The sequence below is a fragment of the Spermophilus citellus genome (genome assembly GCF_964194105.1).
Source record: "Spermophilus citellus genome assembly, chromosome: 9".
Lineage (NCBI taxonomy): Eukaryota > Metazoa > Chordata > Mammalia > Rodentia > Sciuridae > Spermophilus > Spermophilus citellus.
The window spans coordinates 117,092,857-117,163,370 of NC_138191.1; the positions used below are offsets into that span (position 1 = coordinate 117,092,857).

Genomic DNA, 70,514 nt, shown 5'->3' on the forward strand with positions numbered 1-70,514 from the left:
CATTTTACGTATATGTGGTGCTGAGGATCAAACTCAGTGCCTCAAGCATGCTAGAGCTTCTACCTTGGAGGCCAGGATGAGAGAACAGCAGGAGGCGAGGAGTGGAGAAGAGTTCTGATAGGCCTGGCACAGTGGTGCACCCCTGTAATCCCGGCCTCCAAGCCTAAAATGTGCACCTCTTATTCTCTCTTTTACTTTGTTATCCTTAAGGCACTCATTAGAATTTTTTTTTTAAGAGAGAGTGAGGGGGGGAGAGAGAGAGAGAGAGAGAGAGAGAGAGAGAGAGAGAGAGAGAATTTTTAATATTTATTTTTTAGTTTTTGGCAGACACAACATCTTTGTTGGTATGTGGTGCTGAGGATCGAACCTGGGCCGCACGCATGCCAGGCGAGCGCGCTACCGCTTGAGCCACATCCCCAGCCCACTCATTAGAATTTTAATTATGCACTTAGGTATTTGCTTGTTTTAATGATGGTCCCTCACTAGACTGTGTCTGGTTCCTTCTCTCATCCCCAGTGCAGAGTACCTAGTATTACAGAAATACTGCTTAGAAAGTACAGTCCACAGAACTCAGTGACAGGCCAGATGGAATAGGGAAGCCTGGAGGGAGGGGGCCCTAGGGAATCCCTAGGTGATGGCAATCACCAAATAGGCAAGAGTGATGAGGTGGACTTGGGTTGGTTCACTTTGGTGCTTTCGGGAGTGGTTGAAGAAGGCAGTCTTTTTGCTGGCAAACCTGTTGACTCCCTCCTGGATCCAACCTGGGTTAGGAAGCTGTGGGAGCCTCCTGGGCAGACCTGTGCCGCCACCCACTTCATCCCACTTCATCGCTATCTTCTTGGAAGCCTGTCTGTCTGGTCCCTGGGCTGTGAAGCTCCTTGGGTCCTAGGACAGTGCTGTAGGCATTATTCTGGCTTCCAGCAGCAGGAGTGTGTATGCAGTAAGGACTCAATAAATGCCAGTAAAAGGAAAGAGGGAAGGAAGAATACATGGCCAGGCACTTAGGAGGGAGGCTTGGATGAAGAGCAGAAATGAAAGTTAAATTAGAACCCAGGACCAAGGAGGCAGGGTGAAGGAGGAACGCTCCAGCACCCTCAGGAGGCCCGACTCAGGGCTAAGCGCGTTATTTACATGATGCGGGTTATGCTCACATGAGCACTGAGACACTATTCGTACTTTGTTCACGAGAACCCCGAGGTCCAGAGAGGTGTTGTGATTTGTTCAAGGTCACACAGCGAGTGAGTGCCGGAGTCCGGCTTTGACCCCGGGCTGTCAGCCGCACTCTCCCCCCCTCCGGCCTCTCCGCACCCTCCCCCACCTCCGCGGCTCCCTCTCCTCCCTCCCGCGGCCGCCCCGCCCCGCCCCTCCCTCCCCTCCCTGCTCGGTGGCGGCGGCGGCGGCAGAGCCACGTGGTGGGCCGGGAAGCGGCGGCCGCCGAGCGCCCGGGCGGCTGCCCCAGCTGGGCAGTGCTGCGCCGCGCCGCGCCCGGTGCCCGCGCCGCCCGCCCTGCGCCTGCCGCCCGCGCCCGGGGCCGGGGTGAGCCTGACGGCCGGCCTCAGACAAAGGAGGCGCGGCGGCAGACCTGCGCCGGCGGACCATGGACTCTCAGCGCGGCCGGCCGGCCCCAGCCCCGGGGACCCGGCGCTCCCGGGCCCGGCCCTAGGCGCCCGGCCCCGCCGCCCGGGGCGCCTGCGGGAGGCCGCGGAGCCCGCGCGGCGCGAGGAGCGGCGGCCGCGGAGCGAGAGGGGCGCCGGGGACGGTCCGCGCGGCCCGGAGCCATGGGCAAGTGCAGCGGGCGCTGCACGCTCGTCGCCTTCTGCTGCCTGCAGCTGGTGAGCCGCGCCGGGCGGCCGCGTGGGGTGGGGCGCGGCGGGGCGGGTCCGGGCGCGCCGAGGGCTGGGTGGCCGCGTGTGGCGGTGGAGCGCCCGCGCGGGGGCTCCGAGTCGCGGAGCGGACGGGCGGAGCCTGCTCCTGCTGGCCGGGCTGTCTCTTTGTGTGCGCTTGTCGCCGCTGTGCCCCGCGCTCCCCCGGCACCGCGCGCACGGTCCAGCGCGTCCTGTGCGGGGCCCCGGTCCGCCCCGCGCCCTGGGCTCCAGGCGTCCGGCCGGCACTGGACTAGTGGACGCCTGTTGGGGCTGCGCGGGGGACAGTGGCTCTCTTGGGGCGGGGGGTGTGTCTGTGGACCCGCTGAGGTCCCTGCCGCGTGTTTCCCTCCAGATCGCTGGGTCGCGTGCGCTCCCTTCCTCCGGGTCTCTGCCCCCTGCGCGAGTGTTTCGCACAAAGTCCCGGCTGCTGTGTGGGCTCTCTGGCTTTCTCTTTGGTGCGTCAGTGTTTCTGGTCAGGGTTCATCTGTGTGCTGGGATCGTGGACTCCGAGAACGCTCAACACTCCTTTGTGCTGTTTCTGCCTCCTACACCCTCCCCACTGGGCGGCCTGGAATGGAGCGGCACCTCTCAGGAGAGGGTCCCCAGGAACGGCCGGGTTCTGGGCCAGCCTGACTTAACCAGGCGCCTGACCACCTTCCCTGCTTTGGCCTGGTCACTGTGGCTACCCACGTTCCAGCAGTCATAAGATCCATTAGAGCAGCAGGGGTGGGGCCAGACACGCTAGCTCTCTGCTAGGGCTGGCACCTATGGAGTGGGGAGAATTGGGTGCCCTGGGAAGGATCAAAACACTGGGGGACACTGCCTGTCCCAGCTTTGAGAACTCAGGTCCTCTTCCCAGGGAGGACAGAGAAGTGAATTTGGAGGCTGAAGGGAACCAGCTGTACCCTTCAAGAGAGGCTCTGGCAGGTGAATTTGGGAGAGTGGATAAGGAGAGACCAGTGTCCAACTAGGGGCTATGAGACTATGCTGCTTCTCTAGGGAGAGACACATACTGGCCACCCACCTTGTGGGGCAGCACTCAGGTTTGAGTGCGGATTGAGGGACACTGAGCCTCCCTCATGCTAGACTCCATCATCTGGGTCTGCACTCTGGCCTGCATCCTCTCCACAGGTGCAAAGGATGATGTAGAGGGAAGCTTTGGGGTCTGGGCACCCCCCAACTTGCTCCTCCCTTTTATGTTACTCCCTCCTCTTAGGGACACTAGTCCCAAACATGCCATCCACAGACATGTTCTGAAGATTGTAGCCTTCCCTGCTCCCTGCTCAGGGAGACAGGCCACCTGGGGCTGCCCAACCTTCAAGTGTTCATCCTTGAGGATTGAGGGGGAGATTAATTATGATCAGGTAGAATGGAAGCTCCAGAAGGGCAGAGATTGTCTGTTTTGTTCCCTGCTAAGTCCCCAGCAGCTGGAACAGTGCCTGGCACTCCATTAATATTTGCAAAATAAATGAACAGATCGGTTATTTGGCAATTCCTAGCTCATAGTAGAAACCCCTTTCTTTATCTAGTCTACGGAACATGAAATGTTGAAATGAACAAGAAATGTTGAAACCCAAAAGATTCTTTTGCTGGGTTTGTTAATTTCTAAATTTCAAGCTAGAAACTTGGTTGTTTTTTGTTTGTTTGTTTTTGTGGTACTGAGGCTTGAACCCAGGGCCTCACACATGATAGGTAAGCGCTCTGCCACTAAATGACATCCCTAGCCCTTATTTTATTTTTTCATGGTATTGGGGATTGAACCAATGGACATTCTACCATTGAGCTACATTTTCTGCCCTTTTTATTTTTTTATTTTGAGACAGAGCCTTGCTAAATTGCCCAGGCTGGCCTTGAACTTGCAATCCTCCTCCCTCAGCCCCACAGGTTGCTGGGATTATAGGTATGTACCACCACACCTGGTCCTCTGTTGCCTTCTTAATTATATAATAAGTAATTCTGGCCCTGGTGTGTCTGGGGCACCTACAGAGGTGCTTACCGCCCTGTGGAGGTGCAAAGTGGCAGAGGAGGTCTGTCTCCCTGCCTCCTGCCTCCAGAGCTCTCTCCTGCTAAGCTGAGCCCATTCTTCCACCAGCAGCTGCTTCTAGATCAGGGTGGGATCTGGGTGGGGTTCTACTTCTTCTGCGTCCGGCTGCGTGGCTTGGGCAGCTTGTGTAGCTTACAGGAGATCATTTCGGAGGTGCTCTGAGGAGGAACTTGGAAATTGTTCTCTTGGCTCGGTAGCTCTGTCTGAGCTGATTACAGAGAGGGTCCCTCCAGCTGTCACTAAGCCCCTGGAGTCCCCACTGCCTGGCAGTTTCCAGAATATGCTCCCAGGATGCTGAACTCATGGGCCTGAGGGGAAACGGGAGACTCGGTTTTCTTATCCAACAGACTGAGGGATAAAAGAGGCCATTAAATATTTTTCGGCTGAAAACTTGAGAAATGGTGTCATTTTTCTTTTTTGAGTGGAATTTAAGCATTACAACGAAGCAGGCCAATTCTAAATCTCTTCTATATAGGGCTAGCCTTGCTTTGGGTGAGGGACCAGGGCATGGGGTGGGTGGGGGAGTCAGAGGGAGTAGTAGGGACTGCAATATGAAGCAGTAGGTGTCACTCAGGTGTAGGGGATTATTAAAGGTCCAGAATATGACAGGATAGATTGGGTCCAACTCTGTTAATTCCTGGCTGTGTGATCTTGGGAAAGTTGCTTACCCTCTCTAAACTACAATTTTGTCATCTGTTAAATAATATCAAGAGTCACTAATTCTTAGGGTTCCTGTGGGAATTAAGCCCATGTGATGAATCTAGTGCTGTGCCTGGAGCAGCAGGCAGTCAATCAACTATTGTTCTTTGGGGCTGGGGATGTGGCTCAAGCGGTAGAGCTCGCCTGGCATGCGTGCGGCCCGGGTTCGATCCTCAGCACCACATACCAACAAAGATGTTGTGTCCGCCAAGAACTAAAAAATAAATATTAAAAATTCTCTCTCTCTCTCCTCTCTCTCTTACTCTCTCTTTAAAATAAAATAAAATAAAATAAAATGTCCCTCTTTAAAAAAAAAAAAAAAACTATTGTTCTTCGTTATGATCCTGATGATTCATAACACGAGTGGCTTCCCTGGAATTGGGGCCCAAACACTCTAGGTGCCCCCTGCACTGTCTGTTGTGGGAAGCAGGAGGTCATTGGGCACAGAACTGGGAGGCAGGAGGCCTGGGTCGAAGCCCTGCTCTGCCGCTGGCATCCTGCAGATTTGGACAGGTGTCTGTTCCACCCTGAGTCTCTGCTTTTCCATCTATAAATGGGAAGGACCAGTGGCCTGGCCCCCTGGGTTGCTGTCAGCTCTGCCTGTCTGGGGCTTGGGCTGGCATCTGGGCTGGAGCCGGGGTCTGGTTGCCCCTTGCTCTGGTTCTGTTCTGTAGAACTTCTCGGGTCCCTGCTCTCCCAGGCCTGTTGGCTCTGTCATTTTGACATTATTAACTGCTTCTTAAGGTTTACTTGTTGGCCTTTATCTCTCATCCAGCCCCGAGTCCACCTCCTTCCTGAAACTTTATAGGCCACTCCATCCTTCCTGTAAGGGGATGGACCAGGGACACTGGCCCTAGGGAATCGTCATCAATTTCTTTATCATCATCATTATCGCTCCCCTTCCAGGAGTCCTGTGCAAAGCACTTTATATGCATTACCTCATTTAACCAAATGAGCTCACATATGTAAAGTGCTTGGCCGAGTGCCTGACACATGTTAACGATCAATAAACGTTTAGCGGTTGTACTGTTTTTATCCCTCTTCTTATTGTAATTCCACACAAGGGGATTGACACTTTTATGATCCCCTTTTTCAGATGAAGACACTGAGGTTCAGAGTGGTGATGAGGTTTTCCTGAGGTCACTCAGATAGTGATGGACCCAGGAGGCAGCCCGGAGCTGGCCTCTCAGCCCTGTGCCCCTCGCCTGCTCCCTGTGACCAATGTGTGACCAAGACCCAGTTTCCTCAACTGAAAGTGGGAAGGATAATGTTTCAACAGTCACCACCCATAGTGCCTTGGCCCTGTGACAGCAAGCGCTCAGTAATACATCACTTGTTTTTGTCCCCGTTCTGTGTGACCTTGGACACATGCGTTCCCTCCTGGGGCCCCAGCTCCCTCCTCCCTGGAAAGGAGAGTCACCTTCATTCACAGAGGCAAGAAGGGGCTTTCCTTAGCCAGGTGCCAGGCACATAGTAGGTACTCAGAAAAAACCGGTGTCGTTCTGTTTCCCTTCTAGAAAGCCCTTTTGCTTTCTGGAAGGTGGTGGGTGGGTGAGGGGGAAATATGTCACTTCCAGCTGAGCGACGAGTAATGGTGTGAAACGTGGTCACCCTGATTGATGTCGTTATTAGCAATGGTGATGTGGAGACGGGAGGAGGTGGCTGTGTCAGGTGCTTGGGCTCTGAAGCAGCTGGGCTGTGAGCTCATGGATCCACGCGAGGATCTGGCTTTGGGCTGGGCTTCAGAGTCCGGAGCCTGAGATTGTCCAGGCCACTGACCCCTTCTGATCCTCAGTCCCCTTTGGGTGGCATGTAGCTGGGGGCATCACCTCCTGGATAGACTGAGGCCAGAGGGCCCTTGTGACTAGGCTGAGAGGGCTGCAGGGGCCCTGGGACGGCCCTGGTCCTGCCCATTTGCAGGTAGATGACTTCTAAGCCGGGACCCTGTAAATGACAGCTGCTCTGAATGCTGGCGCAGGAGTCAGGAGGAGCCTTCTGTGGTTAGGCAGATATTGCTGCCTTGCATGTGACTTCTGGGAAATTCCTCACCCCTTCTGAACTGCCACCTCCTTACCTATAAAGTAGTCCGAACAGCCACTTCCATCCCATGGCAGTTTGGGGGATTCAGTGAGATGATGCCTGACTTTGCCCAGCCCAGGGAGGTGCCTCCTGTGGCCAGCTGTTATTTCCTCTGAGTCTTGGACAAGTTACCTCAGCCCATCTCTGCCTAGAGTAGAGGTCTTAGTGATCAAGGTCATTGCCATAAACACTCCAAATCACATCATCATTTCTTTTTGGTATTATTATCACTTTTATTTTTGTGGTGCTGGGGATCAGACCCAGGGCCTTGCACAAGTACTCTACCCCTGAGCCACCGTCCAGCCCAAGTCTTTATTTCTTTATGTGGAAAATGTGGGGCTCAGGAAACATGAACGTCCTTCTGTTTGATGTCTGCTGTGAGCCTGGCACTGTCCCTTGATGCCATCTGGCCTGACCATAAATGGTAGGTACAGAAGGAGGATTCACACCCAGATCTGAGCCTCTGCCTCTTTTGCCCTGTGTGGCTCCCACTGTGGGGTGGGGGACATGCTGGGGTGGAGCAGGTGGAGAAATCCAGGTCTTTCCCTAGGCATAGCAGGTCTTATCAGATGCCAGGTCATCTACAGCTGTTCACGTGTCTCTTCCCCCCATGTCTACCCACCCAGCTCCGTGGGGCTAACTGCAGCTGTGATGCAAATAGAGAGGAAGTTCCCCAGGGAAGCAGCTACCCTGTGTGGACAGCTCACCAACCGGCACAGCTCTGAGAGAGGTGTGGGTTTATACCCATTTACTGGTGGGCACACTGAGGCTCAGAGGAATGAAATGACTTGTTACCAAGGAAATAGGAGATACAGTCTGGGCCTCAGATAAGTCATTAAAGGGAAAGGATTTGTAAAATCTGGACCAAGCAGAGATAGTCAGAACTGATCACTGGAACATATTCTTTCCACTAATTTTTTTTAATATCTTCATTTTATTTTTATGTGATGCTAAGGATCGAACCCAGTGCCTCATGCATGCTAGGCAAGTGCTCTGCCACTGAGCCACAACCCCAGCCCTCCACTAATTTTAAGGAGGGTGAGTGACAAGAGGACAGACTGAGACCAGAGATAACTTTTTTAAATGAATTCCAGGCCACACGTGTGGAGCTGGCTTGTCCCAGCACCTTGGCCTTGGCCTTGGCCTTCCCCTGCCCTGGCCTGCAGAGGTTCACCAATTGCTTTGGAGAGTGAGGGGGAGCCTCAGGCAGCAAAGCAAGCCTCCCAGGGACCCCTCTGCCAGCAGGGAGGAGAGTGGGCATCCAGGTTTAGGAGAGCTGTGAGCTGTGTTTGCAGGTGTTAATGGCTTACCTTGGCCTCCTGGCCCTGCCTCTCATAGCAACTGACCAGTGGAGGAGCAAGGAGGTGGACTGATGAGGGCTTAGGCTTTGGGTTCAGACTAGGGTTTGAGTTCCAGCTCCATGGCTTTGTAGCTGAATGACTTTGGGCAAGACACTTAACCTCTCTGAGCTCCCACCTGTACTTCTCTCCATCAGGATAATAATCTGCCTGGTGGGTTCCTACCTGAGCTCAGAGGGTTGCATCAACTAGTGCAAGGTCCAGGATGGAGCTGCGGTTCTGTTGAATCCTTGTGGCCCTGACCTTGCTGACCCTTGATCTATAAAATGGGAATGATGATAGCACCCACCTCACGGCACTAAGCTGAGTGTGACCTGAGGTGCTACAGGGAGAGGTCTGGGCACAGGGCTCACTAAGAGGGAATGCGGCATGGGGCGTGGTCCTCTCCTGGCTTTCTGCCTCTGTAGGTAGATGAGGTTGAACTCAGCATCCCAGGGACCCTTACAGCTATGTGTCAGCAGCCAGCACCCTCACTTCTACGGTCAGCGTGGCCACCTGATTGTCCCTTGGCTGCAGGCAGCGGTGACTGATGGGTCTCAGAGCCTGGGGAGAGGAGACTTCTGAGGACCTGCCCAAGGCTCCACACCTGGTTTTCCAGTTTTCAAGGACTTAAATGACTCTTCTTTCCTCCGTCTCTTTGAGTGTCTGTGCATCCCTATCCCGAATGCCCATGTGGCATATTTGGTGTGAAATCAAGTCTCAGACCACAGAGATTCAGCACTGGGAGGTTCTGGTCCACCACTAACCCCTGGTCCACACAGATGAGCTTCCCAAGGACTAACATTCTTGGGTCAGAGGCTAAGAATCGCCACAGCTAATCTTACCCAGCAAATACTAATGAAGTCCCACAAAGCACCAGGCACAATTCTAGGTGCTGACTCACCTTAGGGTATAGACTACACCCTCATTTGCAACTTAGAATACCAGGGTTCTGGTACTCAGTCGCTGTGCAACTTTGAGCTGCCCCTAACCCTCTCTGGGCCTCATTTTCCCAGTCTGTGAAATGGAAAATTGGAGGAGGGTGTTGAGCTTCATCAGTGTTTTTCTTACTCTCCAAAAACTCTGCAGGGGTAGGGGCTGAGACCAGGTGGTGAGTTTCCTGTCTGTGGCGGTGACTGAGAATTTGTGTGTGGCTGGGTGACTACTTGGACATGTAGAGCATCTAATGATGACCCAGGTCCCTGGAACCACCAGATGCTGGTTCTAGGTCTTGCAAAGACAGGCCAATAGTTTGAGATGTTATCTATAAATAATGGGAAATATGGACATTGTGTGCTCTTGTCCAGTCCCTTTGCCTCAAGCCTGCTCCTCCCCACCCCCCTCCCCAAATCCCGGGACTTGGCTAAGCTGCTGACCCAGGAAGCAGGGAAGTGGAGTGTCCTGGCTCTCCCCTCCTGCCTGCCCTGAGTTCTCCAGAGTAATGGGGGGCTCCTGAGCCCCTTTTCTTTGGGGAGGGGGGTAGGTTCTGCGGCCCCAGCCTGAACCAGAGATGTGGGTTTTCAATTACACAATTAAATGCACAATTAGGCATAATTACCAGTGCTCAGAGCCTGAGACTGCTCATAATAGGCGTGTAATCTACTGCAGCCTCTGTTTATACTACTCCCTAATGATGCCAGGATGCCTTCACACTGCACCGTTGCCATGGAGACGAGCCTGCCGCCACCATGCAAAGCTGACAAATAGTGCTCTGGTCCTGGGCCCCTGGATCCTTTCCAAGGCCTCTGCAGCCAGCTCTGGTGTGGAGGGCCGGTCAGGTGGGCCGGGAAGGCAGGTCAGCCCTCGCTGTCCTCTACACTCCTCGCTGGTACTAGACAGCCTTGGAGCCACCAAGAAGCACCAGAGGAAGGGCACCTTAGTCCCCCAGAGTCCTTGAGCCATGATCAGGATGGACCGGGTGCTGTGGGGGGTCCTGAGCATCTCATACCCCCCAGGAGCCCAAGTCTTGAAGGGGCCTTGCCCCACCTGGTTCCCAAGTAGGCCTAGCTCTGCCCAGAGCTGGCTCTGTGACCTTGGGCAAGTTCTTGCCCCTCTTGGGGACTCTTTTCCCCATATGTGATGGACCTCAGGGTCTCTCACATGGTGGTGTCCAGTAGAGATTTGCTGAGCTCTTGGGACCGGCTTCATCCTGTGGGGTTGGCAGTACTGGGCTGGTCAGCTCGCCACGCCCTCCATGGTGGGCACAGGAGTGGAATCCGAGGCCCAGAGCCCTTCCTCCAGGTAGCAGTAGGCCCGGGAGACAAACCTGAGCCCTGCGCTTAGCCCCTGTGCCCTGTGGCTTCCCAGCGGCTTCCCACGGCAGCCTCACAGCAGCCCCAGAGCTGGGGCCTCGCCATCCCCATTTCATTTCCTAATCAAGGACTTCGAGGTTCTGAGGACTGAAGTCACCTGCCCAGAGTCTCACAGCAAGGCAGAGGTAGAACGGAGTCTAGAGGCCAAAGGCCAGCTTTGCTCACTCCTTGTTGGAATCACGAAGGGCTAGAAGTATTTCCTTCAGTAAGTGCACACCAGGGACCCCTCCCCTCCATCCGGCTGGTCCTAGCCACTCAGGAGGCAAGGAGTACTGGGCTCCTGCAGACCCAGCACTTCACTGTGACCTTGAAGGGAATTTCAATGTAGTCCTTTCATTGGTCCCCCTTGGTCAATAGAAGCAGGGCCTGTTTTTATTCTTCATTATTATAAAGAATGTTTGTTTTCTTGGTTCTTCAGATTGAACCTATGCCTTGCAACTGCCGGGCAAGCACTCTACTACTGAGCTTTTTATTTATTTATTTATTTTTCATTTGGAAACAGGGTCTCACCAAGTTTCCCATATTAGCCTCAAATTTATGATCCTTCTTCCTCAGCCTCCCAAGTAACTGGGATTACAGGCAAGTAGGGGGATTGCAGGGATGCACCACCAGGCCAGGCTGCTTCTTGTTTCCCCTCTGGGTTTCTGTAACTCTGGGCATTATTTATGGATACCCATCATGTACCAACTTCTGGGGACAAAAGTGGACCAGACCAAGTAGACCACTTCATGCGTGGTGTTGGGCAAGTGGCTTAACCTCTCTGTACCTTAGATTCTCTTTTTTTCCCTTCTTCATTTCCTCCTCCTCCTCCTCCTGTGCTTCCTTTCTTTGCTCTTTGCAGTGCCAGGGGTGGATCCAGGGCCTCACTGGTGCTAGGCAAATGCTCTGCCCCCAAGCTACACCCCCGCCCTCTATCACCTGTCACGCCGGCAACGGCCTGTACTCTGTACTCGCAGGGCTGCTGGCAGCGTTGGCACTCCAGCTCCCCTTCCCACACACTTACTGTGTGCAAGGCGCCAGGCGAAGGACGTCAGGTGCCCGGGGCGAACCTTCCCGGCCCAGCATCTGCGGCTCCCCTTCAGCAGATGGAGCAGCTTGAGGCTCGGGAGGCTTCAGTGCCTTGCTGGGGCCTCCCACCCAGCCTGCCAGGGAGCAGCAGAGCCGGCATCTGACCACCAAGTGTCCCACTGCACAGAGGTGTCACCAAACATGGTGTCCTCCCACCACCTCCCTGCAGTCTACAGCCCCCTAGAGAAAGAGGTATTTGGGTGGAGGTCGGGATCGAAGGCTGGGGCGCTGGACCTCTGAGCACATCCCAGCCCCTTTTTATTTATTTTGGTGCTGGGGATTGAAGCCAGGAGCTTAACCACTGGGCCACATCCCCAGCCCTTTTTTGGGTTTTATTTAGAAACAGGGTTTCTCTGAGTTGCTTAGGGCCTCTCCAAGCTGCTGGCTTTGAACTCCCAATCCTCCTGCCTCGGCCTCCCTAGTCGCTGGGATTACAGGCATGGGCTACCGCGCCCGGCTCTTATTTTTTTTAATTTTGAAACGAGGTCTCCTAAGTTGCAGAGGCTGGCTTTGAACTTGTGATGCTCCCTACAGGACTCTTTGTGGCTCTGTGGTTCCCCCATTCACATGCTGAAGCAGGGCTTTCTAGAGGGGCTGTGACACTATCAGGCAGGGAAAGCTAAAGCCCAAAAAATGGTCAGTGGGGGCTGGGGATGTGACTCAAGCGGTAGCGCGCTCGCCTGGCATGCGTGCGGCCGGGGTTCGATCCTCAGCACCACATACCAACAAAGATGTTGTGTCCGCCGAGAACTAAAAAATAAATATTAAAAATTCTCTCTCTCTCTCTCTCTCTCTCTCTCTCTCTCCTCTCTCACTCTAAAGAAATGGTCAGTGACTTGCCCAAGATTACAGTGTAAGTCCAGGGTAGTGTGGAGACTGAGACCAAAGCCAGTCGAGGACACTCTGGTGACTTCCTTTTGCCCCCATCCTTATCTGTTTGTTACAGGAAGAGAGGGGCTGGGCTGCCGGGCTAGGCGGTTCCAAGGTATTCAAAGTGTCACAGCTGCGTGGCCGTGCATCTGTGGGGCGGGGGCTGGTACATCAAGATTTGTGGATCAATAAACATCCCTTCCCGCTTCCTCCCTCTTCATTTATTCATGAACTCTGAACTCCTGGGCTCCCAGAAGCTGCCTGGAAGGAAGCAATTAGCGCATAATTAGAACCACTCCTATTATCAGCTCTCAGTGGGAGGGGCCGGGGTGGCCCTGGGACTTCCCTGTGGTCCCAGATCTTGCTGCTGCCACTCAGCTCCTGCTCACCCACAGAGACCCTGACACCCAGGGTCCTGGACCGGGGACTCCCTGGGCAGGGCTAAGGACCTCTCCCTGGAGGCAGGAAATGGCTGCCTGAGTTAGAGAAGACCTCCAGCCCCTCCGGGCCGAGATCCTTGGGTGCCCCCTGCCAGAAACTGGCCAGGGCATGGCAGGAAAACCGAAAAGCATGTGGCTTCTGCTTTCCAGCAAGCATCTGTCTAGCAGACTGTAGTGTATGAAGACCGCAAGGAGCACAGGAGATATAAATTACCTGGAGGAAGCGATTTCCCAGGCAGGCCTCCATCCATCCATTGCCCGATGATTAATGGTAAAAACAGCAGCACCCGCAGTCAGTATTTATGGGGCATGTCTGACCCCAGAGCTGCTGTTCTTCCCCACAAGGTGTCCCACCAGCAAGGAGAAGCCACCCAGGAGTGGACATTGCCTCCTCCCCTAGAAACAGGGCAGGGCTCAGGGAGGCACCAGGCCTCTGCCTCCCCCTGAGGGCGCGTCTCCTGGCCTGATCCTGGGGTAACCCCAGGAAGCAGACCTGGTTGTTCAGATACTCTCTCTGGTGTACAGATGAGGAACCTGAGGCTCAGGAGGGGGTGAGGCCTGCCCGAGTGAACATTATCAGCACAGGACTTTGACCCACCCATTTGAACTCCAGACCCCTTGAACCTGGCAATCTCCTGGGTTTGGGGGTGTGGTGGTCTCTTGCCTTCCTCTCGCCTGAGGGTCAAGTTGGGCCCAAGTTGCCCTGGGCTTTCTTCCTGAATGTCTTAAAAAGCAGCGAGAGGGCCCTTCTGCATGGGAGAGGATGACTGTCCTGTTCCTCCTCCTCTGCCGATCTGGGTCACCACCCCCACATGAGTCGCTGCCCCGGCACTAGTTGGCAAGAGAAGGCGAAGGCTGGCTGAGGAGGGGCTCTGGCCTCTGGAGGGGAGGTCACACAGCTACTGAAGCCCAGGCTGGAACCCAGGAGACAACCCAGCCCTTAGGCTGTAACCAGGAGGATAGAGCAAACCAAGGAGGAAAGGAGGGGACAGTGGGCTAGATGGGGGCACTGAGGGCTGTGGGGTCAGTAGATTCCTCCTGGGATGGGGGGTTTCTGGGAGCAACCAGCCTCCTTCCTCCCTTTCCCTGCCCCACCTGAGGGGAGGTTGCCATGACAACCAACTCCCCATCCTTGACCTCTCCATAGGAGGCTGCCCCTCTCCTCCAAGTGACAGGTGGTCACCCTGACAACAGGCCCTGTGCCCAGCAGGGGTCTGTGGCTTCCCTGGGGACCCTGCTTTCACCTGGGCAGCTACATTGTTCTGCAGCACACAGAGCCTCTGTCCAGCTGGAGGTGAGGGTCTGTGGAGGCCCCCCTTCCGATGGGCGCCTTTTACCTGCCCCTCTCCAGGCTGCCCTGGATGGATCCTCACCAGATGACCTGAAAGTGGGGTGCTGACCTGCTTCCCTCTGTTGAGAACCCAACGTGGCTCCTAATCGCCTTCCTCAAGAAACCTAGAGCCGTGGTTCCCCAACTTCAGCATCTTCAAACTCACACGGAGGCTTGTTAAATCAAGAGTTCTCTGCACACCTCCAGAATTTCAGATTTAGTAGGTCTAGGGCGGGACCCTAAAATTTGCGTTTTTAACAAGTTTCCTGGGAGTGCTGCTGCTGCTGGGCAGGGACCACACATTGAGAATCCCTGGTCTAGACAGTGGGACACTGAAAGTCTGCCCCGGCCTGCCCACCCGTCCTGACTCACCGTGGCCATCTCTGAACTCGGCCACCGTGAGCTAAGCACCCAGGTCTTCGTGCAGCTTGCGCCTTTGTGTTTGCTCGACCTGCCTCTGGAAGTTCTCTCCGCCTTTTATTTTTCTGTACTGGGGATTGAACTCAGGGGCACTAGACCTCTGAGCCACATCCGCAGCCCTGTTTTGTATTTTATTTAGAGACAGGGTCTCCCTGAGTGGCTTAGTGCTTCACTTTTGTGAGGCCAGCTTTGAACTTTTGATCCTCCTGCCTCAGCCTCCCGAGTCACTGCTAAGTTCTCTCCTTTTTATCTCTAGGGTAGGTCGTCCATTATTTCCTCCTGCAGCATCTCGCCCCCACCACCTTCATCCACCCCGCAGGTGTGCTGTGGTGCTTCTCTTCCTAGTTCCAAACTGAACCCCTCTTCCTAGAGCTGATGGAGGCCTAGAGCCTGTCCCTGAGGGTGGCCCCCAGAGGTGCGTGTGAATGTGGGATGCTCAGAGTGCAGATGGGCAGGGGGGAGGGGCGTGGGAGTGACTCGACCTCACAGTCCTCTCAGCCCATCAGACATTCGCTGGGAGCTCACTCTGCCAGGCATAATGCTAGGTGCTGGGGATTCAGTGGTGTGGGAGGCAGAGTCCCTGCCCGTGAGGACTCAAAGCACTGTCAGTGACCATTTTGGGACATGGTGAGGGCTGTGCTGGAAGACAGTAAGAGACCCAGGTGCTTTTGTACTAGAGATCAACCCCAGGAACCTCAATCACTGAGCTACGCCCCTGGCCCTTTTTATATTGATTTTGAGACAGGGTTTTGCTAAGTTGCTGAGGCTGGTCCTAAACTTATGATCCTCCTGCCTCAGCCTCCTGAGTCACTAGGATGATAGGCTGCGCTGCCTTTAGCAGTGAGAGTGAAGGTGAAGGTCCCCGCGAGTCAGGCACCAGCCTCTCCTCACTACCACGCTTCCAGGCGAGGATACCTTCCCTGTTTTATAGAGGAGCAAACAGGACCCAAGAGAGGAATTCACAAAGCCACTTGTCACAGCCTGCATGTGGCAAAGCTGGGACTGGAACCTGGATTTCCTGGTATTAAGTCCCATACTCTATCATCCTGGGATGTGCCTAGAGTCCAGGCACCTTGTGGCCCGAGACTCTCCTTTGCAAACATGTGTCTAATGAGTACTTAGCAGTTTGCTTACAACAATCGCCAAAGGGGACCTGAGCAGTATCGGGGTGTTAGGGGCCCTCCCTGCCCTCCTCTAGCCACATCTTTTACTAGGGGGCAAGAGGCCCACAGGGTCAGGGGGACACGCCTGCCAGAAGCCTGTGCACCCTCCCACCCTAGATCCAGTGCAGATACTCAGGACCCCAGAGACTCCTGTCCTACCTCCAGGACTGCTGGGCTTCTCCAGGGGCTGGGCCACGCTGCGGGTGTGGCACACCTGGCTCAAGGGATAGAGAAACTGGCTGTGGAGCAGGGCAGATGTGACCGATGCCGACAGGTGTGTCCAGACCTGGGTGTGAGGCCCCACCAGAAACGGGAGTGCGGGTGCCGACTTTCCCAGGTGCCGGAGATGCTGCTGTCTTCTGAGTCCAAACTCCACGCCGTCAGAGAAACCAGTCCGCACAGCCTGGCCTTCCGGGCCGTCGGGCTGGTCAGAGGACAGGGCTATTTTATTTAAGAGGGTGTTATCTTGGTTTGTAACTCTTGCATAGTTAGACAATTGACGTGGAGGCCTCCGCTGGTGCTCTGGTCCTGCGCCTGCAGGTCCCCAATGTGAAGTGAAGAGCCTGGACTTGGAAGCAGGACGTGGGCAGAGGCTCCCCTGGGTGCTTCATCAGCCTCGGGCCCTGCCAGCTGCTCAGCCTGTCACTGCCTGACTGTGGTCAGCAGCCCCATGGGCCATCAGAGTGGATGGCCATCCCCAAGCTGCCACTCGCTGTCATCCCTAAGACAGGCCACCAGGGACACTGGGATCCTTGGCTGAAATACAAGGCTGTTGCTGCAGCCTGGGAATGACACTGTGGTTGTCAGCTGTGACAGGTGGGACTTGTTGGTGGCTGGGCTCTGCAGGACAGGAAGTGGGACACAGTTTATCAGGGCCACTTTGGGCAGCTGCTTAATCAGCCTTCACCCCCCCCCCCATGCCACAGGAGTGGTGGGATCTCCCCATCTTGCAGAGGAGGAAGAGGGAGTGCGGGAGCCCCGCTTCTGCTCCCTGCAAGTGTGAACACAGGCAGCTCAGCCTCTCGGCCCCATTTCCTCATCCAGAAGTGGAGGTGGTGACTGTGCGTGCCTCTCAGGGCTGCGGGGTAAGCGTGCTCAGTGGAGGACACAGGAAGAGCACTCAGCACAGCACCTGGCACTTAGGTAAGGATTAGGAAATGGTAGCTGCTGTCGTGGCTCCTAGGACCAGGCCCCAGCCCCAGGGCGGCAGGCTCTCTGACACCGCCAGCCATCACTGCCTGCTGAATGGGGTCCTCTGGGCAGGAATCCTGGAATGAGGGGAGGGTCCCGAGAGCAGCCCTCCAACCCGTTTTGCACCCAGAGGCCCGGGGACGCGGTGAGCCCTGGGGTCCAATCCCTGCCTCCTTTCTTCGCTGCTCCAGGAGAGAACAGGGAGCCTGGCCATCGGGGCCTTTCAGGGACTGTTCTAGGGAGGGGTTTGATGCCACTTGGAGGATCAGGATTGTGTGTGGCTCCAGACAAAAATACCCTGAGCAAAAATAAGCTCCCCCAGGTGTGTGGGCGCTGTTGGCTCCTCCCCTGCGCTCAGCTCTGGACAGCCATGGGCCAGAGTCTGTGGTGGAGTCTTCCACAGGGTCTCAGGTGACATGTGCTCCCTGGAGAGGAGGATCAAATCACCCTGTGACCTCAGAAAGGGTCTCTTCTGGAGAAAGGGTTGACCCCTTTCCTGGCAGGGTAGTGAGTCTGGGGCATCTTGAGCCCGAGGACTGGGGCTCAGTGGAGAAGCCCTTGCCTGGCACGCCCAAGGCCCTGAGTTCTGTCCCGGAATCCCCTGTAAAATTCCTTATCTCCCCCGTAAAATTCCCTATCGGCCGGACAAGTTACCCCGAGCTAATGTTGCCCGGCGTCTCGCCTGGGGAATTAAATGAGTGGGACGGCCCTGGGCATTAGACAGATGCTTGGCGTGTAATAAGTGCTAGCTGTTACTGCCTCTTCCTGTCGTTCTGAGGATGAGATGAAATACCACCTGTAAGGAGCACTGGCCGGCGCGGCCAAGGGTAGATCCTGAGAACCCTTCCCCCTCCCCCGGCCCCACTTATCCAGCTCTTCCTCCAACAGGTTCTGCGCCCCTGGCCCAAGGCCAGGGCATGATTTCCACAGGCCCTTCTACCCCCCTGCTCCTGGCCCTCCCCGTTAATCTTCCCTGCCTGCTGCAGGTGGGGTGGGGAGAGGAGGCAGGGGGAGTCTGCCCTGGGGCTGGGGACTGCAGGTGGCTCTGGGGTCCAACAGCCTGGTTGGCAGCACTCTGCTTCCCTGAGGCCTTGGTTTGAGACTCTGCTCCCTATATGGATGGGGCCGTGACCCATCCCTCATTTGTGGTTGTGAGTGCCAAACGAGCGGGTGCGTGCCAAGTGCTTGGCCCAGAGCTGGCACAGAGCGCACAAAATGCTAGCCCTGGTCCTTAATGCCCGTGCTCAAGTTCAGAGCTGCGCATTTTGAAGGGAAACCTTCAAGCCCAGTCCCTGGGGTGTCCCTCCAGAGATGCCCTCTGCAGTCCCTCCTCCCACAGTCCTTCCTACCACCCTAATCTCACAATCCCCAAATGACCTCTCCCAGGGCTCTAGAGGGCCAGACAGGGACAGAGCACAACATCCCCAAAAGGGAGGTTACCAGAGGGAAAGCAGGGGCGGGACCCTGGCGGGACCCTCCCTACTTTCCGTTGATGGCTCCTGCCCTGAGAGATCAGCACACCTGAGCACAGGTAGGACCCTGGGTTTGCAGGCCCCCTCCACCTCCCCGAGCCTCGGTGTCCTCATCAGTCCCAGGGGCCAGTAATCCCACGTCCCAAGCTGCCGAGAATCACAATCTGAGCCATAAAAGACTGTCCAGATGTGGGTGGCTGCTGTGATTCTCCACTGGAAGGAGAAGCAGGGAACCTGGGATCCCAGCCAAGCAAGGGTGGGACAGTAAATGACAGGGGATCCCCAGGCCCCTGCTGGGGGCGGGGCTTCTCTGCACCTTTGCCCACTGACTCCTGACACCCACACTGTTGCCAGGCAGACTTCCCCACCTGGCTCCTCGGGAGGAGGAGGAGGAGGCGGAGGAGGAGGCAGAAGTGGCTGCCGTTGCCATGGCAGTGAAGCAGTTTCCATCCGTGCATCCTTCCCGGGAGCATCCGGACAGGGGGGGCTGCAACAGGAATTAGGGTCGCGGATGTGTCCCCCCTGCATAGGTCGCAGGAGGAGTGGCCTCAACCAGGAGGAATGAACTCCTGATACCTCTAGGGGGATTGCAGAGGGCTTGGTGCCCTCCCCACCCCAGTCTGCTTTCGAGCTCAGCCTCCCCCACTTCCAAGCAGGCCATGGGCGCAGTCAGTCACCCTTCCTGCCCTTCCCTGGGTGCTTCTCCTGTGCACCCACTACCATGCCCACATGGATCTCTCCAGCCCCTTCTACCTGCCCAGCTTCCTCCACCTCTCCACCAGTTCTTTGCCCCTGTTCTTCCTTCTTCTGCCTGAGTCTTCATCCTCTCTCTCTCTCTCCCTCCCTCTCCCACCCCCGGGGGGGGGGGGGGCGTTCCTTTCTGCTTTTTTTTTTTAAACTTCTGATACTGGGGATTGAACTCAAGTACTCTCTATCACTGAGCTACATTCCCAACCTATTTTGAGCAGAGTCTTATTAAGTTGCTCAGGTTGGCCTCAAGCTTTCGATCCTCCTGCCCCAGCCTCCTGAATCTCTGGGGGTTACACCTGGCCGCCCTTTCTTCCTTCTCCCTAACTGCAGATCCCTAACTTGGGTGTGTCCTCCTTGACATGGTAGCCCTCTTCTTGGAACCCTTCCTTCAGAGCACTTGACACAGAGTCAGTTTGCTCTGTAGGGTGTGTGTGTGTGTGTGTGTGTGAATGTAAACTCCCCCCAGGGCAAGAGCTGTACCTGTTTTTTTTTTTCTTTTTCCTTGTTCAAAAATTGAAATATATTTTCCATAAATTTTTTTCATAAATTTTCCATTTTAAAGTCCGCAATTGGAGCTAGAGGCGTAGCTCAGTGGTAGAGTCTGTGCTTGGCATGTGTGAGGCCCTGGGTTCCATCCCCAGCACCCAAACAAACAACAAAATTAATAAATAGATGAAGCAGACAATTCATTGGTTTTTTTTTCTTTTTTTTTTATATTTATTTATTTTTTTTTTAGTTTTCGGCGAACACAACATCTTTGTTTGTATGTGGTGCTGGGGATGAAACCCGGGCTGCAAGCATGCCAGGCGAGCACGCTATCGCTTGAGCCACATCCCCAGCCCCTCATTGTTTTTTTTTTTTTAAATACATTGAAAAAGTTGTGCATTTTCTTCACACTTAAAAGAAACCCTGTACCTATTAGCAGTCAGTCCCCATTTCCCCTTGCCGCCAGCCCCTGGCAACCAAGGTATATATGGACACACACCCCTACGGGTAGGAACGCTGGGCCATGCCATGGTTCTCTGTTCTCTGTCTGGGGAACCGGCCCATTTTCCACAGCCAGGCCCCGTTGCATTCCCACCGGCAATGCACAAGAGTTCCAGTTTCTCCACGTGAGCGTCACACTTACTGTCTTTATCTTGTTTTGTTATCCGAATTGCAGTGCCGAGGCCCAAACCCAGGCCTTGCATGTGCCAGCCCCTTAGCTCCCTTTGGGTTATCGCCATCCTGATGGGTTGGATTTGCATTTTCCTAATCACGAGGGATTTTGAGCATATGTTCATGGGCCTATTAGCCACTTGGATCTCTTCCTTGAAGAAATTTCTGTTCAAATCCTTTGCTCACTTTTTAATATTTGGTTATTTATCTTTCTGATGATGAGTGGTAAGTTCTTCATATATTCTGGATTTTATACTCTTTTCAAATACATGATTTGCAATAGTTTCTCCTGTTTTGTAGGTTGATCTGTCCTTCCTTTTTTTCCTTCCTTCCTGCCTTCCTTCCCTTATTCCTTTGGTTGTGAGGACCAAACCCAGGGTTTTGGGCATACTAAGCATGTGCTCTACCAACACCCATCCCCAAATTTAATAGATGTCGTGTGTGCCCTGCTGAAGTTACTTTCTTTTTTAATTTTTATTTTTTTAGATGTAGTGGACACAATACCTTTATTTTATTTACTTTTATGTGGTGCTGAGGATCAAACCCAGTGTCTCGCATGTGCTAGGCTGAGCCACCACCCCAGCCCCCTGAAGTCACTTTCTTGATAGTGTCCTTGGGTGTACAAACTGCATCTTTGTACCCAGTTCATCAAGTTGTTCTTTGGCTACTTACACTTTTGGTGTCATAACTAGGTGTCATAATCCAAGATCCTATAGATTCAGACCTACATTCCTTCTAAGGGTTTAGTAGTTTGGGCCCTTCCATTTTGGTTTTTGAGCAATTTCGAATGTGTTTTTGTATATGGTGTGAGGCAGGAATCTCGCTCGATTCCTCTGCTTGTGGTGCCCCATTGTCTCGGCACCATCTGTGGTAAAGGCTGCCTTCTCCCTTGAACAGGTCTTAGCACCCTTGTTGATGATCAGCTGACCCTGAGTGTGTGGCTCCATTTGGGTCTGTTCTACTTCATTTATCTATATGTGTCTGTCTATCCTTACTTCTACACTAGTACTATGGCTTTGTCATAGGTTTTGAAATCAGGAAGTGGGAGTCTTTTTTAACATTATTTGGCTCCTTGGACTGCCTTATATTTCCTTATACATTTTAAGACCATCTTATCCATTTCTTCAAAAAAATGGAGTTGGAATTTTAATAGAGATTGCATTGAACATGTAGATCAACTTAGAAATATTGCCATCTTAAATATTATACATATACATACATATATATATATGTGTGTGTGTGTGTGTGTGTGTATGTATATATATATTTAAACTGGAAATTGAGCTACACCTCAGCCCTTTAAAAAAAATTTTTTTTCTGCAGTGCCAATGTCTTGGCTGGGCACAGAATCATGAGCCACCACACACCTTGTAGATTCAAACAGCAATTCTTTATTCCCGAACTCACACCGGCCTCTACACACGTTCTGGGGAAATCCCAGTTCTGGCGCGCAATTCACGTCCCTAATACTTTCTCAATTCCGAGAACTCAACGGGAACTCAGGCAGCAGGATACGCCCTATTCCCAGCAGCAATAACCTTAAACCTGAAACTGCCTTAAATCCAGATTGTCATAAACCGGGAACGCCCTAAACCCAAATTATCCTAAACCTGCAGGATACACCCTAAACCTGGATCCACCCTGGTCCTTGAGCAGGGTCACCTTTCTCAAACACACATGCAATGTCACAGCGAATTTCCAAGGCAAGTCCATTTAACATGGGGTACACTGGCAAGGAAATTTCGATGTGTCATTCCTACTTGGCAATGGCCCTCAGCACTGCAGCTAATTAAGCCGACTGGGTTCCTTTACTTGTGGTGGCCCAGTGTGCAATGGCTGCAAACAGCAATCTCTTTGGTAGTGTATGCAGCTGTTGCTTGTATAGGTTGCCCTAAGGGACCTTGGAGACAGCACCTTGAGTAGAAGTTCACAAGGAACATGTGATTGAGGCCCTACACAGGGCCAAGTTCAAGTTCCCTGGCTGCCAGAAGATCCACATCTCAAAGAAGTGGGGCTTTACCAAATTTAATGCTGATGAATTTGAAGACATGGTGGTTGAGAAGCGGCTCATTCCTGATGGCTGTGGGGTCAAATATATCCCCAATCATGGTCCCCTGGACAAGTGGCAGGCCCTGCATTCATGAGGGCTTTCACTGTGCTGTCCCCTTCTTAATCACACACAACAATAAATCCTGTATTGTATCCAAAAAAAAAAAAAAATTATTTTGAGACAGAGTCTAAGTTTCTGAGGCTGGCCTCAAACTTGTGATCCTCCTGCCTCAGTCTCCCAAGTCACTGTTTCAGACCCATCTTGACAGTTTTAAGTTTTCCCAATCCAGGAACACTGGATATCTTTGCATGTATTTAAGTATTTTAATTTCTTTCAACAATGGGTGGTGATTCTTCAGTTTACAAGTCTTATTCCTCCTTGGTAAAGACCTATTTAAGTGTTTTCTTCTTTTCAATGCTATTGTAAATGAAATTGTTTTCTTAATTTCAGTTTAAGTTGGTCATTGCTAGTGTATAAAAATGCAGTTGATTTTTATACATTCATCTTGATTTTTATACATTGGCCTAGCCACGAGCCAAGAAGTGGTGGGAATATTTTACACACATGTCCTCATTTGTACCTCACAACAACCCCGTGTAGGTAATATTATCATCACCCCCATTTTAAAGATGGAAAAATTAAAGAACAGAGAGGCTCAGCTGCAAGTTACACAGCTAAATGTCAAAGGTAGGATTCAAACTCAGATGGCCTAATTCCTAGGCCACACATTTTTTTCCCCTGAAACCAGGGCCTTGCTCATGCCAGACAAGCACTCTACCACTGAGCCACATCCCTAGCCCTCTCTGCCTTATTTTAAGAGAAATTCTTGCTAGGCTACCCAGGCTGGCCTCAAACTTGTGATTCTCCCACCTCAGACTCCCAAAAGGCTGGGATTACAGGAGTGCTCCCCCATGCCCAGCGAGGCCACACCTTTACTACCTGTGCAGCTTCTTGGGAAATAAGCAGCAAGAGTCTGATCTTAATATGAAACCAAGCAGCAAGGTGTGGTGGAACACACCTGTGATGCCCCCGGCTCAGGAGGCTGAGGCAGAAGGACCCCAAGTTCAAGGCCATCTTTAGCAACTTAGGGAGGCCTTGTCTCAAAATTTAAAAATAAATAATACTTAAGCACCCCTGGGTTCAATCCCTGGTACAAAAAATAAAATAAATAATAATAAATAAAAGTATGAAACCATGGATTTAATAATGATCTTAATAATGTGGGCATGGGGGGCTGGGGATGTGGCTCAAGCGGTAGCGCGCTCGCCTGGCATGCGTGCGGCCAGGGTTCGATCCTCAGCACCACATACAAACAAAGATGTTGTGTCCGCCAAGAACTAAAATAAATAAATTCTCTCTCTCTCTCTCTCTCTCTCTCTCTCTCTCTCTCTCTCCCTCCTTCTCCTCTCTCTTTAAAAAAAATAATAATGTGGGCATGGCACTTTTCTGCTTAGAAAGCACATTCTAGCTTATATATAGTTTTCATAGTGTCATCTCACTTGACCCTCCAATTTCTCTGGGAAGAAAGCAGCCACATTATCACTATATATATATATATATTTTTTTTTCTTGGCAGTGAGAAATTAAGATCCTAAGACAGAAAGTGGCTTCCTCAATCCATAATAATCCATTGAACATCCATTATGTGCAATGCAAAGTCCTTTGTTTGCATTACTTCACTGAATCCTCACAGAGATCCCAGAACACTAGGTATTATTCCCATTTTACAGATGAGAAAACTGAGGCTCCAGGAGGGCGCTTCCCCAGATCCCACAGCTTGTGAGAGCCCGGATTCCATTGCAGGTCACCTGCCTCCGAACCTGAGCCGGTGACTCTGGGCTCCTGGCCTCAGTCCCACGCTGGGCAGGGTTGACTCCTGGTTTCTGGTTTGGGCCCCGCCCCTGTTCCTCTAGGGGCTCCTGAAACCCTGAGCTCTGTCGTAATTAATTCTCTGCCTAAGTGTCCGCTCCATTAAGGATCTTTCTGCTGCAAGTTTTTGGCTTAATTATATGGTGGTGCTGGATGTACTTAGTCGGGAATCTGATTAATCACCATTTTCTTTGTCCAAGTGTTCAATTGTCTGCACCCTGCGTCTCCCAGGAGGGCCGTGTTTGTGCTGAGTGTCCCCACCTGCCTCGTCTCCCCCTCCGCCCCTGCGCCCAGTGCTGCTCTTGGGAGGGCACCCTCCTCCAGGCCTCGGCTGCCCACTCCAGAGCCTGCCAGGGTCCCTGCTTCTGGGAGATGAGACTGGGGTGACCTCAGCAGTCTGTATCTGGGGACATGGCAGAGGTAGAGAGGGCATCAGCAAGATGATGGGAGTCCTGGGAAAGGGGGACCCAGGCCCAGCCTTCTCCAGGCCCTGTCCTCAGCTTGCAAAAGAGGTTCAGCCTCTCCATGACCTCCACACCCAGCCCAGCCTCCTCCCCAGGCTCAGCTTCCGGGCCCCTCTGCTTACCTGGCGGCCACAGAGGGACCACCAGGATGGAGCCCCAGGTCGGAGGTCCAGGCACATCCTTTCCTCTCCCTGATACCCCAGGACATCCACACTACCCCCATCCAGGGTGACCAACTGGTCCCGGTTTGCCCAGGACTTTTGGGTTTTGTCTTGAAGTACGGAACCCCAAGAAGCCTTGTGGTCCCAGGAACAGCTGGTCACCCTACTGCAGTTCCCACTCGCCCAGTGGGGGACACTGCAGCGTCACCCATGCTTGTCTGTCCCTGGTGTGTTTCTTCTTCCTGTTTTCTGTGCAGTGCTGGGGGTGGAACCCAGGGCCCCTGTAGGCTCCACAAGTGCTCTAACCCCGAGCCACAGCCCCATTCCTCTTTGTAAAAGTTTGTCAGTCTGGGTCTTGCAAAATTGGGTAGTCTCGCCTGGAATTTATGATCCTTCTGCCTCAGCCTCCCACGTGGCTAGGATTCTAGGTGTGCGCCACCATATCCAGCTTTGGTGTCTTCTTTTAATGCCTTTGTTTTATGTTCTTATAAAAGTATTACTCTTCAGGTGCCATGACACACACCTGGAATCCCAGCTGCTCAGGAGGCTGAGGCAGGAGGATCTCAGAAGTTCAAACCCAGCCTCAGCAATTTAGTGAGGCCCTAAGCAATTTAGTGAGACCCTGTCTCTAAATAAAATATAAAAAGGGCTGGGGATGTGGCTCAGTGGTTAAGTGTCCCTGGGTTCAGTTCTTAGTACCCCCCCCCCCAGGAAGGATTACTCTGCAAGATAGAAACCTTACAGAAATATATGTGGTTGAATCTCAAAGTCCTCTGTAATCTTATGCCCCAGAGTTAATGGGTGAACACTTGGATCTATTCTTTCTTCCTTCCTTCTCCCTCTCTCTCTCCCCTCCCTCCCCCCTCTCTCTCTCCCCTCCCTCCCCCCTCCTGACCCTTGGGTGGCTCTACAGCCTGCCTCTCCACCCCACATCACATGCAGTTACCATAGTTTACCACGTCCCCTCCTGAGGGACATGCAGAGTGTTTCCAGTGTTTCAAAGCCAAACCTAAATGTCACCTGCTCAGTAAAGCCTTCCTTGACCTCCCTGTGGTCCAGAGTTTCTTATCACTAGCCTTATTTTAGTAAGAGTGGCTAACATGTACGGAGCGCTTCCTGTGCCAGGCACTGGACAGACATTATCTCATTTCATATCACAACTCCAGAAAGTATGGAGTTGAGGCTGTTGTGATCCCCTTTAACAGATGGGGAAACTGAGGCTCATTAGGAAGATAAACCCAGGCTCACACAACAGTGAGTGGCAGGACCCAGACCTGAACCCGAGCGGTCTGCCTACAGAGCCCCCTCTGACTCGCTACCCTAAACTACCTCTTGAAGTCATTCAGAGCTTGCCATACCGGGGCCAGAGCCTGGACAGATGCACACAGCTCCTTGAGGATGTACCAGCCCAAGGGCAAAGCCATAGGAGGTGTTGTTGACAAAAGGCCAAATGTACAAAGCTGGCAGTTTGTAGCTTCTAGCCCACTTTCTGCCAGACCCAGAAATTAGGGATGGCCAAAGCCAGGTGGGAGGAGGTGTCAGAGTGATCCCAGATCCTGGAAACTGGCTCCACAGGGCCCACAAGAGGGGCCTGCCCCTTGGCAGAAAGCCAGGAGCCCCGGGGTGGAGAGGGGAGGGTGTGGCAAGGTCCAGGCGTAGGGTGAATCTAGGAGACCCCCTTTCCTAGGCGTCTTCAAACAGCCAGGCGCAGTGGCATATGCCTGTAATCCAGCAGCTCCGGAGGCCGAGACAGGAGGATCAAAGCCAGCCTCAGAAACAGGGAGGCGTTAAGCAATTTAGTGAGACCCGTCTCTAAATAAAATACAAAATAGGGCTGGGGATGGGGCTCAGTGGTTCAGTGCCCCTGAGTTCAATCAGGGCTACCCCCCAAAAAAAATTTAACACAGGCCTCTTCAAGCTATACCTCCTTGTCCCCATCTCCAGGGGAGGAAACTGAGTGACAGAGTGGTGGCCTGAAGGTCCTTCTCTGCTTTGCCTGCCACTGTGGCCCCTGTGGATTTGGACCAGATGGCCAGCGAGGAAGCAGGCCCAATGGGATGGGGACTTTGGAGTTTTGTTAGACTTCTCCCTGGTAGCGGTACCTGGGGCCGCTTGGCCCAGGATTTATGCAAATTAATGTAGATGTATGCTAATTGGATTGCTACCAGGCACTTCTAAAGGAGCTGCCAGCTCAGAGGTGTAGAGACAGATCTTCCCAGAAGGGGCCTGCAGAGCCCCCCAGCTGGGCAGGGGTGGGAATGGGTCAATGGTCACCGAGATGAGGGACAGGGTTGTCATGGAGACAGAGGCCAGGCCCCTGCCTCCTGACAGGACTGTGACTGGCCAGATCAGCCCTGTGAGGCCAGCCTGGGCCTCTGCAGCTCCAGGCTGGTCTCTGAGGGCTAATTATGTGAAAGGTAGTGACCAGCTGCTCCCTGGCCCCCCAGGCCCAGCTGAGGTGGAGGGCTGGGCCACAGTGTGTGGGAGGCCTGAGGACAGACAGATGGCAGTTTGTGACTCTGGGTTCAAGGACCTGTCCTGAGGAGGAGGGAGATTAGTTGTCCAGAACAGAAGTTGTCCCTCCAGCAGGGAATAAGGCCTAGGGTCCCCAAATGCTGGGGCTCAGTAGGCAAGTCCCAGGGAGCCACACGGTGGGGAAGTGGGAGGACTTGGCCCCCGAACACCCCGGCTGGAGTCTTAGCTGCTCGAGGCGCCGCTTCCTCACTGTACCTGGGGCTGGATTTGAAAGGGGTGAAGGTGTGAAGTTTCCTACACAGGAGGGGTTGCAGCACAGCTCGGTGGTGGGGGCACCTACCTGCACGCATGCGCGAGGCTCGGCGTTCAGTTCCCCCAAACACAAAATAAATAAGTAAATAGGTGCTTATTAAATATAGGAGATGGGCCCATTGAGAGAGGCCATGGTCTCCTGGGGGTGCTTGTCTGGTGTCTTTTCCTAGGGGAAAGAGCGCCCCTCTTGCCCATCTTCCTCTGCCCCAGCTCTCTCTGCAGGGACACGTATTAACAGTGTCAGCTGAGGAGGGAATCGGCAGGGCCACCATCCCCAACAGGACAGGATGTCTGTCCACTGTTTTCATGGCTGTGTTCTTGGGGCTTGGCCACCAGGTCCTCTAGAGCCGTTTGTGGAGTGCATGTGAGGAGGTGTTCGGTGCTCAGAAGTGTCCAGCTGGGGAGGACTTGCTGCCCTCAGGAGGCGGTGACTCAGGAGAGGCCCCTGATTCAGAGAAGCCGCCCCCAGCACCTCCTCTCCTGACCCCAGATCCCAGCTCTGCCGCATCCTGGCCGAGACTTAGAAGACTAGAGTGACATCTCCGCATCAGTCACCCCACCAGGGCTGCGGGGGGGGGAGGCCCGGGAGGGCGGGAGGCATGGGGTAGTCAGGCCCCAGGGAGCAGGGGTGAGCACCCATGCAGGACCTGGGGCTTGCAGAGCCAGCATCGGGGGAAAGAAGAGCCACTGGACCCCCGATGGAGGTCACAGGGCTCCAGGGCCAGTCCCCTGCAGGCGGGAAGGCTGCGGCAAACAAACCCAGACAACAGGTCAGAGCTCCTGCAGCCCCACCCGAGGCCCAGAGGAGGGAAGGGCTGGCCACCTTCACCTCAGGGAAGGGAGGCTTGAGGTCCTCCGAGCCCTCTGGTGTCCCCTCTGGTGTCCCCTCGCGCCATCTGAGACCGAATCTTGTAACTTTCTCAAAGATACAGTTCTGTGGGCTGGGGATGTGGCTCAAGCGGTAGCGCGCTCGCCTGGCATGCGTGTGGCCCGAGTTCGAGCCTCAGCACCACATACCAACAAAGATGTTGTGTCCGCCGAGAACTAAAAAATAAATATTAAAAAATAAAAAAGATACAGTTCTGTTGGAAAACATCGCAGAAACACAGGAGCGGGCACCCTGAGCCTCCCTCCTCCGCCTTCCCGTCCCTGGAGGTGACGTCTCACAGCCACCGTGCGCCCTTCTCTGGCTCCTGATTCTGCACTTACTGTCACACACATTTTGTGTCTCTGGGGCCTTTTGTCTTTTGACACAATGGCGTCCTGTCCTTCCGCAGCTTGCGGTTTCCACCCGACGGTCACGGCCGAGGCCCTTTTCCGGTAGCGTCGGGGCTGGCATGGAGAGGGCAGGAGGGCCTCTGTGGAAGCCCTGGAAGGAGGGGCGTGTGCGGGCCCGACCTGCCCATGTGCATGTTGGGGCACCCAGAGGTGTCTCCACAGGCCACCAGGCACAGAGGAGTGGCGCCCAGCAGAGGAGACCTTGTCCTCAGCCCCTCTGGACTTGCCCCAATGGCAGGGGCCACACCGGCTCGTTCACAGCCACCTATCACGTACCTAGGCCGGGCCTGCGCAGAGCAGGTGCCCAGGAGTCCATCGATCTCCCTGCGCCCCCCAAGGACCACCTGGCCTCCGTGATTGTTCTTTTGAGACTGTTTTTGTGCTCACGTGGCCCTGACCCCCCAGTGGCGCTGAAGCTGGGTGGAGCCCTGGAGGGGGGAGGCCTCCCCGGGCCCAGCCACCCCCCCTGCGGTGGCTGTGCTGCTGCCCTGACTAGGGGCTGGCCTCAGCTCTCCAGGGCCCTCCAGCCTCTGCCGCAGCCTCCGCCCCACCCCCGTCATTTCACGCTTGAGGGGCTCAGTCGAGTTTAATTTTGTCAGCTGCCTCAGAAACCCACTGGGAAAGCGGGGGCTCGAGTCTGGGGGTGCAGGGGAGGCTGTTGCCGAGTGTGGAGTACCAGCTGTGTGCCAGGCAGCAGGCTGAGCGGCTCCGACACAGGCAGAGGGGACACTAACGCCCAGAGAGGAGGTACAAGCTGCCAAAACCCCACAGTGAGTGGTGACAGGTGGGGCTGGAGCTTGGCTGTGGTGGCCCCCCAGGGGGGAGTCTCGCCCCTCAGTGAGACACAGAACCAGGCTGGAGGGAACCATTCTCCAGAAACTTCAGGAACACCTCCCTCATCCTCCTTGCGTCTGAGGCCTCTGGCCACACGTCTGGAGTTTGGGCCAGGGAAGCCGTTGATGTGCAGATCTGCCTGGCCAGGGCTTGGGCGCAAGAGGTTTCTGATGGGTTCCTGGCCCTGAGCCCAGCCCCCGCCCTGCCCTGCGCCCCCGCAGGCTTCCTGGGGCTGGGGTGGTTCCCATCTGTATTATTCATCCTCTGTCCCCCACCCCCCAACCTGGAGTTGGGCTCCTGGGGTTGGCGTCTAGACAGACAAGAGCATCCTACTGAGAACAGAGGCAGCCCTGACTGGGGCTGGAGGTTCCCATGGCAACAGCATCCCCCTCAGCTGGCAGCTACCCGATAAATAAATAATCAGGGGTGGGGGTGGGGTGGGGAGCTAAGGGCAGGGGGAGGGGCAGCGGGGAGCTGGGGCTTCGCCCTGGAGAGGAGAGGGACGGGTCAGGAGTTGCCAGGTAGAGAAGAAGGTGGCTGGAGACAGTGGCTGGATGTGAGGGACTTGGAAGATCAAGAGCCAGCACTCGGTGACACATGGACACGGCTGAGACGGCGGGAGGGAGGCCTGGACCTGAAGCTGAGGTTTCCAGCTCAGGCACCCGCACATACCAGCGGCCCCAGGCACTGGGCATGGACCAGGTTTGGGTATCATTCTGTCCACAAGGACCCCCTGGTGAGTAGCTGGCTTTGAAGGGGCTGGAGCAGGCACATGAGCAGGCAGCAGGCTCTGGAACTTGGGTGGACAGGTATGTCCTGGGACATGTGGAGCCCAAGAAAGGCCTGCATGTGACCCTGAGGCCCTCTGAAATTTAAGGGCCGGACCACACTGGAGAACTAGCTGCTCCAGAATCGGGAGTGGATGGGGAGGGCCAGGGTTCGTCCAGTTGTTAGCACCTGCAGAGAGTGTGTCAGGCACTACTCTGGATGCTGGAAGTGCCACAGTGGACAGCACAAGCAGAGCTCCCTGCCCTCAGGGATCACACCATCTGGTGCAGGAGAAGGACAATATACAGGAGTGCATGGCACAGTGGAGGAGAAGTCCCACAGAAAAGTCAGGCACAGTGGTACACACCTATGATCCCAGCAATTCAGGAGGCTGAGGCAGGAGGATTGCAAGTTTGAGGCCAGCCTCAGCAACTCAGTAAGACCCTGTCTCAAAATAAAAAAATAAAAAGGCTAGGGATGTGGCTCAGTGGTAAAGTGCCCCTGGGTTCAATCCCTAAGTACCAAGTAAATAAAAAATAAAAAGGGCTGGGGATGTGGCTCAGTGGTATAGCATTTGCCTAGCATGTGTGAGGACTTGGGTTCAATCCAGTGTCACAGAAAAATAAACCTGGCAGGAGGCAGGGACTTCAGTGAAAGAGTATAATTACATAATGTTTAATACTGGCTTGACTCTCCTTACAACTCTAGGAGTAAATCATACCCATTTTGTCGGCAAAGAAACTGAGGCACAGGTAGGTTAGTGACTTACCCAGAGATCTGTGATATTCAGTGGCACCAGGGTTCAAACCCGGTCTCTGCTCCTGACTAGGGCATCCTGTCTCTAGGACAGAAGCCAGAGAAGAGTATTGCCTGCAGGAGAGGACATCTGGGGGCAAGAGAGGTGGGAAAACTGAGCTCCGAAATGCATCTGCTGGACTCGGTGACATGCAGTTGCAGTGACCTCAGGGAGAATTGTTTTGGTGGCTGAGCAGAAGGCCCCACTGTAGTGGGCAGAGGAGGGACTGGCAGGGTGTGGAGATAGAGCTGAGGTGGACAAGGGACCAGCAGAGTGATGGGGCTCGAGAGGGTCCAGGACAGTGAGAAGGAGGCTGGGAGAGGGGAGCAGAACTTTGGGGAGAGAAGGAACTATAGGTGGTGTGGCTTCTGAGGAGCTGGGTGTGGTGTGCAGGTGCAGGGACCAGCCCAGGCTGCCAGCAGACAGGGAGGAGAGACCAGGCCACCAGAGAGGGCGCTGGAGGGGATCCAGGAGGGCTGAGCCATGGGAGGGCCGAAGCTGTCATGGGGAAAGGGAGAGCCAGAGCCCCAAGAGGCCTGGCTGGGTAGTGGGGTTACCAGGAACCCTCTTGAAGCCATTGAGTGCGAGTCTGCAGTGGACCCTGAGTGCCCCTCCACCTTGCTGGGCTGCTGTCCAGCCCCTGGGGAACCTGGTCCCTGGGTCTTTCCAGCGGTGGGCTCTTCTGGACAGCTGTGATGACGAGGCGGAGGGGGACGAGCTCTGGGCTGCAGGCAGGGCTACACTGAGGAATCACAGGGTCCCAGCAGCATGAAATGACCTGTCACCCTGAATGGTGTTTGGAACCCAGCCGAGCTGCGGGATTGGGGACGTTAGAGACAAGGCAGTTGTAGGTGGTGACATGGTCCAAAGGGCAGCTGAGGATGACTAGTGGAGGGGAAGGCTATGATTAGGTTTTTTTTTTTCACTGTGACCAAAAGACCTGACAAGAACAATTTAGAGGAGGAAAAGTTTATTTTGGGCTCACGGTTTCAGAGGGCTCAGTCCACGGTCACCAACTCCATCGCTTTGGGCCAGAGGTGACGCAGAACAGAGGAGGGCGGCAGAGGAGCGCTGTTAGCTCCTGGCAGCCAGGAGAGAGAGCAGGAAGGGGCCAGGGACACAGTGTATAATCCCAGGGCACGACCCAGTGACCACCTCCTCTCGCCACACCCCACCTGCCTACAGTTACCACCCAGTAGTCCAGTCAAATTACAAATCCACCAGACGGATTAGCCCACTGATCAGGTCATGGCTACTCTAATCAGTGGTGTCATCACCTATCATGATCTGATCATTCCACCCACTGCACTAACAAGGGAGCTCTGGGGGACACCTCCTAGCCACACCGTAACACACGGGAAGGCATCTGAGAGACTGAGGCCGAGGTGCTGGATGGTGTGGTCGTCGATGTCAAAACCAACCAGAAGGATGCAGGGACCAAATTCATTTTCAAAGAAGGGACAAAGCCAGGCCTGATGGACCACACCTGTAATCCCAGCTGCTCAGGAGGTTGATGCAAGAATATCACAAGTTCAGGGCAATTTAGCAAGATCTGTCTCAAGAATAAAAAGGGCCGAGGATGTAGCTCAATGGCACAGCAACCCTGGGTTCAATCCCCAGTACTGGGAAAAGAAAATAGAGGGGCCCGAGGTTGTCAAGAGCCAGCAATTGACAAAGGTGCACAGCCACAGGACCAAACCTCAGGGCCATTTCATACGTACTGAGAGCAGTGTCGGGGCATTGCACCCCCAAGCTCAGGCCTGAAGAATACGGGAGGAGAGAAGAGAAGCGGGCTCACGGCAGGAGGCCTCGCTGGCCCTGGCTGCAACATGTGAGGATCCAGGGACGTGCTAGGAGAGGGGTGAGGCCAGGGTCAGGCGGTGCAAGCCTCCTGGAGATCGAGAGTAGACAACTGCTGGGCAGGAGTAAGGGGCTCACCCTGTAGGTGTCAGCAGGGCTGCCAGGCCACAGTGACTTGTCCTCACCTGTCGCTCTGGGACTCATGTCCAGGGATTCATCTTCTAGGCTTGTGATCCTGCAGGTCTGGGGTGAGATTTGTATTTCAGAAAAGGCACGGGGTGGGCTGGGGGTGTAGCTAGGTGGGAGAGCACTTGCTAACCATGCGGAAGCTCTCTGGTGGCAGGGATGGTGGCCCACCTTCCTCTGCATGAGTTGTCCCCTCTCCCAGGAAGGAACTTTGCTACTGGCCCCCTTAGGAGAGATTCGAGAAGCCTGCTCAGCCTGGCTTGCGTGCCGGCTGGGTAAAGACGTCCCCAAAGCTGCCTTTTTCCTTGGTGCACGCGCATTTGGATTCTTTGCAAAGAGCTAGGGAGCTTCTGCACGGTTTCTCCCCTCAAAGGAAGACACACTCGCTGCCTGTGATTTACAATCACATCCTTCAGATTATTGTTTCTAAGCTGGTGCGACCAGATGGGGAAGATGGTCCTCCTGTTCTCTTATCAGTACTTGCTAATTAGCGGTATGGCTCTGCCACACAAGCAGAGGTTCTGGAATATCTGACAAGGTTTTCTAATAAAAAACAACTTTAAGGGTTGGGGATGTCACTTAGTGGTAGAGTGCTTGCCACCTTGCACAAGCACTGAGAATAATAATAGTAAAACTTTAGAATTGATACTCTTTATATATATATATATATATATATATATATATATATATATTTAGTTGTAGATGTACACAATACCTTGACTTTTTTAATTTTTATTTTGTTGTGGTGCTTGGGATTGAACCCATGGCTTTATAGCATGCAAGGCAGGAACTCTACCAACTGAGCTATACCCCCAGCCACAGTTCAATTTTTTTAAGAATGTGTGTGTGTGTGTGTGTGTGTGTGTGTGTATCTGTAATTCCAGCAGCTGGGGAGGCTGAGTCAGAAGAATTGCAAGTTCAAAGCCAGCCTCAGCAACAGCAAAGTGCTTAGCCACTCAGTGAGACCCTGTCTGTAAATAAAATACAAAATAGAGCTAGGGATGTGGCTCAGTGGTTGTGAGTTCAATCCCTAGTACCAAAAGAAAAAAAAAGAAAGAATGTATATATGTATTTTTTTTTCAGTATTAGGGATTGAATCCAGGGCCGTAGACATGCTAGGCAAGTGCCCTACCATTGAGCTACACCCCAGCCCTTTTTAAAAATTTTATTTTGAGACAGGGTCTCACTAAATTCCCAGGCTGGCCTTAAACTTGTGATCCCCCTGCCTCGGCCTCCTGAGTAGCCGGGATTATAGGTGTGCACCACCATGCCCACCTTAATGCATTTCCCTTGCCATGCTGGGCATCACACCCAGGGCCTGCCCATGCCAGACAAGTGCGCTACCACTGAGCCCCAGCCCTGGCCAAAGACATCCAGGCGTCTCCCCCAGGCCTGCCTGGCTTCTGGCGCTGACAGTGTCCTTTGTGGTGACTTCCTATCCTCCTCCTCTAGGACTGAGTTCCCAAAGAGCAGGGCCCGTGACCTCCTCACATCAGTGGTCCAGGGACCGCCACAGACTAAGCGTCCTCAATGCATCACAGACGAAGAACCCAGACGGATGAGGGTGCATGAGGCACCCGGTGGAGGATGAATGGGCTGTGGGTGAATGAGGCTGTGCCTGTGAGGGTGGAGGGAGGCTGAGGTGCTGGGGCAGCAACTGCCAGTCAGGAAGCCTTCCCCCCAGAGGAGGGGGTTAAAGGAAAAGGAAGTACAGGTGAGGCTGGAGGCAGGAGCTGACAGGAAATGAAGGATGGCGCCAGATCCTCGTGGGCCTTTAGGGCCACACTAAGAAGCTTACGCTGTTCAGACTTCTGTTCATTAGCCACCATTTATCACATCTAATTGTGTTAGTTTATGGGATGTCTGTATATCCTCACTGTGGCTTCTCAGGGGAGGGATTATCTTCTATATATAGTTGAAGAAATAGTTTCAGAGACGGAAAGTGACTTGCCCTGAGTCACACAGCAGAGCTGGAATTTGAACCTGACTTTGAATGACTCCAGAGCTGCTGCTGCTCTCAAAACAAAACAGACAAACCCACCAAAAGAAATCATGAGGCTCATTCTATCAGTGAGGTAACCGCTAATGAGCAAATACTGATAAGAGAGGGGTTTTGAGGAGGGGCTAGGGGTGACCTCGTCTCTCAAGACATATTTGGGCAGGATGTCCCCCCAGCTACACCGTGAGCATGGGCAACTCGGTCATAGCCTCCTCCGACAGGGACCTTCCTCCCCGGACCTGAGTCAAACACCGAGCTGGACAGCAGGTCATCAGCATGGCTGACGCAGGCGGATCGGGTGCAAGGGGAACAGTAGAAGGGGAGGAGGAGTGGTTGGGAGGGGGAGCGGCAGGGAGACATGGGTGGTAGGAGCCCGTGGAGTTTTACCCCCAAGCTTGGCAGACCACCGAGATCCGGGACGGATTATCTCATCCACCAAAGGCTGTGTGGGTGATGAGCCCAAGACCTAAGAGGGAAGGCAACCTGCCCAAAGCCACCCAGCTGTCACAGGCAGACTTTCCGTTGGAACACTCACCTCCTGACTTCCAAGCCAGTGCCAACCAGGAAGGGCGGGATGTGGTGCCAAGATAGGACAGGTGGCACAGAAAGGCCTGTTCTGCCACCAACCTGCTGTGTAACCTTGGGCAATTCACTTCCCCTCTCTGAGCCTCATGTTCTCTTTCCTCAAAATGAGAGCATAACCAATAAAAAAAAATAAATAAAAAAAAAAAATGAGAGCATAACCCCAGCCCTGCCTTTCCGTCAGAGAGGGCCCGGCAAGCGCTCAACTTGGAAGGCTCTTCAGACTCTGCAGAGCCCTGGGAGGGGAGCGACTACCAAGAAACAGGCTGGCTCCGGGCAGGAAGTGCCAAGGCTGGTCCTGGTCCCACCAGGCTCCACTCAGCCCTTGCCCAGGCCTGCAGCTTCCTTGGTCTCTGCCCAGACTTCACCAGTGGGTGGTGGCAACAGCTCACCTCCACCTCCCTGCCAGGAACAGACGCCTCAGTCAGAAGTGCCAGCGCGAGAATTGCCTCGGGCGCTGATCTTGCCCTTGGATCTTCCTCCCATGCTCTCTCTGCCCCTTCGCCTGGGCTTCCTCCTCAGACAGGCCTCTTCCCGGGTGGCAAGGTGGCCACCGACAGCTCCAAGCTGATGCCATCCCCCATCCAGGTATCCTGGCAGGTAGAGAACGGCTCTGTACCGATTGTCCCAGCAGATACCCAGAGTGCTCCTCAGGGTCAGAGCACGAGGGTGAGTGCCATCCCTGAGCCCAGCATGGTGTCTGATTACTTGGCCAGGCCTGAGTTACCTGCCCGCCTCAGAAACTAGAAATGGGGTCAGCCCTCTCCAAGCCACATGGACAGCACAGGGGGAGGTAGCTCTCTAAACAGAGATAGATTCTGTCACCTGAATAAGGGACATCGGACAGTTGAACATAACAGTTATCCAGGCACCTTTGTTCCTAAAGACTGTTCCTAAAAGATTTTTGGGGGGGGGGGTTGCAAGGGAGTGTCCATCGAGTCCTGTGTGTATCAGTTAGCTCTTGCTGTATAACAAACACTCCAAAGAGTCTTGGTTTAAAACAGTCACTTTGTTTAGCTCCTGATTCTGCGGGCCAACGGGGCAGTCCTGCTCTGGGCCATGTGTCTGAGGGTTATTGGCTGTCAGCAGGTGACCCTCGTCCTCCAGCAGGTCATCTCGGGCTCCTTCACTGGGTGGTCTCTGTTACAAGTGAGGCAGGTGGGCAAGCGCCAGGGCACTCCTTTCTCAAGCTTTCACTTGCATCATCTTCTGAAGTTCACTGGGCAAAGCAAATCACATGACCCAGCATGGTGTGTAGTGGGGGGACCTGCCAGAAAGCAGGAAATAGGGAAAGGAAGAGCTCAGGTCAGTTTTGCAACCATAGCTCCCTCAGGGAACAGGAGTAAAAAAAAATCCCTTCTCTGCGGCCTGGGGATTCCGTGGGCCAGGACAACTTCTAATTGGTGACAGACTCGGGGCTTTCCCTAGGGCTGGGGTTCAGTCCTCTCCCTCACCTGCTGGGGAGCAGCCTGGGCCCTGACCCCAGCAGCCAGGTGGGGAAGGGGCAGGAGCTGGAGCCCCAGTGGGGAGGGCATCCTGAGCAGGGTGGGGGTATCCTGGCTCCTGCTTCTCTCCAGTGCACCCCGAAGTGATGACCAGGCTTTGGGGCCCCTCCCTCGCTCCTACAGACTTGCCCCCACTTCCCAGCATCCCTCTGGTACTGAGGAGCTGGATGTCTCTGAGACTTGCCTCGTCGCCATGGTAACTGGCATCACCTGCTCCACAGGTCAAGGGGGCGTGCCTGCCCTTCGCTCGCCAGGACCGACCGTGGGCTCAGCCTCTCTCTCCCACAGGTGGCTGCGCTGCAGCGGCAGATCTTCGACTTCCTGGGCTACCAGTGGGCCCCCATCCTGGCCAACTTCCTGCACATCATGGCCGTCATCCTGGGCATCTTCGGCACCGTGCAGTACCGCTCCCGGTACCTCATCCTGGTATGACTCACTGCCCCTTCCTGAGCCAGCCCCTGCCCTCACCCCTGCCCACCCAGTCCTGCCTGCTCCTCCAACCCTGGGTCCAGATGGACTGGCATTGGCCTACACTGCCGAGGGGCTGAACGTCCAGGTCCCAAAGGACCTTTGCTCAGAGACCAGGTTGATATTTTTCTTAAAGAATTTTCCAGAGAAACAGTCCCAGCATCAACAAGATATACCATTTAGCAAGTACCCAGCATGCACTGGGTACACTACTGAGATTTTCGTGGGCCCCATGAGGTGTGTCCTACCATCTCCATTTTCCAGATGAGGAAGCTGAAGCTCAGAAAGGTCATGAGGCTTCCTAAGGTCACACAGCTAGTGGGGCAGAGCCGGGATCAGAACTTCAGGTCTGGAACCAAGGCTCTTGCCCCATCACGCCTCAGTAAGCGCTGGGGACAGGCACAGGAGGGATGGACCTCAGGCTGAGTTTCTCAGAGTGCTGAGGGGGCTTTGTGGGGCTTGGGTTTTGTCCTTGCTGATTGATGTTCATCAGAGACTGGAGCCACTAGTGTGGCTTTGAAGTCAGTGGCTCCCTGCCCTCTAGCCCCCAGGGTCTGAGTGTGTCCCCAGCACCCTCCCCCACCTCCTCTTGGCCTCTCAAACTCCTGCTTTCAGTGAGACTCACCCACGTGCCCTGCTGATCCTCAGTGACCTCCTTACATGGCTGTCTTGAGGGAAAAGCCTTCCCATGAAATTGACCCTGTTGGTACCTACAATGACGATGGCGTGCAATGTCACCAAGAGCCCACTCACTCTCTAGGACTTCTCCCCACCTCCCACAAGCGGAGCTCTCAGGAGCCAGATAACAGGGCCCTAACAAAGCTCTGTCGCTGGCACAGGGAACACTTCTCCCAGCGCTCAGGATGGCCCCAGGCCCCACAGGCAGAGCCAGGTCCGCCAGGGGAAGCCGCTGGAGTCGCAGGCCCAGGTCTGGCCTGGAAACCGCAGCTCCCAGACCTCTGTGCTCCGCCATAGCTGGCCGCCCGGGTAGGAAACTGTTCTCCCCAGAAGTGGTCACATTTGAGATGTGGGGAACCTGAGGGGCTGAGAGGTCCCTGGGCCACCCTAAGGCTTGGGCCCTTCGTCAATGCATCCTGTTCTTGCTCTGTAACTGCTCCTGAATGGCCCAAGTCCACAGGGCAGCTCCAGCAACCCTTCCACCAGGCTGGGGAGAGGCAGGAGCAGCAGTGCTCAGGTAGCCCTGGGCCCCACCTGAACCCACCTCTGCTCTCCCCAGTACGCGGCCTGGCTGGTGCTCTGGGTGGGCTGGAATGCGTTCATCATCTGCTTCTACCTGGAAGTTGGACAGCTGTCGCAGGTAAGCCTCAGGCCTGGGCAGTGCCGAAAGACAGAGCCTGACCCTTCCCATCCCTGACCCCAGGTCTGTGGTACAGACCTAGAGCATCATCTCTTCAAGATACCTCCCTCCCTCTTCTGCACACTCAAACCATCAGGATACCCCATTTCCCTCCCCGCCCCAACTTTTGTTTCTGGCCTCCTTTGCATTTCTCAGAGGCTAAAGAGCAACGGAGGGTCCCAGTTGATCGCAAACTTAGTATAAACCAACAGCATGTGCAGGCACAGAAAGTAGTCTTAGGCCCTATAAATAGTAGAATATTCAGAGCAAAGGAGGTGAACATTCCGTGCACATTGTACTGTTTAGTCAAAGATTTAGGTCCAGGACTGTTCAATATTTTTCAGGAGGAAAACAGAGTAGTTTGTGTTTATTCAGGAAAAATTGAGCAGATCCTATTACATGGAGAACTGCTAAAGAAAGTGGGGTTGTCTAGCTTAAAAGCAACCCCGGAGAGACACTACTTCTATTTTGAGATACAAAGGAGGCAAAATATGTGAATAAGAGCTTCATCTTTGTGATTTGTCCCAGCAGTGTCACTCTGGGCAATGGCTTGTCTTCTCTGAACTACGGTTTCTTCCTCTAGAAAGTGGAGATAGTAGCAATCCCAAATTCATGTGGTAGCTGATGAGATCCCACATCTAAATGAATCTTGACTTGGCTGAAGGAGTATGAGATCAACGAACCCAGGGCTGCACAACCTGGGCCAGTCCCTTCTCCACGTGACAAATAGGAAGGCTAAGGATCAAAGAGAGGAGCATTTGCCCAGGGTCAAACAAATCAGCTGTGAAAGGGTCTCATTAAGGGTTTTACCAATGCCTGGGGCGTTGTTCCTTGTCACTGGTAATGTCCCTTCTGGAGCTCTGAAGTTCTGAGGCTCCTGAAGGGTCCTCTTTCCATCTTCTCAGTGGAAATGAGGCCTGCACGGTCATCGAGCACCACCTAGTGGCAAAACGTGGACTTGCAGGCTCGGTCTTCTCTGTTCCCTTACAAACCAAACAGGAGTCTCTAGGTCTAAGTCCAGGTGTGAAGTGGAGCCTGGAAAGGATACCCCCTGCCCTACTCAGTGTCCCAGGCCCCTCTGCCCCCAGGACCGGGACTTCATCATGACCTTCAACACATCCCTGCACCGCTCCTGGTGGATGGAGAACGGGCCAGGCTGCCTGGTGACCCCTGTCCTGAACTCCCGCCTGGCCCTGGAGGACCACCACGTCATCTCTGTCACTGGCTGCTTGCTTGACTATCCCTACATCGAAGCGCTCAGCAGTGCACTGCAGATCTTCCTGGCGGTGAGTCCTGTGCCCAGCCCATATGTACTCCCAGGGTCAACCCCTTTCTTTACCCCTAGTTAGGGGAGGACAAAGGTGGTTCTTCCAGCCTACTTGTGCTTCTGCCTGGATCTGTTTCCCTCTCATGACTCCTCCCTCTCTCCTGCTGCAGCCCCCATGAAGGGAACAGGCTTAATAAGCAGGATGAAGCATCAGACCATGAGTCCAATATCTCCCTGTCACCTTAGGCAAGCCACTTGCCCTCTCCTAGCTTGTTTCCTTTATTCACAAAAGGGAATGACAGTGCTGAGCATCTTGGCAGACACTTGTAATCCTATCGGAGAGGCTGAGGCAGGAGGATTATAAATTGGAGGCCAGTCTCAGCTACTTAGTGAGATCCTGTCTTAAAATTTTAAAAAGGGTGGGGGATGGGCTGGGGATGTGCTCAGTAGTATCAATGGATGTGCTCCGAGGATCAATCCCCATTACCAAAAAAACAAAACAAAACAAAACAACAATACCAACCTAATAAAGTTGTGAGAATAAGGGGCTCCAAGATAGTAGGAACCCTGTCCTAAGCACTTTACACCCACACAGTCACTTAAATCACATAATCCTCTTTCCTCTTAAGCCATTAAGGCATTTCCCAGGTCTAACTGGGAAAACTGAGGCTCAAAGAGGTAATTACTTGCCTGAAGTCGCCCTCCCAGAGTGAAGAATGGGATCAGGTATGTTTGACTTTTAAGTGTAGGCATTTAACTTGAACTTGTTGGCCTGGATCGGCTGGGGGTTCAAGGAAAAGCTTCCTTATCCTTTCTGAAGTGTCATCCCCTCCCCCAGCTGTTCGGCTTCGTGTTTGCCTGCTACGTGAGCAAAGTGTTCCTGGAGGAGGAGGACAGCTGTGAGTAAGACGCCTCAGGGCGCGGCGCTGAGCCTTTCAGCACCGTGGACAGGGGCCGGAACCGGACGTGGCTGGGGGTTGGGGGAGCAGGCAGGGTCACCCAAAGGCCCCCTTTCGAAATGGATGGGGGTGTGTACAGCCAGCCCATTCTAGGTTCAGCCCCAGACGTCCAGGTGCCCGATCCAGGGCCCCAACACGCCCTTTCCCAGTTTGGCCCCAACCCCATAGGAGGTGTTGTCTCGCCCCAAAGAGCCTTCTCTCCTATGGGACCTCTGCCTCCCGGCTGGAGAGTCGCAGGGACTTGACCCCCTGCTGGGTCGGCTCCCCTCCCTCGGATTCTGGCCTCAAGGGCCGAGGCAGAGTCCTGGGTCAGGCACTCCTCGCCCCCCCACTTCCCCGGGTCTCTACCCGGGCTTCCTGGGGCTGGGGATAGTGCCCTGATCCTTCCCTTTCAGGACCCAGCCCCTCCTAACTTGTCCTCTCCCCTCCTGCAGTTGACTTCATCGGTGGCTTTGACTCCTATGGATACCAGGCGCCGCAGAAGACGTCGCATTTACAACTGCAGCCTCTGTACACGTGGGTCCTGGCTCTGGCTGGGTGGGCTGGAGGGACTGGGACGTCAGTGCCGGGGAAAGAAAGGGACGGAGGAGTGGGGATCTTCCTGCCCCACGCTCCCCGTCCGCCTACGTCCTCCCCTAACCCGCCTTTGTTTCCTGCAGGTCGGGGTAGCTTGCGCCCCGCGCCCACCAGACGCCGCGCCCTTAGCTGCTGGACTGACCACGGCTGCCGCGAGCACCGGCCAATGGGCAGGCGCGCCCCCTGGCGGCTGGCGCACCGCCTGCAGCCTGCGCGGCCCCGCCTGGATCTGCAGCCAGAGGAGTGGACTTGGACTTGGCCCTTCAGCCCGGACTTACCGGGTGGGGCCGGGAGGGGCGGGGCGGGGGAGGGGGGTCGCCGGGTTTGTATTTTTTTTATCTTAGCCTTGGAGCGCGCCGGGGCCTTCCTCCCTTCTCGAACCTTTCCCTTTCACCCTTCACCCAGCATCTTGCCCCTTGTCCAGAGAGAAACAGCAGGACAGACAGACTCACCCCACCTCACCACACATTCACCAGCCCTGGGGAAAGCTAGGGGGAACTAGGAGCAGGAGTCCTCGTTTCCAGTCGTAGCTCCATCACTGACACCTTGAGTGACATCTAGCAAAGCTCTTGCCCTCTCTGGGTCTTGGTTTCTTCATCTCCAGTGATTAAAACTTAGCAGATGGACTCTTCTAACTTTCTCATTTGACTCAATCCCCTGGCTTAAGTTGGGATTATAAATTCCATTTTGTAGACATGCAAATTAAGGCCCAGAGATGTGAAGTGGTTTGCTTGAGGCCACACAGCTAGGTTTTAGGTGGAGCCAGGCCTTGAACATAGTGGACTTACTATAGTTTCTGATTCCAAAACCCAGTGTCTGGTCTCTGGATTCTGATTCCAAGCCTCCTCCCAACTTGGATACTCCACCTCCACACAGCGCCTCTCTTAAAGCAATATGTCCATTTGTTCTATTGTTGGGAACCTGATGGACATGGCCACAAGCCCTGAATTCAACCTGACTTACAGGGAAGGCTTTCTAGACTCACAATCTACAGGGCCTTGGCAAACCTTCAAAGCTCTCTCCTCCAGGAAAGTGGGGTGCAGCTAACCCCCCCTCCAGGTCCCTCAGGCCAGGTCTGCACCCAGGAACCCATCCCTCACAGCAACCCCACCAACCCCTGATGGCTCCATTCGCCTCACCACCTAGAAGACCCGTGGTTCCAGCGGGGAGGATTGGTGGCGCTGCCCAGACACTAGTGTTTACAGACCACCATCGTTTGTGACCACCACAACATCCAGAAGCTACCCCTAAAAAGCCCAGAAGGCACTCTGAAGGGACAGAATGGGGCATGAATCGTGGGGGTGGGGTGTCAGGAGGACCAGCACCCACCTTTCTGAGACAAGTAGAGGCAGAGCGTTTCTTTCCAACCTCCCTCACAGATACCCCTGAGGCCCCCCGCATTCTGTGTGCTGGCTGGTGAGTCCACAGAAGAGGATCAGCCTCTTAGTCTGTGAAATGGCAGCCTGGGTGGGAAGAAGGATGGGAGGGAGACCTAGGGGGACCAGAGGGAAGCCCAGACAGTGGAGGCGGTTGCACACACCTGAGCCTATCTACAGTGCCCACCTCCTCCACGATCCCACTAAGAGGGTGACCCTGCCCACTAGCCCTTTGCGGTGCTGTGCCAAATACCAGCCCCAGGAGTAACTGCCACCATAGACATTGAGGTCCCAGGTGGTCAGCCTAGTCAGCTGGTGGGTACAGCTCCAGAGAAGGACAGTCCCCTTCAGGCTGGGCTGTCCCCCTGCCAGTGGGTCACTCCTGCTTGCGGCCCTCACTTCTCCTACACCCCCCCCCCTGCCCCCAGGCCTCTTTCTACTTGGACGGGTCTAGCCACTGGTGCTTTGAAGCCTTTTGTTTTTATAAGCTGGTTTTTGCAAGGGGACCAGTTTCTCTTCTCATTGGGACCTTGCAAGGCTAGGAGTGCTCTCCTGGTTTCTGTGCAGGTGGGTTGATTAAAGATGGTGTTTTCTTCTCTGTTTTCCTGTCCTGCCCTCTGGGTCAGAAAGACCTCTTATGAGAAATGTCCCCATGGGGGAGAGCCAGCAAGGCAGGGAGGCCACGTCATCATTAGTATACATTCTGGATACTGACCTGTGCCTCGCAAGATGCTTCCCTCTTTCCAAAGGAGAAAGGAAAAAAACCCACCAAGGTCACACTAAATCAGTGGGTTCCCAAACCTGGCTTCACCATCCCTTGGAAAGCTTTCTATTTATTTTTGTGATTAAGTTGATGCTTCCAAATCCTCTGTGTCTCGGCTCTGCCTCTCCCTACAATCCAGTTCCTGGCCTGGACCAAGCTGGCAGACAGTGCTTTCCACTTGAATTCCTGCATCCTACCCTCCCTGTCCTGGATCCTTTTCTGGTGATACAGCCAGGAAATTAAAACTTTTAATTTTTTAATGAACACGTAGTATGTTCAGACGGTTCCAGGAAAGTATATCCTGTACCTCTTTTTCATCTTTCCAAACATAGTTCTGTCTCTATACAAATATTCCCCCCCACACACCCTGTGTTCACACAAATGGCAGCATTCTGCTTCTTCCACTTGGAAACAGTCTTGGAAATGTTCCCCCGATAATACATGGGGAGCTGCCACCTGCTCTTCCACAGCACCCCCTCCGGATGTAGGGGATCTTACATAAGGATGCCCCAGGTCTGCTGCAGCTCCAGTGGACCATGCCTGGTCATGGGGCCCCGGGGGAAGATAAGTCAGGCCCTGCCTTCAAGGAGCTACTGGTCCAGTGGGAGCTCACTGGAGGTCAATGCTAAGGACAGGCCAAATGAAAGGCCATTGTTCTTAGGAGCTGGGAGGGAACTATGGCCCCAAGCAGGGGCAGCAGAGGCAAAGATGTGGAGGAGAGGAACCGTGCCTGGAGTGAAAGTGGAAGACTTCCACACTAGTTTGCCATTGCTTTCCCCACCCTGGTGCTGGGGATTAAACCTGGCAGCAGATGCTGGACAAGCCTCTAACATGGAGCCACATCCTCAGCCCTTTTATATTTTGAAACAGGGTCTCACTAAAGTTGCTCAGGCTGGCCTCAAACTTATGGGGATGTGTTGTTGTTTTCTTTTTTAAAAAACAGGAATTAAACTCGGGCGCTTAACCACTGAGCACATCCCCAGCCCATTTTTGTATTTTATTTCGATACAAGGTGTTCTGAGTTGCTTAGGGCCTCGCTAAATCGCTGAGGCTGGCTTTGAAGTCACGATCTTCCTGCCTCAGCCTCCCGAGCCGCTGGGATGACAGGCGTGCAAAGTGGAATTTTATGTGAATATTTTTCCTTTCTCCGCCCCTCCCTCCCAGGACCTCGAGCACTAGACTGGCCATCTACCACTGAACTACATCTCCCGCTAAAGTGCAACTGTGTTTAATCTAAACTCATTTGTTACTGATGTCCTTCCCATCTTTCTTAGTGGACTAGCCATTTCGATGACTGTGACCAACTTTCAAAACTAAGCCGGACCTTCGATCCGCCACCAGGGCGGTTCCGGAGGCGGGCTCCCTGCGGGGCGGCAGGTGGCGCTCCGCCAGCCTCTCCCTCTTCTGGCCAGTCAACTGGAAGAGGGGCCGCAGCTCCACTCCCACCCGGACGTGGTGGCCACGCCCGCCTCGGGCCAGGTTCCAGTGACTCAGCAGTCCCCATCTCAGTTGGCCCGCGTCTGGCAGCAGCTGCAGAGAGCCCTACAGCGGGTGCCCTGCACCCAGGTGCTAGAGCTTCCTCCCCCACCGTGACCTTGGGCCGCTGCTCCCCACTCTGGCATTGGTCTGTCTTGGGTGAAAGGAGAGGGCTGGACTGTGTATGATGTTCACAGCTTCTTGTCTGCCGACATTCTGAGGCGCTGTACCCTGGGGTGCCTTCCTGAAGGCAGATTCCCCAGCTCACTCCACCTGTGTATTGGGTCCTACTTCACTGAGGTCCATACTTTAGTATTTATTAAGTACCTACTACATGCCAGGAATTGGGTATACAACAATGAACAAAATAGACAGTACCTCCTGCTCTTATGGAGCATGTCTTTGTGGAGGAGACATAAGAAATAAATTAGTAAAATGTATGATAAATACATGTCCCAGAGCCAGGCACAGTGGCCCATACCTGGAATCCTAGTGATCAGGGAGACTGAACCTGAAGGATCCCAAATTCCTTGGCCAGCCTGGGGCAACTTAGCGAGACCCTGTCTCAAACTAAAAAATAAAAAAGGCTGGGGATGTGACTCAGTGGTAAAGTGACCCTGGTTTCAATTCCCAGTGTCAAAAAATGTATAAATAAATAAATTGGGTGTTATACCGGGAAATATTTTTTATTTATGTATTTTTTCCAGTACTGGGAATTGAACTCAGGGGACCTTTTCCACTAAGCTACATTCCCAGACTATTTTGAGTATCTTGCTAAATTGCTGAGGTTGGCCTCAAACTTGTGATCCTCCGGCCTCAGCCTCCTGAGTTATTGGGATTATAGGTGTGCACCACATGCCTAGCTGCTCACAGTTTTGTTTTTGTTTTAATATTCATTCTAGTTGTAGGTAGTCACAGTATCTTTCTTTTATTTTTATGTGGTGCTGGGGATCGAACTCAGTGCTACGCGCATGCTAGGCAAACACTCTACCTCTGAGCCACAACCCCAGCCCTGCTCACAGTTTTTGTGGACCACAAATTCAGGAGCAGATTTGTTGGATGATGCTCCCCACCTCCCCATCCCCCAAAAAAGAGCAAACTGAAATTTAGGTTAAGTATCTTTCCCAAGGTCATACAGTAAGTTGCAGGGCTAGGACCTGAACTAGGATGCTTCTGACATAAAAATCTATGCCTCTAACCTCTGCATCATACTCCCTCTATGGACACTGCTAGGTGGCTATGCAGCCTGTCAAATGAAGTGACAGGAAGCCTACTGCATCTCTGGCAAAGACATAGAAGCTGCAGGACCTTTCACATACATGCCCATTCTGGCCACGGCCTAATTGAAGCAAGAGGTCAATAGACCAGAAACAGGTGCGACCTTGTATTTCAAGCCAACACATATTTATTGAATACCAATCAAATGCCATTTACCTGAATGGCTCTGGTGAGAGGTGGCACAATCAGCATATGGTTTGCAGGACAGCTGGTGGCTGCAGGGGCTCCTCTCCCAGGTGGGGACTCAGGAAAGGGAATGGATTTCTCTAGACCAGGATTTTCACACTCAGCACTACTGCCATTGGGGGTTTATAATTCTGTGTTTGGAGGCTGAACTGTGCACCAGAGGGTGCTGGACATCTACCACAACATGCTCCTCTGGCCTCTAGTTGTGACAACCAAAAATGTCTCTAGGCATTGCCAAATGACCTGGGGACAATATCCCCTGTTGAGAACCACTGGTTTGGGGTTTTGTTTTTGTTTTTGGTACCGAGCATTGAACCCAGAGGCCTTAACCACTGAGCCACATCCCCATTTTTTGCATTTTATTTTGAGACAGGGTCTCGCTGAATTGCTTAGGGCTTCTTTAAGTTGCTGAAGCTGGCTTTGAACTTGTAGTTCTCCTGCCTCAGCCTCCTGAGCTGCTGAGATTACAGGCGTGTGCCACCGTGTGCCACCATACCCAGCTAGAACTATTGTTCTTGTCTAAGAAAATACAGTGAGCCACGGTGTCTGGGGAAGGATTGAGATTTTGGATAAATCACCTTATCGGGAGCCTTATTTTTCTCATCTATAAAATGTCATATTTAAATTATTGTGAGAATGCCAATAAAGCACCTGACACACAACAGGCTCCCAATAAGTAATAATTCCTTTCTAGCATAGGACAATAACAACAAGCCCTCATCCCCAGTCTCAACAAACTAAGGGTTGCCCCCAAGAGTGTGATCTTGGCAACTTGGGCCTCAGTGTTTCTGCCTCTCAGAAGGCATTAGGGTGAAGGGAGGAATATAAACTAGATTAGGGTCTCCCAACTTCCTATCCAGGTCCCATTTTTTTTTTTAGAAAACAGCTTTCACTCATAATTCATTTATTTTCCACTTGCCAACATGGCTCTGTGGGGCAAGACTCACCCCAACCTCCTGGAGAGTTGAAGATCCCAGTCAAAACTCTTAAGCACACTCTTCTCAACTACTATGGGATGGTTCTTTGGCTTGCAGAAATACCACAAGTGCATTCTGCCATCAGAAGCTCCTGAATATCAATCTGGGAACCACAGCTGGAGGCTCTCTGAGTCCTCAGTGGTGCAGTGCAGTGCTGCCTGGCATGCAGGGGGCTCTGTGGAACACCTGCTGAGTGGCACTGCTGATGGGCAGACAGCTAGGCTGGGAGACCACCCCTCTCCAGTCTGTGTACCTCCAAATCCCTTCCTTTCCCTGGACCTCACCCCATTCTGAAAGATGAGAGCTCCAGGATCAACACGAGTATGGATGGGGAGGTTTCAGGACTCCAAGATGAAGGTGGTACATGGGGACCCTGGGGTTGCAGAAAGTCAAGGGATGGGAATATGGGAGGAGTGGGGATGGCATAGAGCTCTGGGAGTGACCAAGAGGCTGTTTTGTCTCTGTTTAGTTGCTTTCCTAAGGCAGCTTAGCCTGTTGCTCTAAGCCTCAGTATTCCCACCTATAAAATGGTGTGAATAATCTATACCTCAGGGCCATAGAAAATAAGGATAAGGACTTTGAAAAGTATGAAAGCTATACACAGGAGAAATACTCTTATAATTTGGGAGACCTGACACTTCCTTATCAGATCACACTGGAGCAGGTTTAGAGGCATTTGAGACTGGGCTCCGGAGTCCAGGGGGCTTAGAGAAGTCTCTCTGGCCTGGAACTTCTCTGAGAGTTGCTTCACATTCCTTCCAGCTCCAGCCTCCCTCCATCTGTCCCTGCAGGGATGGTGATGGGCAAAGGGCCTGTTCCTATGACACAATCCTGGCCCCGAGAAACAGCCATCATCTCCTTCTGCTACCTCATCTGTGCACTTGCCTACAGACACTATTGAACATCTCCAAGATCACTATAACAAGAGCTCCTGTGATCCCAGCAGCTCTGCAGGCTGAGGCAGGAGAATCGTGGGTTCAAAGCCAGCCTCAGCAATGAGGAGGTGCTAAGCAACTCAGTGAGATCCTGTCTCTAAATAAATAAAATACAAAATAGGGCTGGGGATGTGGCTCAGGGGCTGAGTACCCCTGATTTCAATCCCTGTTATCCCCCCCAAAAAGAACTCCCACACCCACAAATTGAATACAACACATGTAGCCTCAATTCCTACTGCACCCAGCTATGTACAGGGCATAGGAATCGGGTTTGGCTTTGCAAGGGTTTAGGACGACTTCAAGGAGGTTAGAGAAATGGTCCCCAAGGTTATTTTTTTTCATGCTGCAGCCATTAGGAAATATGCACTCCCTTTGAGACTGAGAGCTACAAAATCAATGAAAGTCTAGAGCTGCTCATAGATAGTCACTGTGCTTGGATGCATGGAAAAGATGAGGGAATGATAGAGATGACGCCCCAAAACTTCTCTTGTTCACTGTGTGCCTTACATCCAGCACATGACCTAGCAGAGTAGGCTGCCACTACTTTTTGAATGAATGAGTGATAAACAATTTGGTAATCATATACTGGTTAAGACCACTGGTTTTGAGGTGAGGACTACAAAAATACTAACTCAGACCCCAAATTTGAGTCCTGGTTCTACACTTGCTAGCTCTGTTAACATGGGTGTGTCAGCGCATGTTTTTCCAAGAACTCAGCTGTAAAATGGAGGAGAATGGTACTTATTTATGGGATTGTCGTGGGGGGATAAATGTAAACATTGAGAGAATTATTAACACAGCTCTTAGTACAATTCTTCCTAATAAGAACAAAGTACATGTTAGCTCCAGATTCTCTGGCTGGAATCAGAAGAGGCCACTGCTTTGGACCATTCACCTGCCTAAATTCTTGGAATGTAAGGAATGCTCCTAAAACAAACATTTCTAAAGTGAAGATATATAAATAGAAGGTTTCTCTTGATAGTTACTTGAAGCTTTTGGCTCTTATCAGCAAAGAATAAACAATCATCGTCATTATTTTGTTCCATTTTGTCCATCGTTTTACCAGAATAAGAAGAAATTTAGCACGGTGCCGCATGCTTGAAATAATTCCAGCTACTCCTGGCTATACTAGAGGCTGAGGTTGGAGGATCCCAGGTTCGAGGCTAGCCTGGGCAACTTAGCGAGACCCTGTCTCCAAAAAAAAAAAAAAAAAAAAAAAGGAGGGGGGGGGCGCTGGAGATATAGGATGTAGTAAAGCACCCCTGGGTTCAATCACCAGCACCAAAAAAAAAAAAAGTATTTGTTAGTGAAGGGGATGGTGAAAGAGCCCACTTTACTTCCAATCTCTCATTTCAGTCTCCTAAGACCCTGCGCAACAACAAATGGTCCTAGAAGAAACAACATCCAAGTGGGTTAAGGAGTAGCCCAGGACTTAGCCTCAAGCCACAGAGCCCGAGAGCTGCCGGGCTTCGGAGACAGACAGGGGCGGGGGGGGGGCAGCGGGCGGGGCAGCGAAGCAAGCCATTGGCTCAGCCGAATCCGCCCGAGCCAACCAGGTGCTCACAGCTTCCGCCGGCCCTCAGGCCCCGCCCCCCACCTCCGCTGCCTGCTTCTAGCTCCCCTCTCCCGAGGTAGAGCCTCCCCTGGAGCTCGGGCCACGCGCGCACCCTCCTGCGCCCTCCCGTCCTCGCGCTCGAGGGCCCCCTCCAGTCTGGCCTCCCGCAGATAAGGGCCACCCCGCTGGGCCCCGGACCCTCCCTCTCTCCCCACCACCCTGCCCCCGCCCTTCTCCACCCCCCACCGCTGGGGACCCGCCCTGCCCTCCTCTCACGACTCCTTCCGCGGGTGGGACCTCAGCGCACGCCACACCCGACCCCGCTGCTCCCCCTCTCCCGGGGCTGGGCCGCGCTCCGCCCCGCTTTGTTCCGGAGCCGGTGAGCGCGGGCTACGGAGCCTGCCAGGCCGTGAGCGCCGCGGACCTGGCGCTCCGCCCCTGCAGCTCCCAGGGCGGGCGGTGTGCGGGCGCCTGGGCGCCGCCTTTTGTTCGGTGGCACCTTCTTGTCTCAGACCCTCCCCACCTGGCGTGTCTGTGGTCAGCATCCAGCTGGAGAAACTGACACCCAGTATGCAAACCTAAAACCTGACTTCTTGCACGTCCTGTCTCCTCACTTGGAAAATGGGAGCTCAGATACTGATATTCAAGGGTCACTGTGAGATGATAAGTGAAAGCACAATTACAAAAGCTGCTCTTTGGAAGGTCTCCACTTAAAAAATTAACGGGTTTTTTGTTTGTTTGTTTTGTATTGAGTTCACTCTCCTTCCTCCTTCCACTTAGTACAGACTGTACTGTACGAACTCTCACCTTATCAGTACGGGCCTTTCCTAATCTAAGCCCTCATGGAATCACCCTGTGGCACTTTCCCTAGTAAAGTGTAACTTCCCCCATGCTATTATTGCATTTCTCTTTTTAATTAGGTAGATTTTACGTTCAGTGAAAAGCACAGGCCGAGGAAGGAGGGTCGCGAGTTCAAAGCCAGCTTCAGCAAATTAGTGAGGACCTAAACAACCCGCAAGACCCTGTCTCTAAATAAAATATCAGATAGGTTTGGGGATGTGACTCTGTGGTAAAGTGTCCCCTGGTTTAATGCCCAGTGCAAAAAGGAAAAAGTAAACTAGGGGGCTGGGTATATAGCTCAGCTGGTAGAGTGCCTGCCTAGCATGCACAAGGCCCTGGGTTCAATCCCCAGTGCCATACAAAAAAAAAAAAAAAGAAAAGAAAAGAAAACTAAAAACTTAAACATGCAGTTCTACCTGATGAGTTGTTTTTTTTTCCTTTTCTCAGAGTACCAACTTTGTAATTTAACTTACCATATATTTAATTTTTAATTGAGGCATAATAAGTGTACACATCTATAGGGTACAGTGAAATATTTCAGTACCATGTATAATTAGTTCCATGAGTTTTTTTTTTTAACTTTACTTATTTATTCATTTATTTATGTATTATGTGGTGCTGAGGACCAAGCCCAATGCCTCACCCGCGATGTACTAGCGCTATACCACCGAGCCTCAGCCTCAGTCCGGGTTCAGTGAGTTTTGGTGAGTGAAAATCCTTTTTTAATTCACGCCCTTATCAACATGTAGAAAATTTCCAGCTCCCTAGAATGTGAATCCCCACCTCCCGCCCCAGGCAACTACTGTTTAAATTTCTACCACCCTCCATAAATTTTAACTTAAGATAAATTAAAACAAAAGACATACGTTTTTATTTCTCTGGGTAAAAGCAGAATTGTTGGATCATGGGATAGTTGTATGTTTATAAGAAACTATGGGACAGTTTTCTTCCTTCCTTTCTTCTTTCCTTTCTTTCTTTTCTCCTTGAGATGCTGGGGATTGAGTCCCGGGCCTTGTGCATACATGGCAAACTCTCTACCAACTAAGCTACATCCCCTACCCCTACTGGACAGTTTTCTAAAGTGATTGTATCGCTTTAGGTGCTCACCAGCCATGTAGAAGTGTGCCAATTGCCCAATGTCCTTCCAAACTTTCAACATTGCCAATCTCTTTACTTTTAGCCATTCTACTGGGTGTAATTCATTCTGTCATTACATTTTTTAAATGATCAACACAGCCAGGCATGGTGGTGCTTGGGAGGCAGTTAGGGAATCAGCTCAAGAGGCTGAGGCAGGAGGATCACAAGTTCAAAGTCAGCTTTGGCAATTTATTAAGGCCTTAAGCAGCTTATAGAGACCCTGTCTCTAAAAAATAAAAATGTGGCTCAGTAGTTAAGCACTTCTGAGGTAAGGGGGGGGGAATTAATCCTAGGCACAAAACAAACAAACAAAAAAAACCTCACCCAGCCAAGTACACAATTTCCAAAGTACAAAAGGCTACTCAGTGAAGAAGAAACCCAAGATATTTAGTTTTGCTTGCTGGAAGTTATGTTTTATGGGGGCCTATGTGTGTTTAAATTGAACTTTCTTTTTAAATCCCTTTTTCCCCTCTAGTATGTAAGTCCCAGGAAGAGAGGGCTTGTGCTGCTCACAGGTGTCAACCAAGCTCCTGGACAGTGCTAATAAAAGCCTAATAAATATTGTTGAATGAATTAATCCCAGGCACTGCCCTAACAAAGTCACATCATCTAGGATATTATTACATTTTGATTCAAGAGAGTAACAGATTCCCTTTGGATAAAGCCTGGAAATGAGCGCTATCAATAAAAAGTTGTGAAATGAATGAAGGTTGATGAAGGAAACCCCCCAGGGGTTCTTCTTTTTTTTTTTTTAAGAGAGAGTGAGAGAGAAGAGAGAGAGAGAGAGAGAGAGAGAGAGAGGATCGAACCCAGGCCGCAGGCATGCCAGGCGAGCGTGCTACTGCTTGAGCCACATCCCCAGCCCCCCCAGGGGTTCTTGCAGGCAGTGCAAGCTGGTTTGTTGTTTTAGTCGCTTTATTTATTTATTTTAGACACTTCCTATCTGTCAGCTGCTGGGCAAACGCTGAAAACACACATCTGTTATTTTTGCTGCCCAGCATTACTTCACCCTTCTGGTAACAGGACCTCGATCTTTCTGGGGGTGGGGGTTTGCCTTCCTCCACTCAGCCCAAGTCTCAAGCCTAACCAATCAAGGCAGCTCAGCCCCTTGGCAACAGTGACCCAACGTTCAAGGGGTTGTGCCCGGCCAATTGGACCAATGAAAGCCAGCCCTGACTTTTATTGGTCCAAATTGGTTGGTCACAGTTCAAACTGTTGGGTAAGAGAGCTGTTTTTCCTGCTGGACTCGCTGTTGGGAGGCTAGATGAGATCAAGGGGATTGAGTCATGAATGAAAGGATGTAGCAAACCACAAGGATGAGCTCCTGGCAGAGGGGATATCTCCCAGTCCTCCCTGATCCCCACCGCTTCCCACATGAGGAAAACCAGAAAGAGGGCCTGTGCAGAGTGGAAGAGGAGGAGGAAAGCAGGGGATGAGTATAGCCAGATGTTAGGTGGGTCATGGAGAGACACTGTGTTTTACCATGAGAAGATATTCAAAAGTTTTGAGTTTGGGCATGGTGGTGCACACCTGTAATCTCAGAGACTAGGGAGGCTGAGGCAGGAGGATCCCGAGTTCCAGGCCAGCCTTAGCAACTTAGTGAGGCCCTAAGCAACTGAGACCGTGTCTCAGAATAAAAAAAAAAATTAAAAAGCTGGGGTGCTGGGAATATAGCTCAGTTGGTAGAGTGCTTGCTTTGCATGCATAAGGCCCTGGGTTTAATCCCCAACATCACAAAAAAATGGGGGGAGGGGCTGGGGATACAGCCCAGTGGTAGAGTGCCCCTGGGTTCAATCCCCAGTACCAAAAAAAAAAAAAAAAAAAAAAAAAGTTTTGAGCAGAGGAATCATATGTCATATGATCTGGTTCAAATTTTAAAAGATGACTATGTGGCTATGAGCCTGGGAGTGAGGAGGGCTGCTGGGGAAAGAGGGGAGACCCAAGCTGTTGTAGTCACCAGTGGAGAAGATGATGGTTTGACCTAGGCCTAGGGATGTAGCTGTGGTGAAAAATATTTGGCATGGCTTCTTTGAGAATGGAGCCAGAGCAGAACAAAGCGTGGTCTAGGGACTCTGTTTCTTTTTCTTCTTTTTCCAGCTGGTGCTGGGAATTGAACCACATGAGGCAAGCACTCTACAAACTGAGATATATCCCCAGCTCCTTAGGGACTTGCTTCTGATGACACAATTTGATTCCCTGGATCTTGCTATACCACATGTTATTTCTCCTGGACTTTACAATTATGTGAGCCAATACATTCTTTTTTTTTTTTTTTTTTTTTTTTTTTTTTTTTTTTTTAATGCTAAAGTCAGTCCGATTTGGGATTCTGTCACTTGGAAATGAAAGGAATCTTAGTGTATGTGCATTATCTCATGAATCCTCAAAACAAATCTATGTGGTTGCTACTATTAACCCAGTCTGCAGTTAAGAAATCTGAGGCCTAAAGAGTGAACATGAGGACTGGGGTTGTGGCTCAGTGGTTGTGCACTCGCCTAGCATGTGTGAGGCACCAGGTTTGATCCTCAGCACCATGTAAAGATAAATAGCAGTATTGTGTCCATCTACAACTAAAAAAATATTAAAAAAAAAAAAAAAAAAAAAAAAAAAAAAAAAACGAGTGAATGTGAGCCTGGTATGGTGGCACACCCTGTAATCCCAGCTATCCAGGAAGCTGAAGCTGAGACAGGATAGCTAATTGAGACCTTGTCTAAAAAAAAAAAAAAAAAAAAAAAAAAAAAGAAAGAAAAGTAAAGGGTTGGAGATGAAGCCCAGTGGTAGAGAACTTGCCTAGTATGTGCAAAGCCCTGTTCAATTCCCACTTCTGCTATTAGTGGTTTGGGAAAGCCAGGGCACAAGTCTTCTCAGAAAACACTGGCTATTTCATTTTGAATTTGTTTACAGCTGGGCCTGGGCAGTTGTGTCTCAGTTTGTATTGGAAAGAGGCCAGACTGTGGAGGCAAAGAGGCCTGGGTTCACGCCCAGGTCCTGACACTGAGCTCTTGAGCTTCCATTGCTGACTTGAAGCATTGTTTTATAATAGCAGATCATTCTTGAACTTTTTATGTTTACTTCACATTTTAATTTTTAAAAAATTGTTGGTGACAATCAGGGTGGTGACACATGCCTGTAACCCCAGTGACTCTGGAGGCTGAGTTAGGAGAATTCCAAGTTCAAGGCCAACTGAGACAAATTAGTGAGATCTTGTCTCACGATTTAAGAGAGGCAAAAAGGGCTGGGGATGTAGCTCAGTGGCAGAGCACCCCGGGCTCAATCCCTAGTACCAATACAAAGAAGAAGGACAAGGACAAGGACAAGGAGAGGGAGAAGGAGAAAAGAATTAGTGGCAATTTTGAAAGGATTGAGACTGAAAACCACAGTGCAGTAATTAGAAGCAATTACAGTGAAATTGTGACCCCAGAACTCTGACATTGCATGATGTCTACAGAATGCTCACAGATATCATGCTGGGTCAGGGGTCTTCGGCACTGTTTTACTGTCTGAGAAGAACAGTTTCCTGCCTTTACCATGTTCTCTTATACACTCTGAAGGTCAAGGTCTTGCATGTTACATTCACTGCTGGATCTCTCAAGGGTATCAGCTGATGTTGTCACAATTCTCAGCCAACTGTCTGCAGGGCATCAGTACAGCTGTACGTATTCTCAGGGAAAGCATAGTGAATGCATTTTACCTGGTGATTCGAATCCAGCAGCACACCTGTGAAGACTGGGATGCGGAGAGTAGATAGCATCCACCTGAATCAGGTATAATGCACAAAACAGAAATCCCAGTTCAAACCTTAAATTACAAGGACATTTATTATTTCACATCAAAGAAGATCCAGAGATAGGAAGGGCTTCTGGGTTGGCTGATGACTCTCCATAATTCCATCTAGGACCGAGGTTCTGGCGACTCCTTTGTTCTATCTGTCTTGATGGGGGCTTCATCCTCAGACCAGTTGAAAGTCAGGGCTGCAGTTTCTTCTATCCTAGCACCACAGTACTCATAAAAAGAGGATCCCACGTCGTCATTCCATGGCCCTTTTTTAGGAGAAGACACCTCCTTTAAGCCCTTCTGCAGATTCATCCAGGATTGCATTTCACAGAATTGGGCCACCTGGTTATTCTTGAACCATCCCAGTCCAGGGAGTAGAACTACCATAGTTAACTTGGACACACCATCTAGATGTGAGATGGTTGTGAGAGGTGGGGAATAACCACTTTTTTTTTTTAATTGAACCCAGCAGGTCTTCATAACATCCTCAGCCCTTTTATTTTTTATTTTGAGACAGGATCTTGCTAAATTGCTTAGGGCCTCACTAAATTCCTGAGGTTTGCTTTGAACCTGTGATCCTCCTGCCTCAGCCTCAGGAGAAGCTGGGGTTATAGGCATGCACCACCACGCCCAGCCCTAGAAGAATCCAACCCTGATTATCAGGGAAACTGTTATCACACAGAAGGGTGTGTAGGTGACTCCATCCTCATTGACCACAGCAGATTGGCCCAGGGCTAAACACCTAACTCAAATCGAGCCAATCAGAGTCTGTACTGAGAATACAGTAGCTGGGCTCTGTGGGGCAGCTTTGTAATCCCAGTGACTTGGGAGGATAAAGCATGAGGATCAAAAGTTGGAGGCCAGATTTAGCAATTTAGCAATCCTGTCTTAAAATTAAAAAAATAAGAAGGGCTGGGGATGTTGTTCAGTGGTAAAGCGCCCCAGAGTTCAATGCTTACTACCAAAAAAAAAAAAAAAAAAGGTTGTCACAGAGTTCTAGAACAACCTGCAATTTACTATCAAATGCTCAGAAGCAAGGAGGGAAAATGAAAGCAGTCAACACAAAGAAAAGGACACAGACTTTCATTCACCAAATATTTATTGAGCAATAACAGATGTGCAAGCTGCTCTTCTCTGTGCTGGGCATCCGTGGACCATAAAAGAAAAATCCCTGCCCAATGCAGGTGGCACTCTACTGATGGAGAGAATAAGCAAGATAAACAAGACAAATGAATAGTGAGGGCTGGGTTGTAGCTCAGGGGTAGACACCTGCCGGGCAAGCACAATGCCCAGGTTCAATTCCCAGTGCACAAAAACAAACAAAAAACAGGTAATAGGATCTAAGGAACAATAAAAAAGAAGAAGAATCTCAGTAGTAGAATAGTTTAGTGTTTGGGCAAGAGAGGCAGGAGAAGGCATGGTAGAAATGCTCCGGAAGGTGTCCAGGAAAGTCTTCACTAAGAACCTAAAATTTGAGTAAAGATCTGAAGAAAGGGGCTGGGGTTGTGGCTCAGTGGTGGAGAGCACTTGCCTAGCATGTGTGAGGCCCTGGGCTCGATCCTCAGCACCACATAAAAAATAAATAAATAAAATGAAGGTATTGTGTCCATCTGCAACTAAATATATATATATTTTTTTAAAAATCTGAAGAAAGAGAGGAAGGCCAGGTGGTCCCTGGGGCAAGAACCATTTAGGCAAGAAATGGCAAAAGCAGGCTCTGAGTTGGAGCGTGCCTGGGGACCAGTGTGGCTAGAGCCAAACTGGCCAGGGGAGGGGTGTGTGTGTGTGTTGGGGGAGATAAAGCCAGGGAAGCCACAGGGGCTGGATCTGTAGGGCAGTAGGAAAGTCACTGGGAAGATCTGAATAGAGGAGCGACACCACCTGACTTACCCCCTAGAGAAGAGTCATTCCCACAGCTGTGTGGGGACTGGACTGTTAGTGCCCCAGGGAGAAGCCTGGAAACTGTGAGCAGGTTACTGCGATTCCAGGCTTGAGGGGAGGGTGCCAGAATAGGCAAGAACAGGCAAGAAGGGTCAGATTCTGGGTAAATATGGTGTGTTTGTGGCAGCCAAGCCCTGCGCCTGATGCACACTGACTATGCTCTCGACCACGGAGCTCCACCCCGGACCGATCTGGGTCTATTTTCAAGATAGAAACAAGGTGAAAAACAAGAAAAATCAAGGAGGATTCCAAGGATGACTAGCACAGATCACACAAGGGACCCTGTGACACCAGAAGACAAAAGCAACAGAAAAGTGGCTTTGCTGACTGAGGCTTTGCTGGATTCTGTGTTCAGGACCCTGTGCCTACTTGTCCTGGGACTCCTTCCTTCACATACACACCTATGACTTTTTGTTTATGTTCCTCCTCCTCCTCTTCTTCTTCTCTTCTTCTCCTCCTTCTCCTTCTCTCCTTCCCTCTCTCTCTCTCTCTCTCTCTCTCTCTCTCTCTCTCTCCTAGGGATTGAAGCCAGGGGCCCTTTACCACTTAGCCACATCCCCAACCCTTTTTAAATTTTTTATTTAGAGACAGGGTCTTGCTAAGTTGCTTTAGGGCCTCGTTAAGTTGCTGAGGCTGACTTTGAACTTGTGATCCTCCTGCTGGGATTACAGGCGTGCACCACTGCATCCCATGTCTGGCGGATTTTTACTTATTTATTTATTTATAATTTTAAAATATTAATTAACTAATTTGTTCTAATTTCTTATGCATGACAGCAGAATGCATTTCAACTCATAGTGCATACATGGTGCATAATTTTTCATTTCTCTAGTTGTACGAAAAGTAGAGTTACACCATTCACGTCTTCATACATATACTAGGGTGGTGATGTCCATCTCATTCCACCATCTTTTCTACCCCCGTTCACCCTCCCTTTTCCTCCTTCCCCTTTGCCCTGTCCAAAGTTCCTCCATTTCTCCCACCCCCCCAATCATGGATCAGCATGTACTCATCAGAGAAAACATTCAGCCTTTGGTTTTGGGGGATTGGCTTACCTCACTTAGCGTGATATTCTCCAACTCCATCCATTTACCTGCAAATGCCATGATTTTATTGAGATTTTTATTTTTATTAAAAATTTTTTTTAGTTGTAGTTAAACACAATACCTTTATTTTATTTATTTATTTTTATGTGGTGCTGAGGATCGAACCCAATGCCTCACACGTGCTAGGCAAGTGCTCTACCTCTGAGCCACAACCCCAGCCCTGAGGGTTTTTTTTTTTTTAATTTTTGAGATCTTTTTTATTATCTCACTTTCATAAGGTCTTGCTAAATTCCTGAGGCTGGCCTCAAACTTGTGATTCCCTTGCCTCAGCCTCCTGAGTAGCTGGGATTACAGGAAAGCCTTTCTTAATAAGACAACGCATTACCTGACTCTAGATTTTTCCAGAAGGAGTTCTTGCTATGGAGCAACACACTTTCCTGTCAAAGCCACAAATGCCCAGACTTACACATGTTTCCAAAATATCTCACGTGTTTCAAAATATTTATTACCACTTTGAATATTTCATCGCCAGCAGATTGTTTTGGGCCTTTGGATGTTCTTCTAGACATTTCTCTTTTAGGATTCTAATTGGTACCAAATAAATACAACAGTCACTAAGTCTGTAGAGTCATCAGTCTGAAATGAAAGCAATTCTGTATCTATCAGTTTTCTGGATTAATGCCAAGTCATCTGACATGTTGTCAATGTGCCTCCTAATGGTATAGTATTGATCTAAAGTGTCACTTTTTCCATGTCCATTGCTTCTAAATGTGGTTTTCTTTGGTCCAAACTGTGGCATAGACTTAGACCCATTCAAGTCAGTAGAATGAGGACTTTGGTCTTTGCACAAAGACATTTTGGTTTTGGCTATCGACAGGGTGACGTTGAAACTACATTAGTAAATTGGATCTGACACTATGAAAACTAATCTCATGAAAAGAACTTTGTTCTTCCTTTTGCTCATGCAGAAGCTTTCTAAAAGTTCAAACTCCTTTTCTGTGTAAAATGATGTCTTACACACAAATGAAACAGGGCTTGGAATTAAAATTGATAATTGCAATGAAAATTAGAAGAGTTGTAATAAAGTTATCGAGACTATCACAGAAGAACACAGAGCTAAATGACAGAGATGGAAAACAGGAGAGCAATTATCAGAAAATTAGAAGGCCAGCCTAAGAGGCCAAGGTGAGTTTCAAGAGTCCCAGGAAGAAAAGAGAAAACACAGAGCAGGATATACTTAAGGAAACAATTCAAGATCTCTAAAGAGGAACCAGGGATGTTCTAGGTGCTAGAACAGTTGCCTAGCATGCAAAGGTCCTGGGGTCCATTCCCGGAGCCAAGAAAGGAAGAAAAGAAGGGAGAGAGAGAGAAAGAGAGAGAGAGAGAGAGAACGAGCTCTAAAGAACACTGGTTGTGCTGGGTGTGGAGGTGCACACCTGTAATCCCAGAGTCTCTGGAGGCTGAGGGAGGAGGATTGGGAGTTCAAAGCCAGCCTCAGCAATGTGAAGGCACTAAGCAACTCAGTGAGATTCTGTCTCTAAATAAAATACAAAATTGGACTAGGGATGGGACTCAGTGGTTGAGTGCCCCTGAGTTGGATCCCTAGTAACCCCCCCCCAAAAAAAAAGCCCACATTGGTTGCTGTAGCCAGGCCCACTACAGTTCCCAGCAAATGGATGAAAATCAGTCCATGTCAAGTTCCACTGACATGAAATTTCAAAACAGAGACAAAAGAGAAGATGTAATAAGATTCCAGAAGGAAAAACTAATTTCCAGACCCGTGTTCAGAGGAGAGGTGCAGACACAAACACACAAGCAGGCGTGCATGCAGCTGGGTGTGCAAGGGTGTGCGTGTTCTGATTTGGGCTTTGGTTTTCTGTTTTGCCTCTGTTTTGTTGCAGGGGATCGAACCCAGAGTCTCGCCCGTGCGCTCCACCACTGAGGGAAGGATATAGTTTTTTGGAAGTGAGAAAAGTTAGGGTGAACTTTGCCATTTGTCTACCAGACCTACACTTCACGCTTTTGGGGAGTGGTCCTGAATCCCTCTCCTCTACATGGACCATGAATTTAGAATAGGTGCCCCCCCCATTCTAGAGCCCATGCTTCCTTGGCCCTGATATGTCAAAGTTTGTTTAAACCCTCTATTGTTAAACCCAGAGACAGGGAGAATGACTCAGACTTCCTGGTGGGTGGGAAAGTGGGAGATGCTGTACTGACCACCATGATTTCCAACAGGTTTGAAAGAATCAGGTTCAGGCAGAAAGTAGAGGCTTGGCAGTTTCTGAGACCCTGGATCCCGCTGTTCCTGAAACTAACACAAGCAAGACCCTCCGTGGTGATGCCAAGTCTTCCAAAGAGAAACGAAAGCACACTTTTCTGATCTGGGTTTCTATCACTTGGAACACTGAGTTGTACCTAATGTAGAAATGTGGGAGGGTTACTACTCTAGCTGTGTAATAACTTACAATTACTACGAACATTTCTGGAGACTTATGGTATGCCAGGCACCGTGCAAGTGTTCTCAGGGTATTATCTCATTTAATCCTTGAGTCAGCTCCTATTATCATCTCCATGGCACAGTTGCAGAATGAGAGGGAAGAGCAGGCATTACTCATTCATAGTCTGGAAAATAAAACTCAAGGGCATAAGAGAACCTCCCCTGAAGGGGACCTTCTCCACTTGCTCACCTCCACCCTTCCTGCTCCTCACCAGGCCACATCCAGTCTTGCTCTTTCGTTGTCTTTATTGGAATACTCCTTCTCTCCACTCTGCCTGGCACATTCCTATGGGTCCTTCGAGGTCCACTCAAATGTCTCCTGCCCTGTTCCTTCCTGAACCCCTCATCTGTGTATGCAGTTTAACCCCGTTATGGTTTAGATATAGTGTCCCCTAAAAGCTCACGTGTGAGAGAATGCAAGAAGATTTGGAGGAGAAATGATGGGTCCTAGCCTTCACCTAATCACTGAATTAATCCCTGATGGGATGAACTGAGTGGTCACTGGAGGCAGGTGGGGTGTGGCTGGAGGAAGTGGTGCATTGGGGGTGTGGCTCTGGGTTATATATTTGGTATCTGGAGAGCAGAGTCTTTCTATGCCTCCTGATCACCATGGGAGCTGTTGCCCTTTGCCACACTCTTCTGCCCTGATGTTTAGCCTCACTTGAGCCCCAAGGAGTAGAGTCTGCTTTCTATGGATTGAGAGCCCCCAAATAAACTTTTCCTCCTCCACAGTTCTGGTTGGGTCCTTTGAATCACAGCAGTGACAAACCCCATGCCTCCTCTGTGTCCTACCTCATATGCAAAATATCATGAAATCGCTGGGTGTGGTGGCACACGCCTCTGTTCCCAGCAGCTTTGGAGGCTAACGCAGGAGGATTGAGAGTTTAAAGTCAGCTTCAGCAATTTAGGGAGGCCCTAAGCAACTCAGCAAGACCCTGTCTCTAAATAAAATATAAAAAAGGGCTGGGGGTTCGGGGGCCTGGGGCTGCAGCCCAGTGGCAGAGCACTAGCCTAGCATGTCTAAGGCATTGGGTTTGATCCTCAGCACCACATAAAAAAATAAACAAACAAAACAAAGGCATGCTGTCCATCTACAACTACAAAAAAAGTTTAAGAAGAAAAAAAAAAGGGCTGGGATGTGGCTCAGTGGTTAAGTGCCCCTAGGCTCAATCCCCAGTACCAATAAATAAATAATGAAATTAAAAGCACAGGCTCAGTTCAGATGCAGTTCAAATCCTGGCCCCACCCCATACTTGCTTGGACAAAGATCTTAACGTGTTTGGGCTTCATTTCCCTCATCATTAAAGTGGGATAACAAGTTTTGCCTTATGGAGTTGGTGTGAAGATGAAATTATTAATAAACGTTTATGTCAAGTTCTTAGGATAACAGAAAAAACAGTAGAATGAATTGGACATTACTTTCCTATGTTCATATATGAATACACAACCAGTGTACCCCACATCACGTTCAACCACAAGAATGGCAAGTTATACTCCATGTATGTAGGATATGTCAAAATACATTCTACTGGAATGTAGGATTAAAAAGAACAAATAAAAAATTTAAAAAAAAAATTCCTAGAACAGAGAGCTAGGCATGGTGGCGTACACCTGTAGCAGTTTGGGAGGTTGAGAGAGGAGGATCAAGAGTTCAAAGCCAGCCTCAGCAATGGCGAGGCGCTAAACAACTCAGTGAGACCCTGTCTCTAAATAAAATACAAAATAGGGCTGGGTATGTGGCTCAGTGGTTGAGTGCCCCTGAGTTCAATCTCCAGTACCAAAAAAAAAAAAAGTTCTTAGAACAAACAGTATGTATTTTGTACTGACCATTCAATAAGTGTTAGCTATTATTATTACTAACTTTGACACCTTGTTCTCAAATAAGTACCTTATTCTTTCCAAGCTTTGGTCTTTTTTTTTTTTTAAGAGAGAGAGAGAGAGAGAGAATTTTTAATATTTATTTTTTAGTTCTCGGCGGACACAACATCTTTGTTGGTATGTGGTGCTGAGGATCGAACCCGGGCCGCACGCATGCCAGGCGAGCGCGCCACCGCTTGAGCCACATCCCCAGCCCCCAAGCCTTGGTCTTTTTACCTTTCTTCTTTCTTTCTTTCTTTCCATTTCTTTTTCTGAGAATGTCTCTTCCTGTTTTGGATGCTGGCCACGAACTCCTAGACTCACACGAGCCTCCCTCCTCAGCCTCCTGAGCAGCTAGGACTATGGACATGGGCTGCAGCCTGGCTTAAATTCTTCATAAAATGGAAGTAACCGTAGACCGGGCTTTAGGATTGTCTTGAGGTTTAGATGGACTACGCCTGTCCTGTAAACAGGAGCTGGTGGTGCCAGCCCTTGATGTCCCCTTTACTGTGGAGTCTTCACAGTGTGCTTTCTGTGACTCTGTCTCTGTCCCGAGGCTTTGGCTCATTGAGGGCAGATATACTACATGATGATTCAGGTGGCTGCTCAGTCAGGACTGCTCTCCCTGGCTTCCAAGTGACTGGCATCTCGGTAGAAACTCAACACTTAAGTGGGGTTAGATTCATTTAAAAATAGTTCCTGACTGCATATAAAATGCACAGATCCTGTCTCTTCATAAAAAATGTATGACAGCTAAGGCTAAAGCCTGCTATGAGCATCAAACCAATCCCAACCCTGTTAGAGGGTCCCACTGCTGCTAGTTTGCTGTGCTTGATGACTTATTTTGTGTGTGTGTGTGTGTATGTGTGTGTGTGTGAGAGAGAGAGAGAGAGCGTGCATGCACACACATGGGCACTAGGGATGAGAGTCAGGGCTTCACACGGGCCAGGAAAGCACTCTATCCCTGAGCCACATGCCCCACTCCTCCTCCTCCTTTTTTTTTTTTTTTTTTTTTTTTTGGTACTCGGGATTGAATCCAGGGCACTTAACCATTGAGCTACATCTCCAGCCCTTTTTATTTTTTTTTTGAGACAGGTTCTCACAAACTTGCTGCCATCCTACTGCCCTAGCCTCCCAAATAGCTGGAATTACAGGCATGTACGCGCCCAGTTTAGAACAAGTTTTCAAAGGCCGTTAATAACATTGATAAAAGAATATTGATCTGATTAACACAAAGTGGAGTCAGGGTGAAATGGGCCATTTTATACATAACCGAGGGACTCCTCTGTTTCTGGTACTGTCCCCTGCCCTGTCCCAGCCCCTGCCTGCTGATGATAAACTCACTCTCCTTCCTTGCTCAGGAATCCGAGCACATGATTACAAAATGGTTGCTCAGATTACACTCGGAGCCCTGAGAGTCCAGGGTGAAAACTAACAGGGTCAACTGCTTCTGTAAGGGTCTGGTGAACGTTGGAAGGAAGAGACCACGTCGGAGGAAGAGACCACCAAGAGACCGGCTCATGCAACAGCAAAAGGGGTTTATTGCAGATCCAGCATGCTGGGGCTCCGCGCTCACTCAAGAAGGGAGAGCAGCCCAGAGCCCCGAGCAGGGGTTGAGCAGTGCTTAAGTACACTTTTTGGGGAGGGCGGGGGCTTTGCATACATCAGAGCAAATCATCATGAGGCGCGGGAAAATTGAACAACTCTCAAACATGATTAGTCCATTCATTGGCGGGAACAGGTCGGCGAGGTTGATAGGTCACTCCTAAAGAGGGAGATACATTTAAACTGATTGGTTTGGGCCCTGAATGCCTACGTGCCAAGCTGCACAGGGTCCTAGGTTATTTAACAACTAAATGGTCAGTACCGGGCATTGTCTTAACTGCCTCAGGAATTTCAGGTTCTGTGTGCAGTTCAAAAACTTTACAATACCTAGTCCTTTACATTTTAACTCAGGCTTTACAGCTTAGAAACTTTACCCTTTCACTTCCACCAGAAACAAAGAGCTGCATCACTCTGTGGCAAACCAAATTACTTTCTAAGACCTCCTTAACCTGGGACCATAACTATATAAGCTCTTTTTATTGCTACTCTTGTTTACTAATTATGAGATCTTTTTCCAGATACGCTCAATGTGTTTCTCTCTCTTAAAGGACAAAGAATGCTTGCCACACACAGTGTCACAGGTTATCTTTTGTTCATTTTATTGTACTTTGGTCTGTTAACCATGAGAGCATATTTGGGCAGAAAGAAACACTAGGAAGTGGATTGCAACATACACATTTCTTAAACTGAGTCACCTTCAAGATCTAAATCAGCCTCTTGTTGAGAAATTTCAAGCAACTTTGATGTAGATTCAGTGTCAAATTCTAGAATAAATTACACATGTCCATTCCAAAGGAAAATGAAAGCAAGTCATTTAAAAATAACATTTTTCTAAATGTCACTTCATGAATTTTTATATCAGCTTGAGTCTCAAAACTGTATCTGAGTTGTTGTTATGGTGTTTATTTATTTATTTTTCTTCCCCCTCTTTTTTTTTTTTTTTTTTCTGGTGGTGCATCAAACCCTGGCTTCACACAGTAGGCAAGTGAACTACTACTAAGCTTACCCCTAAGTAGTGTTCAAATGCCCCTGAGTTTAATTCCCCAGTCTTCAGATCAAATCCAGGGGTATTCTAGCCACTGAGCTACATTCCAGACATTCATACTTTTTATTTTAAGACAGGAGTTTTGTTAATTTGCTGAGGCTGGCCTCAAAATTATGGTCCTTTTGCCTCAGCCTCCTGAGTAGCTGGGATTACAGGTGTGATCCCCCATGACTGGCTGTGTCTTATCTGAAAGGCAATAATGAATTTATATTGCAGTTTATTCCCGTGGATACCATTGCTCCCCTTGCAGATTTTTTGGTATCCGGATTAAACTTGTAGAAATGAACAGGGAGAACAGGGGAGGGGAGAGGGGCGAGAAAGTGGATGTCTGGAGGATTGAAATGGAGCAAATTATATTCCATGCAAGCATGAATGATATGTCAAAATGAACTCCAATATTATGTATAGCTATAAGGCACTAATAGAAACTTTTTAAAATTCTAATAAATAAAAAAATAAAAAAGCAAGGAGGTAACACAGGGCTGGGGATATAGCTCAGTGGCTGGAGTGCTTGCCTAAAAGAATTTACACTGCCTTCAGTTGAGTATCTTCTGGATGGTAGGAAAAGGAGGTTCTGCTTATTTTCCTAATTACTTATTTTTCATCTTGTAGTAACTACTGATTTCTTGTGTATTTGTGGCATTTTTTTGGGGGGGGGTTAGGACAAGGTATAAACAGGGTCAATTGTTGGTTTGAAAGAATTATTTTTGTTCTGACATCTTTTTTATCTTTGGTGTTAATATTGCAGGACAGGTTTTGGTCGGGCTTCCTCAGCCTTTGGTCTCTTGGCAACAGTCTTCAGGCAGATCCCAGATCCCGGTGGGTTGGGGAGGGTGGAATTTTGGAGCAGTCCATGAGGCATCCCTGGTTGCAGACAGGCATGCAGGCAGGTGTGGTGGTGTGCACATGTAATCCCAGTGACTCAGGAGGTTCAATGCCAGCCTCAGCAATTTGAGCAATTTAGTGAGAACCTGTTTCAAAAAATTAAAAATAGGGACTGGGGTTGTGGCTCAGAGCACTTGCCTAGCTCGCGTGAGACACTGGGTTAGATCCTTAGCACCACATAAAAATAAAATAAAAGTGATTGTGTCCACCTATAACTAAAACAAATAAAGTTGTATTCAAAGGACTGATTTTTGAAAAAAAAATAAATAAAAACCAATACAAATAAATCTGTTTTTTTCCTGGAAAAAAAAAAACAACACCATAAAAAAGGCCCAGGCACAGTGGTGCATGCCTGTAATCCCAGTGGCTCTGGAGGCTGAGGCAGGAGGGTCACAGTTCAAAGCCAGCCTCAACAAAAGTGAGGCACTAAGCAACTCAGTGAGACCCTGTCTCTAAAGAAAATTCAAGGGGCTGGGGATGTGGCTCAAGCGGTAGGGCGCTCGCCTGGCATGCGTGCGGCCCGGGTTCGATCCTCAGCACCACATACAAACAAAGATGTTGTATCCACCGAGAACTGAAAAATAAATATTTAAAAATTCTCTCCCTCTCTAAAAAAAAAAAAATCTTTGTAAAAAAAAAAAAAAAGAAATGCCTTCTCTTAAAAAAAAAAAAAAGAAAGAAAGAAAGGAAATTCAAAACAGGGCTGGGGATGTGGCTTAGTGTTCAAATGTCCCTGAGTTTAATCCCTGGGTACCCCCCAAATAAACAAATAAATTAATAAATAAATTTAAAAATAAAGAAGGACTGAACTGGGGATGTAGCTCAGTGATAGCACCTGGTTTAATCCCTGTACAAAAAAAAAAAAGCACTAAGCAGGCAGGTGTAGCTTAACAGTCTTCAAAGGCAGGCTTGGGTCCATTGCTGTGTCTGTGGGGTGAATTTCATTCAGCAGCTGGTTCTATGAGGTGAGATGTCCCAGGCTTCACCCATGCAGGCTAAGTGCCCTACCGCTGAGCTACACCAGACTTTTAAGAAATCTTGTTTTGAGGCAGGGTCTTGCTAAGTTGCCCAGGCTAGCCTCCTACCTGTGACCCTCCTGCCTCGGCCTTCCTGAGTCAGTGCCACCAAGACCAGCCTAGGTGAACTTTTTCAGCTGAGTCTCATTGTCTGGGCTGGGCATCCCATAGACACTTCTATGCCGGAGACAGATTCAGGTCACCTCCCAGCAGACCCACAGAAGGGTTTTGGCTTGGTGTGGCCTGCTCACTCAGCTCTTTCCCATCTCCACTTGTTAGTTTATATGGTTATTTCCCTTCTTCTTCCTTTTTGGTACTGAGGATTGAACCCAGGGCTACTCTGCCACTGAGCTATATTTTCAGACCTTTTACTATTTTTATTTTTTTTCATTTTGAGACAGGGTCTTGCCAAATCACAGAGGTTGGCCTCAAATTTGTGATCCTCCTGTCTTAGCCTCCTGAATTGTTGGGATTACAGATATGTGCTATAATACTGGCTCTTTTTTTTTTTTTTTGATAAGCCTTTGAAGTCACTTATAATCTATAATCATGTCTCTTTACTACTTATTTCAGTTTTGGGTTTTACTGTTTTTGTTTTTTGTAGTACTGATTATTGAATTCAGGTACCCTCTACCACTGAGTTACATCCTCAGCCCTTTGTAAACTTTATTTACAGGGTCTTGCTAAGTTGCTGAGGCTGGCCTGGAATTTGTAATCCTCTTGCCTCAACCTTCTGAGTCACTGGGAGAAGAGGTATGTACCACCATGCCCAGCTAGTTTTTAATCCATTGTTTATTTATATTTATTTATTTGTTTATTAATTTTGGTACCAGGGATTGAACTCGGGCAATTAACCACTGATCCATGTCCCCGTCCCTTTTTTGTATTTTATTTAGAGACAGGGTCTCACTGAGTTGCTTAATACCTCTCTAAATTGCTGAATCTGTCTATGAACTGGCGATCCTCCTGTTTTAGCCTCCCCAGCTGCTGGGATTACAGGAATGTACTACTGAACTTGGTTGACATGGACTCTTGTCCAGGATGGGCCCAAATTCCTGGTCTCAAGTGATCCTTCTGCCTCAGCCTCCCACGTAGCTGAGGCTACAGGTGTGGCAACATTTTTTTAAATAGAGGTATAATTTGCACAGAACAGAGTCCTCAGGTTGTAAGTGTACAGTTAGATGAGTTCTGACGAAGGTGCACGCCCCTGTAGCCCACCCTTTTCAAGATAATGCAGTTTCCGGCTTAAGTGTGTAGCTCAGGGGAGGAATATGTACTTAGTATTGGCAAGGCCCTGGATTCAATCCCCAGAACCAAATAAATAAATAAGCATGTAAATAAATAAATAAATAGATAAATCATCGCCCTGATAAGGCCATTATGCTTCTCTGCTGTTCATTTCCCATGCCCCCACCCCAGCCAACCAGTGCATCTCTGCCGATAAAGCACAGGAGGAGATTGGTGTTCTGATTTTTATTTATTTTATTTTATTTATTCATTTTTGTTTTGGTCCCAGGCATTGAACCCAGGGGCACTCAACCACTGAGCCACATCCCCATCCCTATTTTGTGTTTTATTTAGAGACAGGGTCTCACCATTGCTGAGGCTGGCTTTGAATTTGTGGTCCTCCTGCCTCAGCCTCCCGAGTGACTGGGATTACAGGCACGGACCACCATGCCTGGTATGGTATTCTGATTTTTAAACATAGTGTTATATATAAGTGATTATTCATGGCAACATATAGAAGGAAGCCCTCCTAACTGAATGTCAAGTGTTTAATGCATATTGTCTCTTTTATTTCTCACAACAACTTTCTCAGGTGTCATTATCCCAATTTCACAAAGGGGCAACTGAGACCAGAAATAGGAAGCTGCTTAGTTAGCTAAGCAGCACAGGTCCTAGGCGTTGGGACAACTGTATTGTTATGAACCAAACCTATTGGACTCTCGAATGTTTGTCGCTTGCTGTCCATGTTGTCTGAACATAAATCCTTACAAACAACATTTTGCAAAATACCAAGGCTCTGCAGAGGTGGGACAGAAGCAAGACTTCATCTAAACTTAGTTAGGGGCTGGGGATGTGGCTCAAGCGAGCCACATGTAGCGAGCCACATGTAGCCACATGATGTAGCGAGCTCGCCTGGCATGTGTGCGGCCCGGGTTCAATTCTCAGCACCACATACCAACAAAGATGTTGTGCCCACCAATAACTAAAAAATAAATATTAAAATTCTCTCTCTCTCTTTCTCTCTCTCCCTCTCACTCTCTCTTTAAAAAAAATAAATAAATAAACTTAGTTAGAATTCATTTCCCCTTCTCCTCCTCCTTTTTTCCTTCTTCTTTATTTTTTTCCCTTCCTTTTAGTATGAGGATTGACTCTAGGGCTATTTGCATGTGCAGCAAGTGCTCTACCACTTAATTACAA

The 70,514-nt window shown here is 50.8% G+C and overlaps 1 protein-coding gene across 2 annotated transcripts; it reads left to right on the top strand.

Annotated features, from left to right (window-relative positions):
- The first annotated feature begins 1,643 nt into the window (after positions 1–1,643).
- On the top strand, positions 1,644–44,308 carry NKAIN1 (sodium/potassium transporting ATPase interacting 1). Of its 2 annotated transcripts, XM_081308247.1 has the most exons (7): positions 1,644–1,832; positions 37,566–37,703; positions 38,983–39,063; positions 40,191–40,388; positions 41,208–41,268; positions 41,763–41,844; positions 41,988–44,308. In XM_081308247.1, the coding sequence occupies exons 1-7, from the start codon at positions 1,779–1,781 to the stop codon at positions 41,995–41,997; spliced, it is 624 nt and encodes a 207-aa protein (XP_081164373.1). In that variant the 5' UTR covers positions 1,644–1,778; the 3' UTR covers positions 41,998–44,308. The 2 variants fall into 2 exon arrangements, with proteins under 2 accessions (XP_081164373.1, XP_081164374.1); XM_081308248.1 differs by lacking the exons at positions 41,208–41,268; positions 41,763–41,844; positions 41,988–44,308 and adding an exon at positions 40,999–41,191.
- Positions 44,309–70,514: the final 26,206 nt, after the last annotated feature.

What these genes read in the sequence shown, in the direction of transcription:
- NKAIN1 (XM_081308247.1), top strand. Translation starts at nt 1,779, where the DNA reads ATGGGCAAGTGCAGCGGGCGCTGCACGCTCGTCGCCTTCTGCTGCCTG. An exon ending in CACTGCAGATCTTCCTGGCG is followed by an intron (nt 40,389 to 41,207) that starts GTGAGTCCTGTG and finishes CCCCTCCCCCAG; the next exon opens with CTGTTCGGCTTCGTGTTTGC. An exon ending in CCTGGAGGAGGAGGACAGCT is followed by an intron (nt 41,269 to 41,762) that starts GTGAGTAAGACG and finishes CCCCTCCTGCAG; the next exon opens with TTGACTTCATCGGTGGCTTT.